This window comes from Chenopodium quinoa, unplaced genomic scaffold, assembly GCF_001683475.1.
Source record: "Chenopodium quinoa cultivar QQ74 unplaced genomic scaffold, ASM168347v1, whole genome shotgun sequence".
Taxonomy (NCBI): Eukaryota; Viridiplantae; Streptophyta; class Magnoliopsida; order Caryophyllales; family Amaranthaceae; genus Chenopodium; species Chenopodium quinoa.
Genome location: NW_018743636.1, coordinates 5,695 through 76,160, shown reverse-complemented (window position 1 = coordinate 76,160; position 70,466 = coordinate 5,695). Strand labels below are relative to the sequence as shown.

The 70,466-nt window shown below is 34.6% G+C and overlaps 7 protein-coding genes across 7 annotated transcripts in view; all 7 read right to left on the bottom strand.

The window, feature by feature from the left end:
• Positions 1 to 10,412: 10,412 nt before the first annotated feature.
• Positions 10,413 to 11,015, bottom strand: LOC110683231 (ankyrin repeat-containing protein At2g01680-like; the record flags this gene model as incomplete). Its single annotated transcript, XM_021859574.1, has 1 exon — positions 10,413 to 11,015. A coding segment is annotated over exon 1 (603 nt), but the record flags the coding sequence as incomplete, so codon positions are not given.
• Positions 11,016 to 16,125: 5,110 nt separating this feature from the next.
• LOC110683227 (ankyrin repeat-containing protein NPR4-like) lies at positions 16,126 to 19,740 on the bottom strand. Its single transcript, XM_021859570.1, has 2 exons — positions 19,078 to 19,740; positions 16,126 to 17,483 (listed from the first exon to the last, which is right to left on the bottom strand). The coding sequence occupies exons 1-2, from the start codon at positions 19,693 to 19,695 to the stop codon at positions 16,641 to 16,643; spliced, it is 1,461 nt and encodes a 486-aa protein (XP_021715262.1). The 5' UTR covers positions 19,696 to 19,740; the 3' UTR covers positions 16,126 to 16,640.
• A 5,111-nt stretch (positions 19,741 to 24,851) lies between these two features.
• LOC110683230 lies at positions 24,852 to 25,685 on the bottom strand. Its single transcript, XM_021859573.1, has one exon. It carries the CDS (start codon positions 25,683 to 25,685, stop codon positions 24,852 to 24,854), a length of 834 nt encoding a protein of 277 aa, XP_021715265.1.
• A 9,884-nt stretch (positions 25,686 to 35,569) lies between these two features.
• On the bottom strand, positions 35,570 to 36,160 carry LOC110683229 (ankyrin repeat-containing protein BDA1-like). Its single transcript, XM_021859572.1, has one exon. The coding sequence runs from the start codon at positions 36,158 to 36,160 to the stop codon at positions 35,570 to 35,572; it is 591 nt and encodes a 196-aa protein (XP_021715264.1).
• A 14,352-nt stretch (positions 36,161 to 50,512) lies between these two features.
• On the bottom strand, positions 50,513 to 53,070 carry LOC110683226 (ankyrin repeat-containing protein ITN1-like). The gene is made up of 2 exons (XM_021859569.1): positions 52,418 to 53,070; positions 50,513 to 51,703 (listed from the first exon to the last, which is right to left on the bottom strand). Exons 1-2 carry the CDS (start codon positions 52,883 to 52,885, stop codon positions 50,876 to 50,878), a joined length of 1,296 nt encoding a protein of 431 aa, XP_021715261.1. The 5' UTR covers positions 52,886 to 53,070; the 3' UTR covers positions 50,513 to 50,875.
• A 3,851-nt stretch (positions 53,071 to 56,921) lies between these two features.
• LOC110683224 (ankyrin repeat-containing protein NPR4-like) lies at positions 56,922 to 59,049 on the bottom strand. The gene is made up of 2 exons (XM_021859568.1): positions 58,334 to 59,049; positions 56,922 to 57,863 (listed from the first exon to the last, which is right to left on the bottom strand). The coding sequence occupies exons 1-2, from the start codon at positions 58,979 to 58,981 to the stop codon at positions 57,321 to 57,323; spliced, it is 1,191 nt and encodes a 396-aa protein (XP_021715260.1). The 5' UTR covers positions 58,982 to 59,049; the 3' UTR covers positions 56,922 to 57,320.
• A 5,524-nt stretch (positions 59,050 to 64,573) lies between these two features.
• Positions 64,574 to 70,466, bottom strand: part of LOC110683228 — a 7,459-nt gene continuing 1,566 nt past the window's right edge. Inside the window, exons 4-5 of the mRNA XM_021859571.1 lie at positions 66,600 to 67,116; positions 64,574 to 65,573 (exon numbers count right to left, since the gene is read on the bottom strand). Of these exons, the coding sequence (XP_021715263.1) occupies positions 64,767 to 65,573; positions 66,600 to 67,116 (1,324 nt within the window). The 3' untranslated portion in view covers positions 64,574 to 64,766. The remainder of the gene's footprint in view (positions 65,574 to 66,599; positions 67,117 to 70,466) is intronic.

Here is a 70,466-nt window from a genome sequence, read left to right as displayed (position 1 = left end):
GCAGACCCTGGAGGAAGCCTTGGAAGCATCGGATAGGTTCATCCGAGCCGAGGAGTGGAACAGATCCAGGTCTCAGTCTCGTCCGAGAATTGAGAAGCCGAAAGGGCAGCAGCCCGAAGTCTCGGCGCAGAGGAAAGGGAAGGCTAAGGCCTCAGAACCGTCCTCTGCTGCCGAGCCGAAGAAGGAAAGACACTTTCCCTACACGGGAAGGTACGATTCATACACTCCACTCTCCCTTCCCCGTGCTAAGATTTTCAGCACGACGAAGGACGAGGGGAGATTCAAAAAACCTCGTCCGTTGCCTCCCTGGCATCAGACGAGGGGAAAGGACCAGTGGTGCGAGTTCCATGACTCACCCGGACATCGCACCGAGGACTGCGTCCAGCTGAAGGACCAGATTGAGGATCTGGTCCGCAAGGGGTACCTGAGCCAATACCTCGCGGACAGGCGCGAGGAGAAAAAAGCTGAAAAAGATTCTCGGCAGGACCTCAACTTCGCTCGGAAGAAGGATAAGGGACCTCAGGGCAAGGAGTCCCTCGACATCCTAGTTATTTCCGGGGGAATCTCGCGAGGCACAGCCAAACGCCAACTGAGGGTCTAACCCATCAGATTCACCAGGCTGAGCTTCGGCAGTCCCAGTCACCGGCGCCGAACATCCTGTTCACAGCCGAAGACTGTGAGGGGGTGGTATACCCCCACGATGACCCACTAGTAATCATTCTGGGCATCGCCAACCGCAACGTCTGGCGGACCCTCGTCGACGGCGGTAGCGGGGCGAACATCCTCTTCCGAGGAGCGTTCGACCAGCTGAGGATGGGAGCCGAGCACCTGGCCCCCGCACCCTACCCGGTGTCTGGATTCAACGGCTCTTCCTCGTATCCTGACGGGAAGATTACACTTCCTGTCACCATCGGCGAAGGCCGAGCAGCTAGGAATATCATGGCCGTATTTTTGGTCGTAGATGCTCCATCTGCATACAACGTGATCATGGGGAGACCCCTCATTCACGGCATTCAAGGAGTCGTCTCCACGTATCATCAAATCATGATATACGTTTCAGACGAGGGACGCTCCGAGAAAATAAAGGGCAGTCAAAAAGAAGCCCGCCGATGCAATCACCTCAAGCCATCCACGTCTCGCCGAGGCGACCGTGGCGATGGGGAGGAAAAGCACCGGGACCGAAACGCCAAAAAGCCGAGAGGCTCAGACGTTTCGGCTAATGAAGCCCCAGACAACGAGAAATCTGATGGGGGCCAAAAGGCTGAACTCCGCCTCAGAGCCGAACGACTCTGGTGGCCAGCCGCGGTCAGGAAAGTCTGCTAATATTGATAGCAGGCCGGAATTCGAGGAATCCAACTCTAAGAGCATGGAGACGGATGACCTGACCGAGTCAATAGAACTGACCGTAGGAGATCCGAACAGATGTGTTAGCATCGGGTCGTCACTGGAGCCAAACACCCGTGCGGCACTCGTCCAACTCCTACGGGCCAGTGGAGACGTGTTCGCCTTCTCAGCCGCAGAAATGCCCGGGATTGATCCGGACTTCGTCTCCCATAGGCTTAATGTCGACCCCTCCAGTCGACCCATTAAGCAGAAAAAGCGGAACTACTCCGCCGAAAAGAACCAGAACATCGCAGCTGAGGTCGATAAGCTCCTAGATGCTGGGTTCATTGAACCCTGTCAGTATCCGGAGTGGCTGGCCAATGTTGTAATGGTTCAGAAGGCAAATGGTAACTGGAGGATGTGCGTTGACTTCACGGACCTGAATAGGGCATGTCCCAAGGACTCCTATCCGCTGCCGAGGATCGACCAACTGGTCGACTCGACAAGCGGGCATGCTCTGCTCAGTTTCATGGACGCATTCTCGGGATACCATCAGATCTTCATGCACCCCGAGGACCGAGCTAAAACAGCGTTCATAACAAGTTCCGGGTTGTACAATTACAGAATGATGCCCTTCGGATTGAAAAATGCGGGGGCAACATATCAGAGGTTGGTTGATCAGGTTTTCGCCGAGCAAAAAGGCCGAAACATGGAGGTTTATGTTGACGACTCAATCGTCAAAAGCATAAAAGAAAAAGATCATGTCACGGACCTAGCCGAAACCTTCGCCACCCTCAGAAAATACAAAATGAAGCTGAATCCGAAGAAATGTGTCTTCGGCGTGAAGTCAGGCAAGTTCCTCGGCTTCATGGTCAGCAAGAGGGGGATTGATGCGAACCCCGCCAAAGTACAAGCTGCTTTAGACCTCCCCGAGCCGAAGACAAAAAGGGATATTCAGCGTCTGGCCGGGAGAATGGCTGCCTTGTCCAGGTTCATCTCACGAGCCTCAGACAAAGGGCTCCCTTTCTTCAAGGCGCTGAAGCTCCAAAATTCAAAAGGCATTGAATGGGGAGACGAACAAAAGTCAGCCTTTCAGCAGCTCCGTGAACACCTGGCTCAACTCCCAACACTGGCAAGGCCAGTCGTAGGAGACATCCTATACTTATACGTGGCGGTCAGTCCAGCCACGGTAAGCGCGGTGCTGCTAAGGGAAGAAGAAAAAGTTCAACAGCCGATCTATTTCGTCAGCCACACCCTGACGGATGCCGAGACGCGCTACCCATTGTTAGAAAAAGTGGCTTATGCAGTGGTGGTGGCTGCTCGGAAGTTGCGACCCTATTTTGATTCTCATCAAATAGCGGTTCTAACTGATCAGCCGTTAGAGAAAGTCCTCGGCAAGGTTGAAAAATCCGGTAGAACTAGCAAAGTGGGCTTTCGAGCTCACCGAGTTCAGTATCGGTTATCAGCCGAGAACAGCCATCAAGGCGCAAGCCTTGGCAGACTTCTTGGCCGAGTGCTCCTATCAGGAGACTCTGGATGCAAGGAGGAAAATCTGGACCGTCTTCACGGATGGGTCCTCCACCGGGAACGGTTCGGGGGCAGGGGTCGTCATCACCTCTCCCGAAGGCAAAACCTTCGAGTATGCACTAAAATTTTCATTCAAAGCCTCTAACAACGAGGCCGAATATGAAGCAGCCATTGCTGGCTTAGACCTGTGCATATCGTTGGACGCCGAGCATGTCTACCTCAAGACAGATTCTCAGCTGGTCGCCAATCAGATCCGGGGGGAGTATGAGGCTAAAGAGCCTTCAATGGCAGCTTACCTCACAAGGATCAAATCGACAATTGCGAAGCTGAGATCTTTCGACGTAGAGCTGATCCCAAGGGGTCAAAATGCTCAAGCGGACGCACTCTCCAAACTTGCAAGCTCAACTCTGACTGAGTTAAGCCGTTCTGTCTATGTGGAGGTGCGCCGAGAAAAGAGTGTAGCCGAAGCGATATCAATCTGCTGCGCTGCACTCGAGCCGAGCTGGATGGATGACATCCTGGCTTATAAACTCAGGGACGAGCTCCCCGAGGATAGGAATTCGGCCTCCAAGATAAAGCGGATCAGTTCACGATTCCTCGTCTTCGGCGGCCAACTCCTCAGAAAATCCTTCTCCGCTCCATTATTGAAATGCGTGGGTCCAACGGATGCCGACTATATTCTCCGAGAGATTCACCTCGGCATCTGCGGAAACCACATAGGAGGGAGAACCTTAGCCCACAAAGCTCTCAGGGCAGGGTATTTTTGGCCTACAATGATCTCGGATGCAAAGAACATGGTCAGAAAATGCGAGAAATGCCAAAAATTTGCACCGGTAATCCACCGGCCATGCCTAGATCTCCAGCCAATTCTTAATCCTCTTCCATTTGCACAATGGGGGTTGGATATTCTGGGACCCTTTCCCGAGGCCCCGTACAAAAGAAAGTGGCTGATAGTCGGAATCGACTATTTCAGCAAATGGATTGAAGCGGAAGCTGCTTCAAGCATATCTGAGCAAACTGTCAGACAGTTCATCTGGCAGAACATAATAACTCGGTTCGGCATCCCAAAAGTTTTTGTGTTCGACCACGGCAGACAGTTTGACAACCTGCCCTTGCGCCGATACACTGATCAATTCGGGATAAAATTGGCTTACTCCGCGGTTTGCCACCCTCAGAGTAATGGCCAAGCCGAAGCCGCAAATAAACAGATCCTTAACGCTCTCAGAAAAAGAGTAGAGGATCAAAAGTCCAAGTGGGTAGAGGAACTTCCGGGAACCCTCTGGTCACTCCGGACAACCGAGAAGGAGGCAACGGGGCATTCACCTTTTCAGCTGGTGTATGGATCCGAAGCAGTGCTTCCAGTGGAAGTGGGCTCAGAAAGCCTACGAGTGAATCTCTTCTCAGCCGAGGAAAATGAGCAGCTCATGAAAGAGTCCCTCGACTTCCTTGACGAGATTAGAGATCTAGCCCGAGAAAGGATGGCTGCACACAAGCTCAGAATGAGCAAGTCCTACAACCGAAGAGTCTATCAACGACCTCTCAGAGTTGGGGATTTAGTTTTGAGGAATGCTGCAGCTGTTCAAAAAAGTCGCATTCATGGCAAACTCTCGGCATCTTGGGAGGGACCTTATGAAATTTATCAAGAGCTTCAGCCCGGTACCTTCAGACTCAAACAAATGGATGGCACCGAGCTGAAAAACCATTGGAATGCCGATGTGCTCAAAAAATACTATGTGTAAATCCTTCGGATAGTACAATCTATGTAAGTACACTGATTTTGTTTATAAAAAGGCCATCGAGCCAGTATTCATTCAGATTGCGTGTATTCTTTAAGTCTTTATGCTTTCTACGGTTTTTCAAAAATTCAAGGTTTCATTCGGCGCTGTCCGGGGTATTGCATAATGATGCCTTGTACCTCGGCAAGCCGTAGAACCTGCCAAAAAAAAAAAAAAAGATACAAGCCCGAAGTATTGCATAGTGATGCCTTGTACTTCGGAGAATCTGTTCCTTTGGGCAAAAAGGCCATAGACTTATCCGAAACATAGCCTAAAAAATAGGAACTGATAAAGCCCCGAAGTATTGCATAGTGATGCCTTGTACTTCGGATGAATCAGTTCCGGGTGGTAGTTGCAACTCTGAAGTATTGCATGATGATGCCTCGTACTTCAGATAAACTGCTGCCCCGGCATGGTGTTTCGGATAGTTGTTCCCTTGGATGAATTGAAGAAAGTGTCACAAGAGTACCATCTCTAGAGTGAAAACTCTCAGGTGGGAAATCAGTACTTTAAAAACAGATGTAGAAAATAAAGCAAAGTGTTCAAAGATCCTCGGCTTAGCCGAGAAAAATTATCAGCCATTCCAGAATTCAGAAGACCTCATCTTCAGATTTCTGGGGGGCAGAGGGAAATAGAGAAATGGCACAACTGATCTAATACCCTTCAGCTCAGCCGAAGTTTGATACTTATGTCGGTTTTTTTCACAAGTTGAAAACATCCGAGTACAAACGGCAAAAAGAAGTCTCAGCAGAAATGATTCTCGCTAGCCGAAGTTCTGCACTTAGCAAATATTTGAAAGATCATTCAAAGAAAGCAGTAAAGTGCGAAGACTGGTAAAGCGAAGAGAGAAAAAATACACAAGAAAGCTGAGAAAGTGAACTTCTTTGAAATAAAAATGTTGAATTACAAAAATAGTCGGCAGCCGCCCACAAGCGGAAAGTAACAGCTGCCGAAATACGTACAGGCAAAATAAAAATATAATAAGCTGTTGTACGATAAGGCAAGCTGAAGCAAAAAAAAACAAAAGGCAAAAATTCAGAAAGCGGCAAGTCTAAAGTTGAGCGCATGATGAACCGCAAGATTCTGAAGACGACTGCCCGAGTTCCTATGCTTCAGCCTGAGGATCAGACTGATCAGCTTCATTGGGCCCAATGGTGGTCTCAGCTCCAGCAGCAGAAGAAGCAGGCTTTGCACTCTGCCGAGCCTCCCTTTCCCTCTGCTCAGCCTCCAACTCCATCCTCTCAGCTTCTTCCTCGGCTTCCTCAGCCTTAAGGATTTCAGCTTCGATTGGAGTGGCATACTTCATGTGAGGGTCTTCGGGATCTTGGACCCATTCAGCACATTTGGACCAGTCCAGCTTCGGCTCAGCATGAAGGCAGACCCTTCGGCACACTCTGAACCCGTTTCTAAAACCCATTTCATACTCTTCTTGGGTATAGATACGGACTTTGAGTAGAGCCTCAGCATCGGCCAACTTCTTCTTCGTCTCCTCCAAGTCTTCCTCGGATCTCTTCAGCTCATCGACGAGCTTGGAGGAGGAGCCTTTCAGCTCGGTAAACTCTTGCTGAACCTGGGAAGCCTCGGCCTGAACTTGGACCATTTCTTCCTTCTTGGCAGTGAGCTGATCCTCAGCCTCTTGTAGCTTAGCTCTTTGAGCTTCAGCAGCAGCAGCAGCCCTTGAGAGTTGGACATCCCTAGCTTGGAGCATCTCTTCAGCAGCCATTCTGCTGGCTTCAAGAGATTCTAGCTGATGCTGCACTTCAGCCTGTGCAGCAGCTCCTTCTTGGATTCGGCTCTCGATAGCAGCCTTGAACTTGGAGATGTCCACCCCCAGGTGCTCTTGGAGGAATTTTTCCCCTTCCATCAGTGGGGGAAAAACTTCCTTCTCCATAGCGTCGCAGAAGGTCTGGAGGGCTTCAGCAGCCTTTTTCTCGTACTCCTCAGCCTTCTGCTGCTTCTCTTCAGCTGCTGCCTGCTTCAGCTTAGCAAGCTTTAGCTCTTCCTCGGCTACCCTTTGATCGTGCTCGGCAGCGTCCACCCTATCTTGTAGGGAATCAATCAGCTCTACAGTGAGAGTCTGATTGTGCACGAACTGAAAACAGGAAGACAAAAAAATAAGTAAAAAAAAAAATAGAGCTGAATTTCGGAGGAAATGAAGGAAAATTACCTGCATCATCAGCAGTTGGTTAGACCTGGCTGGGTCAGGAACTGATCTACTGGATTCGCCCATCCCAGCAGTGGCCTTCAGCGACCAGATCCTTGCCCTGTCTACTTCGGACATGCCAGCAAAACTGCCGAAGTAGGCTTCAGCTCCTTCTCGGTTTTGACCCCATATGAGGTCCCAGATGTGATCTGGGATTGGAATTCGGGGGGCCGAGAAACCCATTTCTCCAGAATGCAGAGTCTGGAAAGAAGGGAAGGACGACGATGGAGCTTGATTAGCTTTGGTTGTCTCAGCATCGTCCTTCTCAGAGGAGTCAAGTACTATGACCTCCTCTTCTTCAGGGGTGAGGACGAAAGCCTCAACCTCTCTTGCGATATCTGCCGTGAAGCCTTCAGCACTTGACATCACGGCATCTTTATTTTCGTGCTCAGCAGCACTCTCCTTGACTTCTTCTTGGACCCCTCCCTTAGGTTCGGGAGTTCTCTGATCCACCTCCATCTCAGGAGGTGGCGGAGGGGTCTTTTGAGGAGATTGGGGTGTTGGCTGGGGAACCCTCGGCGATCCATTGCCTTCCTCAGGTTCCCTTATTGCGACGCCGATGGTCATCGGCCTCTGCTGAAAATCATGAGGACCGATGATGGCCATCCTTCGGCGCCTTTTCAGAAGGGGCTGCTCGTCCATATCTGAATCTGAAGACTCTTGTATTTGATCTTCGGGACGAACAGGAGCTTTGCCTTCTCTGTGTCTGTTACTCTCTTCAGACTGTAACAGAGGGGGGAAGAAGAGTGTGAGTAAAAAAAAAAAAAAAAGAAGAAAGACAAAGTTAAGTCTAAAGGCTCACCGAGGTCTTCAGCAAAGCCTCGTCTTCTTCAGCTGCCCTAGCCGCAGCTTCTTCAGCAACTCTGGAGGACCCTTCTCCACCTTCACAAGCTTCAATAACCCGTGCAACCTCTTCGGCTGTACGGGCAGCTTCAGCTTCTTCTTCCAGCAGCTGAAACAAGGGATCTCTCTTCTTCCACCAAGGCTTCTGCCTCTGATACAGAGCAACAGCCTCAATTTGGAAGTGGGAAGAGTCTAGGTGAACCTCTCGGCGCCTTGGTTCAGTGATAGGGGGAGCCCGATCAGTTACGACTCGTTCTCGGTTGACGCCAAGGCGAGCGTAATCAATGCCGACGTTGGTCTCGTCCCGTTCTGAAAAAGAAAAGGGGAGAAGTCAATTCAGTTAGTTCGGCACATCACAAGAAAGCAAAATGAAAGAAGAAAAGAGATAATTAAAAGGCCTCGGCCCCAGCCGAAGAAGATTACCATCCCTAAACTTTCGGCTGAGGCCGACAGCTGCCAGCATATTCTCTTGGAAAACATAGTGCGTATCGGGGAGCCAAGTCTCCGGGATATGCTGCATTCGGCCGCTGCCTCCCCGGTTCGGCAGCTTGCCGAAGATGTTCTGCTGATTAAGGTTCGGGTCTGGCCCGCTATCTTCGGGAGGACCTAAACTTCCCATATCAGGATCCGGCTCGGCAAGATACCGGGGAGCGCTGAAAACGTAAGGGTGGCTCGGCTCCGTGGGTGCCCTAACCCAAATCCATTGACCTCTCCAGTCCTTGTCTGAAGAGTCGTTCGGCCACATGGTTAGGAACGGGGGCCGAGACTCAATCCGATACCACCCAGAGCCATGGCATCCGTGCCCACTTTGAATGTTTGGCACAAGCCGATGGAGCCTTTTGAAGCAATGCAGGTTCGGCACGTACCTGAAGAATTTGCAGACCCATAAGTACGTCATTACCCTTCGGATGCTGGTGGGGGTCAGCTGGCACAGGGAAATGTTGTAATGGATCAGCAAGTCTCGGACGAATACGTCCAAAGGGAACCTCAGCCCGTACTGGAGTTGCCTTGTGTACACCCCCACATACCCCGGGGGTGGACGGTGGATTCTATCGGAGGCCGTGGGCATTCGGCACCAATACCCATCGGCTTCAAGGATGCCGTAATGCAACTCAATCTGCTCGGCAAACCGGTACTGATCAGCATTCTCCACCCACCATGAGTAGGGGCGGTTCTTTATCATGGCCGAAGCTACTTCGGCATCCTCCCACTCTGAAAACCCTGGGAGGATATCCCAAAGGACAGCGGGAATTTCATCATCCCGTCCAGAAGCACTCGGCTCATCCGTTCTTTGAGGAGGAGCCGAGGAAAGGGGAGTCGCCCTAATCCCGTCAGCAGGGTCAGACTCCGGCCTTCGACCATTCCAGGTCCCAATCCTATCCCTAGGATCGGGAATCGGCCTTGCTCTTCTTGGAGCACGGGCTCTACCTCTAACTCCTCTTGCCATGGACTATTCCGAAGAGAAAAGTCGAAAAAGGGGAAAGAGTGCAAAGTCGAAGAAAAATGAAATAAAATCAAAGGAATTTACCTTGATCTGAAGCAAAAGTCGCCGATTTACGAATTGGTAGTGACAAGTCTCAGCTTCTAAGCTTAATGCTCGGGGAATTTGCGAAGTTTTGATGCGGGCTCTTGAGCGTTCTTGAGAATTCTGGGTTTGTGTTGATGAATGAGTGGGGAGAGAAGACGCGCCTCTATTTATATCTCCAGAAATGGGAATTCAAGGAGTCTGCGTTTCAATTTCTCTCAAGCACCCCACTAAGTAACCGTTAAACACACGACTTTGCAGTTAAATCGCCCACTACCCGTCCAACTTCCGCAATTATCCACATTAACTGTTGTTATCTCATTAATCATGGGTTAATTATGGTTTAAATTCACATTTTTGGATTAACAAATCATTCACTTCCCTCCTTTTCTGATTAAATCAAACCCGACCCGTCATCCTTCCAAATCGGGTCTGGGGGGCAAGTTGTTTGGGTCCAATTTAGTCCAATTGGGCCTGGTCACTGAATGATCCAATTAAAAGCCCAAGGTTAAGGTTCAACTCTCCAAATGTGCTAAAGTCAAAAATCAACATCCTCAAAGCCATGTCAAGGTCAGTCAACGGCCCAATCAGCTTGGCCCAGCCCAACTGACTTCCGGGCCGAATCCGCCTCCTTCATTAACCAAGGTATAAAAGCCAACAATGTGGTCAATCCTTGGTAAGACAATAAAGCCTCAAGCAACTAAACTCTTGCACAGCTTTCTCTCTCTAATATACTGACTTAAGCATCGGAGGGGCCTTCCTCGGCGTCCCCCCCGAGGCTAGTTTACGTGTATTGGTTGTGCAGGAAACCCTCGGCTCCTGCGTCGTTCGGACCGAGACCAAGTTCCCTCAAGATAGAAGGATCTTCCGAGATTCGATTGTTTTCATCCGAAACAAATATTATTCTTCTGTTTTACTGCTTTAGTATTAGCTTCAACAATGGCATTATCCTCTTTGCTCAACAACTTTGAATTTTTTAATTTTTTATGGGCATGCTACCCATTGTTACTTCATGGGTCCGCCCTTGCCCCTATTCTCAAGAAAGTTGCAATGATTCTATCAAAGTCTAGATCATCCCTACTTTAAATTTTCCAATATGGTGCGTGGTACAGTAACAGTAGTTAACACTTAACACTTTGTTTGGATAAGAAAAAAATAAAATTAAAAGACTATTTAATAAGTTACTATTATAGTACGTCGTTCATTTTCATATTACCTCTGGTTGTTTGGCAGCCACAGCTAGGTGCAAGACGGTATTACCAAGGGCATCATCGAGGTTAAGCAACTCACCATCATCCATCGTTTTTACCAAAAACCTCAAAGCCTCTGGTTGTTTATGTTTCACACACAAATGCAACACACTTTCACCACCCATAGTTCGCTCCCGAGCAGCTTGTGGCTCTAAATTAAGAAGAGCTCTAAGTACGTCAATTTGACCATTTATGGCAGCTACGTGAACAGGCGTCTTACCATCTTGGTCATGTGTGTAGCAAATGCTCGAATTCACCACAAGCAAGGTTTCGACGATTTGCAAGTGCCCTTCGGCACAGGCAATGTGTAGGGGTGATGATCTTTTTATGTGATCAACCACCTCTACTAGTTTTGGCTTTTTTTCTATTAACTTGTTAGTAAAGTTTACATGCCCAAAATTTGCTGCTACATGTAATGGCGACTGCATATACTTTCCTGATTTTTCGATAATGCATCGATCAAGGATAAGTGGGTCTTCTCCGAGCAAGTTGAGCAATGAAGGTACGTCTCCCTTGAGTGCTGCATCATATAGCTTTGTTGTAGCATGTAATTGGCTTTGTGCATCCATGTTTTGTGTGGTTTGAATGAAGTGTTTTGAATTCATGCAATGAAAGTTTGCTTGCAATTGTTCATGCCCTATCTCTCTTTTATAGCCTTTATTTATGGATAAGAAACTAAGAATGTTGGACCAATGAATGTAGATATTTTTATTCTCATGTTTTTCTTGGAAACTCACTTCACTCTCTATTATGAACTATTAATCCAAGTAGCGAACCTTTTTCTAGCAAAGACTATTATTATCAAGACTTTTCTTTGGAAAAAAGGCAACCACAAATAATATTAATTATTATCAAGCAAGACTACTTTTTATGCGTTTCGAGCTTTTTATTACTCCATTATTATTACTTTTTGTCGTTCCTATGGGCTACACTACTAATTATTTGGTTAATGGTAACTCCATATTTTCTTTTTTATCATCTACTGTTCATTTTATATTCACGGTAAACCTCTATTCTATCATATTACTAGATAGTTTTTAATAAAATTATACTAAAAGATAAATCAATAGTAACATTTTCTGGTGTGTCTCTTTTTTTTTTTCTTTTTTTTTTTAATTTTTTTTTTTTTAAAAAAATTTATATAAAAAACAAATTTTAGAAGACCTAAATAAAAGATTTGATTGGTCCTTATATATATTGCCAATTATAAACTTAAGTATGTAAAGGGTAACTTTTAATTGTCGTTGATTTGAATCTTATTTTAATATGTAATTTCTTATAAATTCATGATTACATAATACAAAGGCTAATATGATTAATCTAATTACATTAAAAAAAATTTGTAACACAAAATTTATTATTAGAAAAATAATAACACACTTTTGTTGTATAAAGGGTAATTTTACATACTCTTATGATAACTTTAATCCCTCTCACAATAAAATAACGTACACCCGTCTTTTTGGAGAGTTTGTGCTTTTTTCTTACAACTACTTTTCTTTCCCCAAACATTTCTAATTACAAATGCCAATTATCACAAATTCTTCAAAAAGGCGGGTATACGTTAATTTATTATAAAACATGTTAAAGTTATGTTAAAAGTACTAAAAGTTACCCTTTATACTGCAAAAATTATTATTATTTTATTAATAAATTTTATCTTACAAAAAATTTACTTGTATAATATATTAGATTAATCATATTTAGTTTTTATAGTATGTAATCACGTATCCATAAGAAATTACACATTAAAATAAACTTCAAACCAATGACAAATTAAAAGTTACCCTTTAAGTGGTTAAAGTTTCCATAAAAATAGTTAAAGTTACGCTCAAATTGACTATTTTACAATAAAACAAATGTACTCCCGTTGTACACAAAGTAGTACATTAATAAATAAAAATAAAATTAAAAAAAGGGTTGAAGTAAACAAATTTGACAGATGGAGAAGACACAAGGGAGAATTAAAAGCCCAGCCCAAAAGTTAGGTTATTATAAACCGTTACCAATTGACAATAAAAAGGAATAATCCGCTTGGATCATAAACTTGAGATCATTTACTTCAATTAATCAATGTGATTAAACTTTACTCGAACTTGCACATAACACATATACTAAATTAATACTGTTAATCTGTTAGATTTATTTTTTTTTTTTTTTTTTTTTTTTTTTTTTTTTTTTGAAGAAGTGTTAATCTGTTAGATGTTACAGTGAAAATTTAGGATAAAAAATTTTCAAAGTTTGCACATAAATTTCGTGCAGTGAGCTTCGACAATAATGGAAGTAGCTTCTGGTAATTTGGTATATATCAAGCCAGTAATAGTTGATGATTAAGAATATAAAATGCATGTGGAGTAAACGCTAGTCTTCTTGTGGATATTTAAAGTTAGACTGACCCGTTGACGATTCAAGAATATAATGTGTTGTCTTCTTGTGGAAATTTAAAGTTCGACTGACCAATTAATAACCTTTTAGACCTACTACTATAGTAGGTGTGCTTTACAATCTGAGTGAAAGATATAATGTTGTAACTTTAATAATTCAAGGGTATACTAGTATATCATTAAATTTTTGAGCAAGTCTTGGTTTCTCAATTGAGATTTTGAATTTGTTTTTAAAATGACATTTTTATAATTATTTAGATATTATAGTGGATCTGATCTCTTTGCTGATTGAGTGAGAATATAACATTTGATGAGATGACAGAAGTTTTTCCTTCATTATCTCCGTCATTTTCATCCTTCAATGCATCTTCCTTCCTTATTCCTTTCTCATCAACAATGGTGGATATTCATCCCAAGTCCCCACCAACAAACAAACACTATCCTCAACACCTGTACACCACTAACACCTATCCCAACACATCGATTCCGGCGGCAAAGTTAACGAAAAACCTTAAGAAAAAAAATATGTAAAGTAAGGGCATAGTTTACCTAAATGGTAGGTATTTGTCATTATTTGTGAGCGATTTCTTCATTTTTGTAGAAAATTTCGACCTCCATTAGTGAAGGATTCTCAAACTTCATTGTTGAAGAGAGATGGGTATGTTATTTGTGGGTTACCGTTGTTAAGCTTTCGTTAGACTAAAAAGACGAATATACCCAATTGAGAAACATACAAGTTTTGATCTCATGTTGAGAAATTTATATTTTTTCTAAAACTTTTTCTTAAAAAAAAAAATAATAGAGATGAGAGGGAATATGAAATAGTTATATCTAGGGGTGTTAGTTGAGCATAGCAACTCGCGAACAACTCGAAGTCAACTCGGTCAAAACTCGACTTGAATTAGTTCGTGCTCGTTCGAATCAGCTCAAAACTCGATAAGTGTACAATAACACTACTAGAAAACAGCTAATCAACGACGGAAAATAATCTCTCGGAATATCCTGAAAATCCGTCGGAACTGCCGGTTTCCGATAAAATTCCGTCGGAATGCACCGTCGTATTACATTTTGTAGGAATTTCACGTTTTTTTCGACGGAATTTCCGTCGAAACGGTGTTTTTCGACGAGATCCGTCGGAATTTCTTGTCGGAAGTGGTTTTCTCGTTTTATAGAAATGTAAAGAACATTTAGTTTAAGTGAAAAGAACATTTAGTTCAAGTGAAAAGAACATGTTATAGAAGTGTAAAGAACATATATCTAAAGTGAAAAAAACATTTTGTTAAAATGTAATGAGCGTGATAAAAGAACATAAGAGATATATAAAGGGAACATAGAGCTACAAATAACAATGAACATGACACTATTTTATGAAGAACACACTGTTAAATAATCTTCTTTATCTCCGTGTTATTTGATTGTCAGTGTAATGTATTTTTATTTGTAATATAATGTTCATTGTTTACTGTGAAATGTTCTTTAAATTTTGTCTTTAGATTATAGTAGGTGACTATAAATAATGTTATCAAATTCTTTATTTCTATTATGGATGTTTTTTAGATATACAAAAAGAATATTAATATTCCTTATAAAACAGTTATATATTCTTTAAAAAAAATAAAAAAAATTACAAAGGCAATAATTTTGAAATGTATTTCCTTACTAGTTCATGTCAAAGAGAACTCAATCACCTAAAAAAAAAAAAAAAAACAAAAAAAAAAAACTCAATTAGAGACGTGACGTAACATTGATGAGTTTATTGGTGTGACGTAACATTGATGACTTTATTGGCGTGACGTGGTGAGTTTATTGGCGTGACGTAATATTATTAGCATTAGTTTAGAACTTATAGTACTCTACTGTTGACCTGCACTAATAGTCTAAAATGAAAGTGTTGTGTGGAATATTTTATTGGAATACAAAAGGTATTTTACTTGCTATATGGGCTTTGTCAAAGCAAGCTCATGTAGATCTGGCAATTCTGATACGATCTGAACAACCCGATTCAAATCCGTGACTCGAAAACGTAAATTTGAAATTGATCCGAACACGAAACTGACTCGATCTGACTCATACCCAATCGAAGTGGAGGTGACCCGAACTTGACCCGATATCCAAATTGACAGATCCGAATTAACCGAACCTGAAGTTGACCCGATACCCGAATTGACTTGACTTGAAGCCGACTCGATACTCGAAGGGAACCGAAACCCGAAGCGACTCGACCTGATGATCTTGACCCGAATTTATTGACCCAAACGGACCCGAAATCCAAAGCGATCCGAACTATACACTTATAATTTTCTTAAACTACGTATCCACCTCAACGTCCCAAGTATTTTGGGACGGAGGAAGTACATTGATTTTTTTTTTTCCACTATTTACATTATCTGATTTGATTTTATGACCAATTAATCAATGATGGTGATTATACATACGAAATAATATAGTCGTCTTGAGTGTATAGTACTGTTGGAATTGTCTAATGAATATTTTGTTAATATTCAATTGTTATACTTTATACTTATTGATAATAATAATATATTATTGGTCGAATTTCTACATCGATTTAGACGAAGATTGACCCGATCTAAATTGACTCGACCTGAGTTTGACCCAACCCAAATTTGACCCGACCTGAACTTGACCTGATAAATAGACCCGAATATTGACCCGAAGTGTTGACCCGATACCCTATCCGACTTGAACTACCATTGACCCGAAATCCAAATTGACCCGACACAAATAGTGATTGACCCGACTCGTACCCGACCCGAACGTCCCGTTTTCCAGGTCTAAGCTCAAGTAGGGGGAAAGAAAAAAATTATTATAAACTCATACTGTTAAACTACCAAACCATATTTTGAAAAATCTGTTAAATTTCGAGACAATATGAAATGGGCTTAGGCAATCCGAACAAGGTTTCCTCTACAATTTGGTCCATAAACAAGGCTTTAAGAGCATCCATACTAAAATCAATTGGTAATAGTAGAAGTAACTCCTCTTTCTCCAATATGAAACACTCACAAGCTAAGTGGGATACAATAAGCTTCAACACTCACAGAAATTTCTAACATAGATAAAAATGCATAGCGTTAAAACTTTCAAAACTGAAGGTAGTATCGGATCCTACTATCATTAATAGTCAAAATGAAAATATAAATAGTGTACAAATGCGCAAATGGGCTTGGCCACATCGTACCCATCATAACAAGAGTTCACTGAATTGATAAAGTCAAATGGACTTGGAGTATTGGACACAACTTTTTTTTTTTTATTGTTTCTTTAATGTGGGATACGGTCCCTACATTCCCCCTTCCCATACTTTTAATATCAGCTAATTAACCCAAATCAAATGTGTAATGCATTGGTTTTTTGTTGCAGGGAAGAACCTTCAACATGGCCTAGATTATTGTAATTATAATTGTTATCATGCATGCTGCTGCCACTTGACATTGCTGTCATTGTTACCACTATAACCTACTTCTCCGTATATACTATATTGCGATCATATAAGAAATATATGGGGCTACTGAACTCAGGGTAAAATAAGAAAGTGATATATCTTTGTAAAATGCAAAAAAGAGCAATACTTGTACAAAGTGAATAAAAATCTCCAAGGTTGCAATTGCAAGATTATGTAAACCGTCCCAAACACGAATGATTCATTTTATGACCAAGTATGAAAACACACATTAAACATTTTATGACCTATTACATTGTGAATTCTATATGAAAACCCACATAATGGTACATTTTATTTTATAACTAAGCATGCCTTATTGGACTAAGGTGATTAATGAATTAAACATATTAACATGAGTCTTCAGTTCCCAAAGCTTTTTTAACTTTTGACCTCAACTTATAACCAAGACACATCCATATGAAGCGCAGACCATGTCCAAAGAGTATCACTAACATGAGCCATAGCCAGATCTCGACGGAATACTCCATAGCTTCAACTAAGGCAGCTTTGTCCCAAAGCTCATTTGTAAGGTACCCTATCGTGAAAAAGTAAGTTGCTGCACTCGCAGTTACAGCAATCCACAAAGTAACCCTCAAGATGAACACAAAATGTCGCTTGCAAGGAAGGCCGCTAATAAGGAGAAGGATGACACTTAGCGATGACATGAGCCCAATAGTGTTGCTAACTTGTACGACATTGTATAAACCTACATCTTTATCGTATGACATTATGGAAGTGCCTGCCTCATGACCATCACTATTATCCTGCCAAACGCTTCCAGGCGGATTAATTCCGACTTGGAACGACAAGGTTGCAATACAAGATGCCACAACCATTAGAGCTGTGTTCTGCTCCTCCAACCATTTTTCGTCTTTGCTGCGTTTCAGCACCTTTTCAGCTCGTATTGTATTGTTCTTTTTAAGCATGTCCTTAATTTCCTCATTAGCTTCTCGCAATTGTTCATCTTCACTGTTTGGTAATTTTTCCTCTTCATCCTCTTTATTTCTCCCCTTTTTTCCTAAAAGATTATTATACCAACAACATAGTTTTAATTTATTCTCATGAGCTTTTTTAACCTTAGAATCTTTCTTGTTTTTTGTAAGGTCAAAAACATCCCTAATTGTCTTGTCTTTCTTGTTCATAACATTTTTATCTATATTGTCGCCTTGCTCTATTAGAAATCTTACCATCTGCATTGTCACCAAATACGAATTTAAGAGAAGGCAGGCAAAAATGCAAGGGTTAGCTTAATGAATAATGTTGAATAGTTGGTACTTGGTACTCCTACTTGGCTACTTTAGTATCAATATTTGAAAATCTATACTCCATATTAAAGATCTCTAACAATATCCGCCACTAACTAAAAGCGATTACCCAAATTTTATTAGAAGTTAACTTAGAAAAATCAAGATGTGCAATGAAAAATCTTAGTTTGTTGTTTAGAAAAGTCTAGAATGGAGTAGAAAAATCAAGAGAGGTTTGTATCTAGAAATTATATATCTTGGAAAATATCAAAGGTAAGTGATGTAAAAAGATCTAAATACATGTAATATTAGAGAAGTGTAGAAAAATCTAGAGAGTGGGAAACAACCACTATAAATATGTTCGATGTGCATGGGTTAGAAGTACTCAATATTAAAGATCTCTAACAATATCCGACACTAACTAAAAGTGATTGCCCAAATTTTATTAGAAGTTAATCTAGAAAAATCAAGATGTGCAATAAAAAATCTAGTTGGTAGTTTAGAAAAATCTAAAATGAAGTAGAAAAATCAAGAGAGGTTTGTATCTACAAATGACTTGTAAAATATCAAAGATAATAAATGACGTAGAAAGATCTAGATACATGTAATATTAGAGAATTGTAGAAAATTCTAGAGAGTGGGAAACAACCACTATAAATATGTTCAATGTGCATGTGTTAGAACTGGGCTAAACAATAGTGCTCCACCAATGGTTGATAGAAACTAAGGGTTCTATTAAGATAGTGAGAGACATGGGCTCCCTCAAACATGTTTGTACAATTTATGATAAACTTTATGAAATCATAAAATTGTTATATGATATTTGGGTCGGGTCTATCAAACTTCCGCGTGCGTCCAAATTCTATCAAATTTTCAATCCCACTTTTTGTGAGCATGTCATGAGTGTGCTATATTTTCTATTGGTTGGTATTTTACTATTTTTAAAACATAAACCAATAAAAATTATCTAAATGGATTTGTTTTTAATATGTAAATATCTTCGAAATATTAAATAATTTTCATAATGTTGAATGATTATTCCTATTCATAAAATTATTTATCTATTCTCAAGACAAATATTCCTAATTTTAAAATTAACGTAATGTCATACTTGATATATGTAATATCTAATCATTGTTTGCCATTATCGTATTTTTCATATTAACCTGTGTAAAACCATCAAACATAATCTTCTTTCAAGAACGGAGGGAGTAATAAAATAGCTTTATATTCAATTCTATCTTTCCTCTACTATTTCATTTATCCTTTTACTTCATAAAACACACACATAATTGTCATTATTATGAAACTAAAGACGTTCATGATCAGATCAAAGGTATTTATTGTACAAGTTGTAAAATGGGATATGTCAAATGCACATAATAGAAACAAACGTCCTACAAATGTATAAAAAACGATATAGTAGAACCTAATCAGGGATGGACCAATAAATTCGTGATAGTATAATTAACGTGACAATTCAAGTAAAGCTTAACATGTAAAAATTGGAAGAGAATTGAAGAGTTAGATTTCATGTTACCTCTTTTTCTTTGTAAGCCACAGCAAGGTGCAAGACAGTATTGCCATCACTATCCTGGGAGTTTAGTAACTCAAGATCATACGTAATTTCAACCAATGCTTTTAATGTCTTTAGCTGACAATTTTTCACGCACAAATGTAAAATCGTTTCACCTCTCGTAGTTCGTTCCAAAGCAGCCTGACGCTTCTTCTTGAGAAACTCTTCAAGCACATCAGTGTTCCCATTTACTGCCGCGACATGAAGGGGTGTCATTCCATCTTGATCGTGCACGAAACACATGTTCGGTTTCACTTCGAGCAACTTCTTGACAATCTCTAACGACCCTTTTGTTGCAGCTGCAATGTGTAGTGGGGTTGATCTTTTCATTTGATCAACCACCTCTGCTAGTTTCGGCTTTCTCTCTAGAATTTGTTTAACGAAATCTAAGTGATTCATTTCAACGGCTATATGTAATGGAGATTGCATGTAGGTGCATGATTTTTCAATGATGCATCGATCGAGAGCTAATTCATCTTTTTTTAGCAACTCGACCAAGTAATTTTTATCTCCCTTAAGTGCAGCTTCATATATATTTAAATTTGTAGGAAGGGTTTGTGTTATTTCACTTTGATTTCCCATTTTGAATTGCTATTTTTTTTTTAAAAAAAATTATAGAAAGCTGGGAAATTCTTATAATGAGCTTAATGAAAATTTAATTGCAGGCTTTCTATATATAGTATTTCAAAAGTTGGTTATTGGGAAAGAGTGTAATATAATAAGAAGTATAAGTATCAATCTAAAAGGATAAAGGTAACAACCAATATATTAAGCTGATCAAGGAAAGAATAATGAGGAGCTTTGTACGACAAGACTTAAGGAATATTATTATAATTCGACTTGTAACCTATCACACTTATTAATGTCATTGTTAACTTCACCGTATATGTTTCAAAAATCTTGCACTAGGGGATAGCTGTTGCACGTATCGTGCCACTTCATCAAACAATGATTTAGCAATTTATTGTAATCTTAGAAATTGTATATGCCCTCCAGTTATTTTTAAGTGCATCACTTTCTAAATGGGTTGTTTCTTTTAAGTATATCACTTCCTTTTTGGATAACTTCTGTTATTTTTATTTTTCTTCTCTTACAACCCTTACTTTATACTTCCTCTATAAATTTAAATGCACACTTTCTCTAGCTAATTTATACCATATTTCGTTATTTATATCTCTTTGTTTCCTTAGTAGCTTTATTGTTTCTTTCTCTTTAGTGGTATTCATTGTTCTTTTATCAAAATAGATTAATCATGCACTTACCCCCACTTACACAATACAATATTATAGGAAATAAACTCTCTAAAACTTCTCATAAATGCAAAAAAAAAAAAAAATGGAGGGAGTAAATAAACTATTATCTCAATGTTGATGCATGATTGCTTGATCACTTGCCAAGCATCTCCTATGCTTTTTATATGAAGTGTGAGTAAAAGGCTGGAAGGGCGCCAACATGTGAAACAAAAAGATACTCCGTAATGTAATGAAGACAAGCTAAGAGCCTAAGATTGATTTAAGAAAATTCGATTAGTAAAGTGAGCGAAAGTAAAATAAATGTAAAATCTCACTCAATGAATAATATTGAATTGGCTTTGTAACCTTGCCATAAGTAGTTAAGTAACTAGTGAGTATTCTTAGAAAATATACTACCTCCGTTTCATATTAATTATTTGCGACGATTTAATATAAAGTGTTAGTAAAATGTGTCTAATCGTTGCAAATAATATAAAACGAAGGTAGTATATAACTAGTGTGTGTCGTCCCCGGGTTGTCGCTTTTGAATAATTGTTATTGGATAGGTAGATTCATTTTTGTTTTTAGATTTTCCTATTTCTTTAAATAGAATTTTCCTATTTATTTATAGTAGTTTTCCATAAAACTTATGGATACATTAATTTGATTGATTGCTTGTGAATGGTATGGTTTTGAGTTTTTTTTTTTTTTTTTTTTTTTTTTTTTTTTTTTTTTTTTTGGTGTTTAGAGAGCCACAAGGGCGGGGTGAGAATTGATCCCATGATCTCTTGAAACCGGGAGGGAAGCTCTAACCACTTGAGCTATCCCTCATTCTCTTATCTTTATTTTTTGTGGTTTTATATCTATTAATGTTATGATTCTAATATGTTCAACAAATATTGACTAACTACTATTAAACATACTATATTTTATATTGATATACTAAAAGCAAAAAGTATTTCATAATTATCAAAATAATTAAACAACTAAAGTAATATTTTAATAATATTTTAATAGTCTACATTTACTATCTTAATGAGTTATTAGCAAATAATAGAATTGATTTTTAAAAAATATTAGTAATCAAATGCTCTCCAATCCATACATAAGAGTATATATATTTATGAGTCGAATAAAAAAATCATGATTAATCAATAGTTGAGATGATAATATTTTTAATTTATATTATAGTGATCTTGAGTTCAAACCTTGTGATAAGCATTTTTTAACTTGATATGTTGAAAGATATGTGGCAGCTTTAGTGTAAAAGGGTGCCACATGACACATAAACGTTTTTAGAAACATTTTTAATAGATAGTATAGATATAGATATTATTTTCTCTGTTTCGTAATAATCGCAACACTTTTTTTTTTTTTTTTTTTTTTTTTTTAATAAAGCACCAACTATTAATTTATTTTTTCTCTCATCTATTAACCTTACTTCCACAAATATTTTATTATTTCTATCTCCGTCCTACCAATCCCGCTTACACTACTTTCTATTATTTCTCTTTACTATTAACTATATTATTAAATTAGTATTAAAAAAAAAAAAAAAAAAAAAAAAAAAAAAAAAAAAAAAAACCCTCTTTTAGATCCCACCCTATAATTTTTCTAAAACTAATTGCATACTTTACTATTCCAATTATCACGAATTGAAATAGAGGGAGTATAGAGAGGTTGTTATATACACCCATGAGTATTAGTTCTCATTTTGATGATTGTTTTTCATTTAATCATCAAATGAAAAGCAAAACTAACCTTAGGTTAGTTGGGTGTACGGTACACTCAGGTGTATATAACATATTCTAGGGAGTATCTGCTCTACGCACCAACCATTTGAAGTACATAAATCAGACTATTGATAATTCTTGTAGGGCCTATTTAAGGCTTCAGTTGTTTAGGCCCAAGGTCCAAAAGGCCATAACTCACATTTACATTAGTATTGCAGGCATTAGTATGAATGTTTGATGTCAATATGTATTGTGTTTAATTTAATTATATTCTACGCCAATTAGTTTGAAAAGGACTTGAACTAAGAGGCAATAATAAAAAAAAAATAACAATGTACTCATTACCTACTCAACCTCTCATTATGTCACATCACCACTGAATCAATTTTAATTATTATGTCACGTCGCCACATCAATTACTCAACCTCTCATTATGTCATTTTACCACTTAATCAGCCTTGATTATTATGTTACGTCACCCAATCAATCATCATTACTCCATGAAAGACTATATAGATAAGGAGATTCGAACACCCAACCTCTCATTAGAAGGATGATTATTTAACCACATAAGCCAATTATAAACATGAAATTTAATGTATATAATTGCAACTCATAAAGTCTAATTAAAATAATTAAGAAAAAAAGACACCAACCATAAGTATTAAATAAATATAATCACAAGGTTTAATTAAAATAACAACCCGATACAACGCCCGAGCTAAACACTAGTTTTTCTTATTTTAAACTCAAACTGTAAAACTACCGAACGGGCGAGATTAAAAATTCTCAAATAAACAAATTCCTAAAATGGATGATGAAACGCAAAGGGTTAAAAAATTTCATAACTGAAAATAGTATACTGATTGATGGTCAAAATGAAGATATGAACCTACATTTATTTTAGTTATAACTTATCGATTTATGCCTTTGATTTTTTTGTTGCAGTTATAGAAGAACCCTCAACATGGCCTAGATTATAGTAATCATAATCATCATTGTTGAACCTTAATCAGTTTTGATGATGATGGAAGAAGCAAACTTCGACTAATGCGATTTCTCCAAGTGTTGAATTAGAGCAGGTGAAGTTGACTCAGGGAGTGGAAGAGTAACCTATCGATGAAGATTCAGGGAGAAATAAAAGAAAGATAAAGAGAATAGAAGAAGAGTTTCTCACTGGATCTAGAAGTGATCCCTAACAGGAGCACAAAGAGAAGTTCCCTAAACAGAAGATGGACAACAAGCTAAGGAGACTTGCTTGGACTGCGTTGAAGATAGCAAGTTTCATAAAAACTTGGTCTGCGAGTTCCAGCAAGGAGCTGGAGATTTTAAGACAGCGGGAACTTAGTCCTGGTCTGCGAAGAGCCCAAGTATTCATACAATGCAAGACTTGAGGAGGCCATCCAGTAATTAACTTAAAAAGATTGTTGTAAACATGTGTTAGCTAATTATGCATAAAATTAGAAACGTGACAAAAAAAGCTTAGCAAGCTTAGTAATTTAGGAAAGTTTATAACAGATAAAATTTAATTTATGGAAAAGATCCTTGAGAGATTTTATCTTATAAAATCTGGTTTGCAAAATAATAATCTTTTTCTAAATTTTATCTTTGTTCGAATTCCAAAAAAAATTCATAAAAAGATTTATTTCACGTTGGGTTTTATAAAACGGCAGTTTCAATATTCTATCTTTTGAAAACTCTACTTTACATACAAGTGTTTCTTGTATATAAAGGAGTGATCATAATTGATACAACTTGTGAGTTTATGCGTGAAAATCTGAAGAGTACTTAACAGTAAGTTTGCCCAGTTTAAAGCTTTGTCATATTAGTTTTGGGTTTCATGGGTAGCTTTCGAGTCACATATTAGAATCAAGTGTTTGTATTGTTTTGGGTTTCTGGGTGAGTGTTTGATATGTTGCATTTATTTGGTAGGCTTCTAGTGTGAGGCTGAGTTGTGAGTATTCTGGGAATGCGGAATGAACTTAGGTTAGGGACTTAAGTTGGGTAGAATAAGGTTCTACTGTGTAGCAAGTTCAGTCTGGAACTTGTGAGCAAAGGTCTATGCGTAATAGGTTGTAACTAGGTGTGTTGCCCTATTATAGTGGATTGGTTTGGTTTGAAATCCCTTGGAGGGTCGAGATATTACTTCTAGTTGGGCCATGGAAGGTTTCCTCGTAAAATTCCTGTGTGCATTGCAAGTTCCTATGTACTTTAATATGTTTTATTATTTCACGAAAAATGGTCATTAGGAACTCACTACAATTCACCCCCCCTGTTGTAGTAGTTCATCTCAACTAACAATCATCAACATGCTTGACAACCGTTGTTGATTTGTTTAAAGTTTAGCACCTTCTTTGATTGTAATGCATTGAAAAATTTAACTTAAGAGACTGCAAAATTAAGCTCCTTGTAACTCATTGAGTATAAGTAATACAAATTAAATTTGAAATACATTCCCGTCATATTGTAAGAAATATATGGGGCGACTCAGGCCAACATAAGAAAGCGATACATCTTTGTAAAATGCAGAAAAGATCAATGTTTGTCCTTTGTACAAGAAGAACGATAAATATTAAACCTTCACAACTCGAATAGTACACACGCTGATTCGTACATACGCTGATCCATACATACACTGATTCATACATACGCTGTTCCGTAAATACACATTAGACTATAAGTAAATTCTTAATTAAAGCACACATGATGATACATTTTATTGTTAATGCGATGATCAATATTTAAGCAGGGTATTTAATATCATAAGTGATGATCAACAATACTGACTCCACTTATCAGTTTTCAAAGTTTTTTTAATATTTGCCCTTCTATCATGACCCATAATCTTCCATATGAAGCGCAAACCATGTCCAAAGAGTATCACCATCATGAGCCATAGCCATACCTCGACAGAATATTCCATAGCATCGACTAAGACAGCTTTGTCTCCAAGCTCATTTGTAATGTACCCTATCGTGTAAAAGTAAGTAACTGCACTCGCGGTCACAGCAATCCACAAAGTAACCCTCAAAATGAACACAAAATGTCGCTTGCAAGGAAGGCCGCTAATAAGGAGAAGGATGACACTTAGCGATGACATGAGCCCAATAGTGTTGCTAACTTGCACTAGATTGTATGAATCTTTATCATTATCATATGACATTATGGACGTACCTGCCACATGACCTTGTTCATTATCCGTCCAAACACTTCCGGGTGGATTAATTCCGACTTGGAATGACAAGGTCGCAATACAAGATGCAACAACCATTAGAGCTGTGTTCTGCTCCTCCAACCATTTTTCGTCCTCCCTGCGTTTCAGCACCATTTTTGCTCGTAATGCATTTTTATCGTTAAGTAATGTCTCGATCTTTTGATCAGTTTCGCTATATTTATTTTCTTGACCGTCTTTTGATGAACCACACCATCCTACTATAGTACACAAGCATTGTGCTAAATTATTCTCTTTAGCTTTTCTATCCTCATCAGAATCCTGCCTAATTTTTGTTAGGTCGAAAATATCCATAGTTGTCTTGTTTTTCTTGTTCATAGCGTTTTTATCTATCTTGTTATCACCTTGCTCTAGTAAAAACTCTAACATCTGCATCGTCAACAAATACAAATTTAAGAGAAGCCAAGGAAGGCAAATATGCATGCAAGGGTTGACTTAATTTTGATTACTCGATCCTATTCTGTACCAATATATATTTAAAAATTTATATTAACAATGGATAGTTTTGCAATGGCTACAATAAAAGTAGTCATTATAACAATGAAATCTACAACCTTGATTGTCTTAACATAAATTAGTACAGTTGATCAAGTTGACCAAAAAAAACTACCTTAAAAAAAATCTTTTAACTGTTTTATCCCAAAAATAAACTACTCTTACCGAAAGTTTCCATTGCTAATTCTCTGCAATTTGTGATCAATCAATCAACCCACATAACATGAAATTCATATTCGATCATCAATCAAATGAAAAAAATACAAAGCCAATGATAATTTAATATGATCAGCAAGAGTTATGAGAGTAATCATGTACTGCATATATTAAAGTAGGAACATTTTTTTTTGAAAAAAAAAAAAAAAAACAAAAAAAAACAGATAAAGGTTGGAATGGATTTTCCATGGAAGGTATAAGTTTTGATCTTGAAGTTTAAAAAAGAACATTATTTTTCTAAATTTAACGTTTATTTTTTTGGATGTCTCTACTATGGTCATCCTTAAAATGACCATGACTATTCTTAAACCCGATGGTGGTTGATTTTACAAGAGTTAGATTTTCGTGGGTTAATATGGTGGTTGATAAGGGTGCGGTTTCCGTCAGTTTTGTGAGAGATTTCGTGGGTTTGTGAGGGTGGTGTTCATGGCCGGATCTGAATTTCTAGGTTTTTAGGGTGGATGTCGGTGGGTCGGAACAGTTTTCGAAGAGCGTTGGGGTGGTTTCATGGGTTTTGGGGTAGTTTTTGTGGGCTTCTGGGCTTATGGCGATGGTTTGAATTTTCTGGGTTTCTGGGTGTGTATTTCGTCATCTGGGTTCGTGGTGGTGGGATGGTGTTGGAGGCGCGTATGGCGGTGGTGATGGTGGGTGTAGGCGATGGGTTTAGGGGGGTGTAGGTGATGGTGGGTGGGTTTTAGATGGATTGTAAATCATTGAAGAATAAGAACATTATTTTGATTTTAATTTATTTAGTTATTTTATTTTATTTTTTTGGAGGAAATATTATTTTTTCTACTTTATTAAAAAATGATTTCAATAAAATAATTATGAAAACCAAATAAAATAAGATTTTCGAAAATTAGAAACTATTTTTTGGAAAAAAGAAAAAGAATTAAAAATAAAAAAAATAAAAAAGAGGTTTGACCAAACATTTTAAAAAAAGGAAAAATTAACCAATAGGATTTAAGAATAGTTATAGTCATTTTAAGGATGATCATAGTAGAATTTTTATTATTTTTGGGGGAAAAAAGTGTTTCCTACTTGTTTAGATTTTTAAAACTAATTTAGGGTTCGTTTGGCACCGCTGTAGTTTTCTGTTTTCTGTTTTTTACTTTTTCAAAATCATATGATATATGTAATATAATGAATCAAAAATTAGTCAAATTTATTAAGATCATGATAATTTTGAAAACTGACAACAGAAAAGTGGAAACACCTTTTTCTTGATTCCTGTTTTTGGTTTTTTGTTTTCAAAAAAGCTGAAAACTGAAAACAAAAAGCGATGCCAAACAAGCCCATGAAATAGTGTTTTTTTTTTTCTTCTTTTTTTGACGTCATAAATGAATGGATAAGATCATTTCTTAAAAATAAAGGGTTGAGATTTAACTTTATTATAATGGCCATAATTTTATAGTATCCATTGAATAGTCTTCCATTAACGATTTCTAACAATATCTGCTAATGAGTTATAGATTTATAAGAGATGACCAAATCCCCAATCCCACTTCTTGTATCATGCTTATGGGTACTATTAGACACTTAAATTGAGACATGCATGTGTTGCACCTCAATCTATAGCTAGGGTGTGCCAGCGACTAGTCGTTAAAATTCAAGGGTCTAGGTACTCAAAATATAGTTCAGAGTGTACTGTTGAGACCAATTTTATTTGCCTATTTAAAAAAAACGAAATAGTAAAACCAGCTTGATAAGGTCAAGGATGGACGGATGGACATGTGAACCGATTGAATTCATGATAGTATTATTAACTTAACAAAATAAACATAAATACGTAAAAATCCGAAGAGAATTGAATTGTTAAATCTTATGGTACCTTATATTCTTTGTAAGCCACAGCAAGGTGCAAGACTGTGTTTGAAGGAAATGTCCGTCGATCAAGTGTAATCACTAATTATAATTAGGACAAATATGGAGATTAATTATAATCGGTTATTTTAGGTAATCATAATGTTTTGCTAGAAACCAATTATGATTTGTGAACTAATGCGATTAGTTTACTACTAATAATAATCCGGTCCTATGAGGTCACACATATGAGTATATGATTGAATTAAGATACATGAAAAGGCATTAAGCCCAAGAGATGCGATTATGTGAAGAGGTGCAATAGTCTATTATAAATATGACTAAGTGACATAAATGAAGATATACATTTTTCATTAATCACAAAACCTCTCTCTCAAATATCCTCCAGTAAAAGCAATAAGGAATTGTTCATTATTCCGTACTAGCATACGTGGAAATTCAATCATTGCTCGTGGACCAATATTAGAGGAACGACAATTGACGTTCTAACGATCTCTTATTGAAGAAAGAAGTGCCCTCTTACTTTGTGGAAATCACGCATCGAGGGTATGATATATTACTTTATGTGATCGTATTATTTATATGCATGAGATCCTGTTTTAGATGCTAAGAAATAGTTTCTTGAAATTCCGCTAAGTGCATCTATACTCTTACAGTGGTATCAGTTTGCCTCTTGCATATAATAATATGATTATTATTAATTCGATTAATTTGTTGTATAATATTAACTTTAATTTCATTAAGGGGAGGAAGTATCGTTTTATTGAAATTAAAGTTAAAAAACCCCAAATTAATAAGTATGGGGATTTTGCCTTTCTTTGTCTTATAAGCCATTTCGCCATGCCCAGCCACGAATTTCAGAAATTCGTTGGCCATGGAGTAAACCCCAGCCATGAATTTCCGAAATTCGTTGGTCAAGGTGAACTCCGGCGATGAATGTAGGCATATCGGGTTGCGCCGAACTGAAATCCGGTGGTCAAGAAGTCAATTCCGGCCGTTTGCGTGGCTGCAATTAAGTTGCGCAACCGGCTGAACGTGACTGCCGTTGGCTGGAACCGTTCTGGCCGACGGTTTTCTTCATGCCTCTTCATGGCGGTTCTTGGCTGACGGTTGATTATTGTCGTTTCATGGCTGTTGGATGAAATTTCATTCATGTCTGTTCATGGATGGAGTTTCATTCATGGAGTTTCATACTTTCATTCATGTCGTTTCCTGTCTTCTATTTTTTGTTTTAAATAATAACAAGTAATATGCATGTGGGCTGCTTTTGTTCTGACATGTTATTTAGTTTGGGCCTAAATTTTAGTAATGGAATGCTTTTTCATTTTGTTAACGGCATGATTTATCAATTTTAATATCTTATTATGCATATTATTAATAATTTGTGGTCTTATTAATATTTGTATGCATTTTATAATATGTGATATTATGTTTGCATGTGGTGACTAGTATGGCCCAAAATAGGATAGAAAATACGGTCTGCGTACCGTTAGTATTTTTGTAAATACGGTCTGCGCACCGTTTGTATTTTTGTAATTTATTTATTGCTTATTTAAATTAGAATACAATACAAGAGTTATCCAGCAACGATCCACGATGAATCATGGATGGAGATTCGCGACTTATCATGGATGGAGACTATGAAGATAGACTTTTTATTTTCATAGAATTAGGGGCCATACTAGGATCACAATTTTATTGCATTTTATCTTGCTTATTTAAATTTACGTATGTTGCTCTTATTTATGGTATAAGTTCTCTAATAAATAAATCAACATAGTAAATTGGGTCCCTAAAAACAATATTGAGATATGTTTTTCCAAACAGACACCTATAAAGCCTTTGATCATAAGTAATAGGTTCCGCCAAAGCGGGGTGTTGCATATAATCTCGGGAATATAGGGTAATATTTATGAAATTTTACATGTCACTGTTTGGTTTTTTTCTCAACAAGATTATCAAAAGACAAAGTTTTGGGTCTTGAAACATAGAGATGGAAACAAAAGTTGTTATCTATCGACCAAGAATTATATGAGATATAATTAGTAAAGGTTGTTTACTTACCAATAAAACACTAGATTTTATACATAGGGCCAAAGTCGCTAAAATTTATTGTTTTAAAGGATCTTGGTATTCACATTAAATATACGGGACAATTTTAAAATGTGATAAGTAGCTTTGAATTGTTCAAATTTTGTATGCTACTATGATAAACATATAATTAAACTTTGCTATATTTCTATTGTAGATATCATGTCTAGTAACAACAACAACAATAGTCCTAACTTACGTTCATACCTTGAGAAGGATAAATTGAACAACACTAACTTCCTTGATTGGGAAAGAAACCTAAGAATTGTTCTTAGGGCCGAAGGAAGAGAGGATGTCCTTGACACCCCTATACCAGTTTTGACAGCCACAGCATCAGATGCTGAAAAGGCCAGTCATAAGGTTGTTAAAGACAAATCAGTGTTTGTCACATGTCTCATGCTAGCTTCCATGGAACCAAACCTTCAAAAGAAGTTTGATGGTATGGATGCTCATAGCATTATCCAGCAAATGAAAAAGATGTTTCAGAAGCAAGCAAGGATAGAGAGATACGAGACTCATAGAGAGCTGCTCCGATGTGTGCAAAAGGTCGATGAACCAGTGGGAGAACATGTTTTCAAAATGATGGAATTGTTCCAGAAAATGTCTAAACTGGGAATGACCTATACCACTGAAATGGCCACTGACATAATCATGATGTCATTGCATGATGGATTTCAGCAATTCAGGCAAAACTTTAACATGCACAATAAAGTGCAAACCTTAGAAGAACTGCACGGAATGCTTGTCACTGCTGAGATGGACATTCCAAAACCAAAGAAAGAAGTTCTTATGGTACAAAAGGGTAAGGGGTTCAAGAGGAAAGGGAAGGGCAAAAAGATTGTCAAAGGAAAGGGCAAGCAAGTTGCTCAAACTAAGACATCTAATAAGCCCAAGGGCGATCCAAAAGCGGATGCCAAGTGTTTCTATTGTGATGGAATAGGCCATTGGAAGAGAAACTGCCCAAAGTATTTGGAAGATAAGAAGACAGGCTCTTCAGGTATCTTTGTTATAGAAGTTAATTTAACAACTTCTACTTCTTGGGTATTTGATACCGGTTGTGGTACTCACATTGTTTCGGATGTGCAGGGCCTAAAAAGAAGTAGAAAGCTGGCTAAAGGAGAGGTAGAACTGCGCGTTGGAAATGGAGCAAGAGTTGCTGCTTTGGCAATTGGAACATATAGTCTACCTTTGCCTTCTGGATTAGTTTTAGAATTAAATAATTGTTATTTTGTTCCTTCTATTACTAAAAACATCATTTCTGTTTCTGTGTTTTAGACACTGAAGGATTTACTTTTGAAATAAAGAACAATGGTTGTTCTGTTTATTTTAAAGAGATGTTTTATGCTAGTGCTAAATTAATAAATGGTTTGTATGTATTAGATTTTGACAAACATATCTATAACATAGACTGCAAGAAAAATAAATCAAGCGATTCAAACCCTACTTATTTATGGCACTGTCGTTTAGGACACATTAACCCAAAACGTATTCAGAAATTGCAAAAGGATGGCATTCTGACATCGTTTGATTATGAATCATACGATATATGTGAAGGGTGTTTGATGGGTAAAATGACTAAGTCACCTTTTACAGGAAAAGGTGAAAGAGCAAGTGATCTTTTAGGACTCATACATACAGATGTTTGTGGACCAATGAGCACTATGGCCAGGGGAGGGTTTAGTTACTTTATAACTTTTACTGATGATTTAAGTAGATATGGATATATTTACTTAATGAAGCATAAGTCTGAATCATTTGAAAAGTTCAAACAATTTCAGAATGAAGTACAGAATCAACTTGGCAAAACAATAAAAGCACTACGATCAGATCGTGGTGGAGAATATTTAAGCCAAGAATTTGATGATCATCTAAAGGGTTGTGGAATACTTTCCCAACTAACTCCACCAGGAACACCTCAGTTAAATGGTGTTTCCGAAAGGAGGAATCGTACCTTACTTGATATGGTTCGATCTATGATGAGTCTTGCAGACCTTCCAATATCCTTTTGGGGACATGCCCTCGAAACTGCTGTTTTTACACTAAACAGGACTCCGTCAAAGGCAGTAGAAAAGACACCATATGAGTTATGGACAGGAAGAGTTCCAAAATTATCTTTTCTACGAGTTTGGGGTTGTGAAGCTTATGTAAAACGTTTACTTTCAGATAAGCTGTCTCCCAAATCTGACAAATGTTTCTTCATAGGTTATCCTAAAGAAACAAAGGGCTACTACTTTTACAACCGAAATGCTAACAAAGTGTTTGTTGCTCGAGATGGTGTCTTTCTGGAAAAGGATTTCATTTCCAAAAAGACAAGTGGGAGTAGTATCTATCTCGAAGAAATTCGAGAGGAGCAACAAATGGATGTGGATAAAACCACGTCAGAGATGCAATCACAGGGCTATTTCTTACCGATTAGGTCATTAGTAAATGAGGAAGAGCTAGTGCCTGAAACGCACGATCCTCTCCTCACTACTAACAATGTGATGGAGGAATTGCATTCAACGCAAGAACCTCCTATCGTCCCACTCGAATCAAATTCGTGCGAAATTTCTCAAATAGTTGAGAAGAACATTTCTCCTGTTGCTCAGCCCGTACGTAGATCTAGTAGACCAACAAGACCACCTAAGAGGTTTGTTGAACTTCTGTTAACGGAAAACTCTGAAATTATGATTTTGGACCAGGAAGAACCTACTAGTTATAAACAAGCTTTGACGAGTCCAGACTCCGAAAAATGGCTTGGAGCCATGAAATCCGAAATGGAATCCATGTCAGAGAACCAAGTATGGAACTTGGTTGATTTGCCAAATGGGGTAACACCTATTGGATGCAAATGGGTTTTCAAATTGAAAACTGACAAGGATGGAAATGTAACTGTTTTCAAAGCTCGACTGGTTGCTAAAGGTTTCAAGCAAATACATGGTATTGACTATGATGAAACATTTTCACCGGTAGCGATGCTTAAATCCGTTCGGATACTTCTAGCGATTGCTGCATTTTATGACTATGAAATTTGGCAGATGGATGTGAAAACCGCCTTCTTGAATGGTTTCTTGGAGGAGGATGTGTACATGACACAACCAGAAGGTTTTGTAGATCCAGAAAATCCTACGAAGGTATGCAAGCTTAAGAAGTCCATTTATGGGCTTAAGCAAGCATCTAGGAGTTGGAATCTTCGATTTGATGAGGCAATCAAAAAGTTTGATTTTCTCAGAAGCGAAGAAGAATCTTGTGTTTACAAGAAAGAAAGTGGAAACAGCATAGTCTTCTTGGTATTGTATGTGGATGACATACTTCTCATAGGAAATAACATACCAATGCTTGAATCTGTCAAGGAATGGTTGAAAAGTTGTTTCTCTATGAAAGACCTAGGAGAGGCCGAATACATTTTGGGAATCAAAATCCATAGAGATAGGTCTCGAAGGATGATTGGACTAAGTCAAGAAACTTATATAGATAAGGTTCTTGCAAAGTTCAATATGGAAAACTCTAAAAGAGGATTCATTCCCATGCAACATGGCATATCGCTAAACAAGACTCAATGTCCAAAGACATCTGATGAGACTAAGCGAATGAAAAATGTTCCTTATGCATCCACTATAGGATCAATTATGTATGCTATGATTTGTACAAGGCCAGATGTCTCATATGCCTTGAGCGTATGTAGCAGATTCCAATCAAATCCAGGCGATGCGCACTGGACTGCAGCTAAGAACATCCTTAAGTACTTAAGAAGGACTAAGGATAGTTTCCTAGTGTATGGAGGTGAGAGTGACTTAGTTGTTAAAGGTTACACAGATGCAAGTTTCCAAACCGACAAAGATGATTTCCGATCACAATCTGGTTTCATTTTTTGTCTAAATGGAGGTGCAGTCAGCTGGAAAAGTTCAAAGCAGAGCACTGTAGCAGATTCTACAACAGAAGCTGAATATTTAGCAGCAGTTGAAGCGGCCAAAGAAGCCGTTTGGATTAAGAAATTCCTCATTGAGTTGGGAGTTGTGCCTACCATTGTGAATGGTATTGATTTGTACTGTGATAATAATGGTGCAATTGCTCAGGCAAAAGAACCAAGATCACATCACAAATCTAAGCATGTGGAAAGGAAATTCCATTTAATCCGAGAAATTGTTGCTAGGAAAGATGTCAGAGTTTGCAAAGTTCATACGGATGAGAATGTCGCTGATCCATTGACTAAACCCCTACCACAGCCAAAGCATGAAAGTCACGCTAGAGCTATAGGAATCAAGCATGTTGGAGAATGGCTTTAGATTATGTAAATTGATTTTCATAATTGTAAAGACATTGAATCATGTAATATTTATGTTTTTCAATAAATTATTCTTATTTAATTGTGGTTTAGAATTAAATAAAATGTTCAAAGTAATTGTAATTTTTATAGGTTGTCAAATGCGTGATTTGACAAATGAAACCCTATTAGGAGAACATAAATTATAAATTACTAGTGTTCCTAGTCTGAGACATTAATGGACATAAATGCCTCAATCAAAAGACTAGTATGTGGATCGATTGATAGCTCAGTTTCATGAGCTATAGGGATATAGAGATGTTTAGTCGACTACATAGATATGCATTGTGATGTGTATGGAACAGACCAAAATTGAAATAAGATTTCAAACTTATAATTAGTGGATTCCTCAAACATGAGAACAACATTCTTCCATGAGATAATTAGTATATCCTTGATGATGTCAAACGCCGTGCCGTAAAAGGAGGTAATAAAGGCAGCAATCAGGAATGCTAAAAGTTTAGTGGGAGTATTGGTTGGACAAGATTGGATAAATCCTCCTATTTTAAATGGGATTGGTGTCTTGGCCTCTTGAAGAGTTAGAAACTGAAAATGCATGGCCGTGCTCAAGTGGATTAAAGGTTTAATCACTTGTTTCTACAGTTCTTAACTCAGATTTCAAGAAACAATTTGAATCTTAATATGGATGACATAAGATGTTATCATATTATCAAATTCGACATTAAGTGACTTAAGGAATTTATGGTTACACACTTGTTCTAGGACAAGTGGGAGATTGAAGGAAATGTCCGTCGATCAAGTGTAATCACTAATTATAATTAGGACAAATATGGAGATTAATTATAATCGGTTATTTTAGGTAATCATAATGTTTTGCTAGAAACCAATTATGATTTGTGAACTAATGCGATTAGTTTACTACTAATAATAATCCGGTCCTATGAGGTCACACATATGAGTATATGATTGAATTAAGATACATGAAAAGGCATTAAGCCCAAGAGATGCGATTATGTGAAGAGGTGCAATAGTCTATTATAAATATGACTAAGTGACATAAATGAAGATATACATTTTTCATTAATCACAAAACCTCTCTCTCAAATATCCTCCAGTAAAAGCAATAAGGAATTGTTCATTATTCCGTACTAGCATACGTGGAAATTCAATCATTGCTCGTGGACCAATATTAGAGGAACGACAATTGACGTTCTAACGATCTCTTATTGAAGAAAGAAGTGCCCTCTTACTTTGTGGAAATCACGCATCGAGGGTATGATATATTACTTTATGTGATCGTATTATTTATATGCATGAGATCCTGTTTTAGATGCTAAGAAATAGTTTCTTGAAATTCCGCTAAGTGCATCTATACTCTTACAGTGTTGCCATCATTATCCCCGGAGTTAAGTAACTCAAGATCATATGTATCCTTAACCAATGCTTTCAATGTGTCTAGCTGACAATTTTTCACGCACAAATGTAAAATAGTCTCACCTTTCGTAGTTCGTTCCAAAGCAGCCTGATGCTTCTTCTTGAGAAACTCTATAAGGACGTCGGTGTTACCATTTACTGCTGCGACATGAAGGGGCGTCATTCCATCTTGATCGTGCACGAAACACATGTTCGGCTTCACTTCGAGCAACATCTCGACAATTGGTAACCACCCTTTTTTTGCAGCCGCAATGTGTAGTGGTGTTGATCTTTTTATTTGATCAACCACCTCAGCCATCTCCGGCTTCACACTTAGAATTTTTTTTACAAATCCTAAGTGCCCCATTTTGACAGCAACATGTAATGGAGACTGCATGACGATACATGATTTTTCAATGATGCATCGATCGAGAATAAATCGATCTATTCCTAGCAACTCATTCAAGGAATCGACGTTATTCTCAAGTGCGGCTTCATATAGGGTTGTAGCAAGTGTTTGATGGGTTATTTCAATATGATTTTCCATTTTAAAATGCGTGGTATTTTTTTTTTAAAAAAAAAAATTAGGAAGCTGATATTAAAACAAATTATTTTAATTGGTTTAATGAATACATACATACTTGTAGGCATTCTCTATATAGTATCTCAAAAGTTGGTTATTGGGGAAGAGTATGGTATAATATATCAGTTCAAACAAGATAAAGGTAACAACCAATATACGGAGTAATAAGCTAGTTAAGGAAAGAATGAGAATTTTTTTTTTTTTTTTTTTTGGTGTTCCACCTGGTTCACCTTTTTTGGGCTAATCCGAATTCGAGAATCAGTTGTGGGTGGTTAGATTCAAATCCGCTTCTAATTGTTGTTGCGGGGAATCGAACACGGGTCCTCCCTACCATGTGCAGTCCCAATCACCACTACACCAACAACCAATTGGTAGAATGAGAAACTTTGTAAGACTACACTTAAGAAATATAAAAAGTACGTAATTCCAATTGTACCCTACTACACTTTTATTATATTGATAGTAGATATATAAAAAATAAAAAATCAGAAAAATTAGGTTATAATATTTTTTATAAACTATATTCAATTTATTAATAAAAGGTCATATGAAATTTGCAAAATAGTTCAACTTTAACATGATCATAACCAATTGAATCAAATGAAGGTATTTCTTTGCCAAAACTAAGTTCAAATCTTGCACTGTGAAATTTCTCTCACATGTATCGCGCCTTTTCAGGAAAAATTTATTGAAATTTATTGTAGCCATAGAAATTGTATACTCCTTTTAGTTTGGTTTGAAATGCATCATTGCTTTTCTAAATCAATTGTTTTTTTAATGCATCGTTTTTTTCATTTTCTCTTATTTTTTATTTTATCTCTCTCCTCATAGTCACCACACATACTTTTATATTATTTCTCCGCTCTAGCATCCCTAATTATTTGATATCCCCTACATTTTTAAAAAATGCATCACTACTTTCTTTATCTGGCCTTATTAAAAAAAGAAAAACATCACTCCTATTTTGATAATTTAATTATATTATATTTTATCTTTTTTCTTAAAACCCAACTCAAAAGATTTTATCTTTTTTCTCTCTTCCATGGTCTCTACCTAAGTGAATAAAAAAACTACTCTCTCACATGCTATCTCTTTCACGGTCTCCTTATTATTTGATCAAAATATGTTAATTACAAATCTTAATTTAGTTACAACAACAATCACTTTTAAATACAAAACTTAATTTAATGCAAATACTATTAATTATATCTCTCTTTTCATATGGACCACACTCATCCCCGGCCCACTTACACTTTTTCTTTAATATTTAACTTCTCAGGCATCTCTTACTTTTACATTACCTTTTTCACCCACTATCATTTTTTTTTTATTTAATTCTAATAAATTCAAATCAACTACTTCCTCCGTTTTTAATTATCTGCAACAACCGTACCTTTTACGGAGGCCAAGACAAAAGTTTTTAAGCATGATTATTAAAATATAAGGGCATGTCTTTAAACACTAATCCAATTAAAAAAAAAAAAAACCAAAAATTTATGGGAACTACTAAAACCCAGAAGCACCACCACCGAACCCACCGTAAACCCACACAGCCACCCCACGAAACCAAACCCACGAACCAGACGAACCCAGCCACCACCACGAACCAGACCCACGCTACCCCACGACACCAAACCCACACAACCACCACCACGAACCAGACCCACGCCACCCCACGAAACCAAACCCACAAACCAGACGAACCCACCCCAAAACCACCACCTCCAACCGGAAAAATCTAACACCATGAATCCCGCCCCTAAAAAAACCAACCCAAAGATATAAATGAAAAACCACTACCTTCTCTATCATCAATTAAAGATTTATTTGGTCAAATTTAACCATTAAAATTCTAGATCTAGAATTTTCATGGTTAAATTTGACCATAAAACCTTCAAATTTGAGCTTTAGTGACAAGGCTGAAACAAAAGGAGAAGGAAAAGAGAGAAAGCGGAGACGGCGACGACGACAAGCATGACACTTATAGGGCGACTTCCGGCGAAGGTGGTGGTTGAATTTGAGGGGAGATGAACAAAGAGAGGGGGAATTTATGGGTAGATGAAGATAGAGTGGAGATCGGTACGGTGGTAGTAGTGGTGGTGTTTGCCATTGAAGGTGATGGTTGAAGAAGATGGTTTAAGGAGATGGTGAGAAATAAGTGAGAATGAAAATACAAGGGTTGATTGGGGTTGGAAGGATGAATATGGTTAGTTTGGGGTTATTAATCATAGTTAGATTGTAGGTTAGAATATAATCAGTTTTTTTTAAGGGTAATATGGTAATTTTACCATTACTATACTTACTATAAAAGGAAAAAAAAAAACTTGTTGCAAATAATATGAAAACACCCACTTTTAGTAATTGTTGCAAATAATAAAAAACGGAGGAAGTACATAAAATTCAATGCTGTTTAAAGTAGTGTTGCAATTTAGAAAAAGGGAGTATAATTTTAAAGCAAATTAAGTATGTTAAAACTTTGCCTAAATATAAGTGATGCGTAAATAAAAATTAAAAAGAAATTTAAAAAACTAAACTAAACTGGGACATAGTGATAAATTATAATTTCTGATCTCATTTAACTAATGTTTAAATTACTAATAACAAATATCATTTACACAATGCTTTTCTTTATTCAACATTTCAACTCATCTTCCAAAAAAATTAATGTCCAGACCGACATAGTTAGAAATTAACAGAGACTGTACCTCTAATTATAATAAAATCATTTGGTGACTTAATTTTTATTTTTAATTTTTAATTTTTAAATTTTTTTTTTTAAAGTAGCGCCCATTGAGTGCTGATGTATGATTGCTTGATCACTTGCCAAGCATCTCACGTGAAGTTTGAGTAAAAGGCTGCAAGGACGCCAACATGTGAATACACAAAAAGATAATGTAATGAAGACAAGCTAACATTAAGTAAAGAAAATTCGATAAGTAAAGTGAGCGAAAGTAAAAAATGTAAAATCTCACTCAATGAATTGGATTCGTACGTAACCTTGTCCTACACAATATTATAAGCTTTACGCACCAACGTTTTGAAGTAATATAACGTAAATGTTATCATCATCTAGTATATTGTTGGATTAGTCACATTGTCAATTAATTTCTATAATTTGTTTTAAAATTTTAAGTAATATTTGATTAAAGATATTGATTTAAAGTTGTGGTTCAGATAATTGTGCAAACTCAATTATGCATTCCAAAAAAACAAAGTGAAGTATGAAAAATGATATACAAAATATATAAATCGTCCCCTAAATAATAATATTGCATTATTAAAGCGGCCCATGGTTGCATCTGCACTTTAACAATATGACTTTTTTCTAGATTTTAATCACTTTTCATTTTCATTCATTTACTAATTAGCTCATATTTTATTTTTAATTCTATTATTATAACTTTTTATAAATTTTTATCATTTACTAATGCATTTTGTGAGACCCAGCTACATTAATTAAATTGTCTATTGTTATGTCTTTCCTATTAAAAGTAAAACTACCCAAAAACTTGGTTCTCATTGCACTTTACTTTAGATTCCATAATTATATTAATTGAGTAAAACTAAGGAAAATGTTATCGAGTAGAACTCAAGAAAACTGAGTAACTACTTCATATGTTACATGCACGTACGTAGCTAGTGTGATATTTGACCATTTGAACCCCACTTCACTCATGTTTGCGCCCCTTTTTTTTGTTTCTTTCTTGTGCCACATTCAATTCGTCTATCCTACCCATTTCTATTTTTACATGTATGTACAGTGCTTTGGTCTTCAAAAAAAATAAAAAAAAATGTATGTGTTTTTCCACAATGTTATTATCATCATGTTTAGATATATTGTTTCGGGTAAACTTTGGTGTGAGACTACTGATCACATGGCTAAATTGCACTCGAATTTGTAAGGAAGCAAACATAACTGCCCTGGGGGATCGTCGAGGAACTCACTCCGATGATCAAGTAAATGGTTGAAATTTATAGAGAGAATGTACTACGTACATTAGTGAGAGAAAGAGAATGAAAGTACAATTTATCGAACTCTTTAATTAATTCATCTTTTCCAATATATTAAACAAAAAAAATACAGAAAGCTGGCAAATTCTTGTAAGGGGCTTAATAAAAACACACTTCTAGGCTTTCGATACATAGAGTCTTAATAGTTTGTTACTGGGTAGCCTTGAATTGATTCAATTAAAAAGCAATTACATCCGATCTTCAGTCAAATACATTCGAAAGTTCGTATAGAACGCTATCTTTTACAGAAACATTCTAATCTTCACCCTACGCTCATAACCAATTCGCTTCCATATATAGCGCGCAGCACAAAGCACGGCAGGCCGCACACAATGATATCCCAATAGTACAAGTAACATTAACCATAGCCAAATCTCGATGGAATAATCTAGAGCATCTTGGACAATGTCTTTGTTGACAAAATCACTTGTGAGAAACCCTGTCGTGTAGAAGTAAGTTGCTGCACTCGCCATTACAGCAATCCACAATGTAAACCTCAAAACGAACACTAGTAATCGCGTGCAAGGAAGCCCGCTAATAAGGAGAAGGACAACGCCTAGAGATGACATCAGTCCAACTGTGTTGCCAATTTGTACACATTTGTACAAATAATGACCTTTACCATCTGGAATGTGGGTGTTTCTGCCTTATGACCATTTTCATCCTGCCAAATGCCTCCGGGTGGAGTAATAATAACTTGGAAAGATAAGGTTGCAATACACGTAGCCACCACCATTAGAGCTGTGTTTTGCTGCTCCAACCGTTTTTTTGTCAACTGTTTTCTGCATACTACTTCGTAATGGGGAATTTTCTTTTGTTCCTCATGGGATATGTGTCAAGATCTGAGAGTTCCACTTATTATACATAGCTGGTCTCCACAAGTGAAAAACATCACATTAATTGTCAGCTAGCTTGAGTAGAAATCTTACCATCTGCGTTGTCACCAAAAACAAATTTAAGAGAAGGGAGGCATAAATGCAAGGGTTAGCTTAATATTGTTGACTAAGCTAGTTGGTATGTACTCCATCCGTATCATTATTCGAAAATCTATATTAATGATCTCCTAGACTCCCAATATCCGCTACTAACGTATAGATTCATAGGAGATGATCCAAATCCTCAACCCCACGTTTTGTTATCATGGGTTTAACTGGGCTTGAATTTTTAAACCAATATATATATAAGTACGTCAAAATTTACTCAATATAAATTTGTAATCGATGGCTTTATTTTTTTTTTAAATAAATATTCGGATTAGGAAATATTATGCACTTATACAATTTTAAGAAAAACAGTATGGTGTATCCAATTATTGATATCCAATAGATGAAAAAAAAAATAGGAAAATTTATTAAAAAAAAAAAAAAAAAAAAAAAAAAAAAAACCTTTCAGCAATCTTTCGAAAATGAAACGACTATTCGATTATTCTAAAATAAATTGAGCTTTGACATACTTTTGCTTAAAATAGAATAAACAAAAAAAAAAAAAAAAAAAAAAAAGAAATACCATGTTTAATAAGTTAAACCGAATACGTGTTACATTGTAATTGGTTAGGATTTCTTATTATAAAAAAAAACAATACCATGTTTAATAGGTTAAACCTTTTAACCGTCTTTACAAAAAAAATGTATATTTAGTTTATAGGTATATTCATGAGAGTATAGTAAACCTTAATACTTAAAATACGAGGTGCCTAAATTAACCAAGTTTAAGTAAACCTTAATACTTAAAACTTGAAGTGCTTAAATTAACAAAGTAAACTTTAATACTTCTTCCGTATTTTTTAAATCTCACCATTTAGGTTGGACACCACGATTAAGAATGAAGTTAAATAACAAAATTATCCATGTGACTACAATCAAAAGAAAGAGAGTGAAAGTTCGGTAACAAAGGTAGATATCACACATAAGTAAAACTAGGATTGGTTATTTAATGTGTGAACACGAACAAAAAGTTTATAAAAGCATACCCAAAATAAAAATGGTTCAATCAATATGCAATTTCCTTATAAGAAATATGGTGAAAAAAAAATGGAAGACATATAATTTAATATGTATGCATACAATTCATGGTAGTGTAACCTGACAAAGTAAACCTTTATATAAATCAAATCATGTTACCTGGAGTTCTTTGTAAACCACAGCAAGGTGCAAGACAGTATTGCCATCACTATCCCCGGAGTTAAGCAACTCAAGATCATATGTAAGTTCAACCAATGCCTTCAAGGAAACTACGTCATTTTGTAGTGCGGCTTCATATAGTTGTGTTGTAACAAGTGATTGGGTTATTTCAATTTGTTTTTCCATTATTGATTATATTGTGTGGTGTTTTTAATTTAGAAAGCTGAAAAAAAAAAAACATATTATTTTAATGGGCTTGATGATAATATTTTTTATACCTGTAAGCATTCTATATATAGTATTTCAAAAGTTGGTTATTGGGAGAGTGTAATATAATAATAAAAGAATAAAGGTAAAGCTATATACTAAGATAGTTAAGGGAAGAATGAGAAACTTTGTAAAGTACAATTAGCAAATATTATGATTCGACTTGTAACCTACACCTGACCCAAAACGATTTATTTCAAAATGTAACCATTTTGATTTGATCCTAGAAACCTCGAGACCCAAACTCAATCTATTATCCACCTAAATCAACCGAATTCGAATTTGATTTGATCTACATGAATTTATCTTGATATCAATTTGACACGATTTGACTCAACCCGAAATCGATTGGACCTGAATGGAATTCTAATTCAATTTTAACCGAAAATTAACCTATTAAATACCTGATTCAAAATTGATCGTAACTCAACCTGATCCAAAATTGACTTGTTAAATACCTGATTCAATATGATACATATGCTTTTGACCGAATTTTATATTAACCCAACTTAATTTTTAACCCAATCTGATTTTAACTCGACATGATTCAAGATTCAAACCAGACATAATTTTAAACCTGAACTTTTTCTTATTACCTTTCTTTTTCTTTTAATTAAACATAATTATTTCGATTCATGTAATTGCTGGTTAAAAACAAATCATTAAATACATTCTTTTGTGTACAAAGGTGAGTTGTGAGCATAACGCTTTTTAATTTATGATGCAGCAAAATAATTTTTATATATTTCTTCAATTTAATCAATTTGATATTTTTACTCTATTCAAGTTCAATTTAATTTAATCAATAAGTGGCTATCATCTATCTATCAATACATTTTGTCATTAGTTCATTACATATCAACTAACTTATCTAGGTATAATACCTCATCGATACTTCGATTTTTAATTTGGCTTAAAAATAAGGAAATGTTGTATTTTACCACCTAAAATAACCCACTATTTGAAATTACCACAAAAAATTTTATTATATAAAATACCATCCGAAAAAGAAAAAAGAATAGATTTCACCACCAAAACCATTAAACTATCGTTTTACAAAAAATCTTCGATTTTTGTGCCCAAAAACATGCTATTTATAGGATTTGGGGGTCATTTTTTGTAAAATTTTGACTTCAAATCGGACCTAAAGTGCAAATATAATCCCTGAAACATTTAAAGAACATGTTTTTGGCACGAAAATCAAAGGAACTTTTAAAAAAGTTAGATTTAGCGGTTTTTTTAAACAAAAAGTGTTAAATGGTGGTGAAATATAATTTTTTTTTTTTGTTTTTTTTGTGGTATTTTAAATTAATTTTTTGAGGTAATTTCAAAAGGCGGGTTATTTGTGGGTTGTAAAATACAAAATAGCCTAAAAATAAAACTAACACAAGCAATGATTTGACGAGAAAACTAATAATCCGTAAGTGTTAATAACACGATATGAAAAATGGCACATGAATGATCTATATAGTGACCTTATATTAATGAATAACTCAATAACTACTCTAGTTTAACAATGACCTTATTTGAAAATTGAATATGGTCAACTCGACCCAAATTTAGTCTGGCTTGAAAATGATGTAAATTAGAATTGACCCAATAATACTAAATAAACTTTATTCTAATCAAACAAAATGAATCGAAATCATCCAAACTAAAATTAACCTGACCCAGGCAAAAGTCATATATCGACCTAATTAACTCAATCAAACCAATTTTGAACCTGATACAAATTTATCCAAACTGAATATGACTGATATAAAGTTATCCGACCCTAACGCGACAGACTTTAACCCAAAATTGACCTGACTCAAAATTGATCTTTTCTCTAAAACCCTACTCAAAATATACAATGATATCTCTCTCTTTTTTATGGTCCCTATTTAAATGAAAAAAAAAAAGAAAAAAATTACTCCCCCACACAACATATGCTATCTTTCTTGGTGCCCATCATTATTTGATCAACATAGATTCATCTACTTGCACCCACTTGCATAATACTTCGTATAATATTTCGTATTAATAGGGAAATTAAATAAAGTCTCTTAGAACACTACGTACATACATGTGATGCATATACAAAAATGGAAGAAATTACATTTTAATATGCATGTGATATACGGCCATATTTTAATAAGTGTCGTTACACTTTCTTTTTTAGTAAATTTACATTTTAATATTATATCTTTTTCCTCTCACGAGCCCTACCCAAACCCACTACTACTTTATTTTATTAAATATTTCCTCTTATATTTATTACTTTTTAATAAATTATTAGCCTCACTACCTTTCTGTTACAATTTTTTAATAACTTACCTCTTATTTTATTTTAGTCAATCAAATTGCCTAAAACTATGTGGCGGTCAAACTGTAACACTTATTAAAACACGAAGGGAGCATCTAACTATCTCTTTTCAATACTCCCTCCTTTTTATAATAATCGTTACATTTTGACTGACACACATGTCAATGCACAATTTTGACCATCAATAATTGTAATTGTATTCCCTCCATTTTTTTTTTTAAAATACATCACTTGGGATTGCACGAAATTTGACCATAAAAGAGAAAGTGCGTCAGAGAGGGTAGCTTTTTTTATTATTTAAGTAGGGATCATGAGCGAGAGAGAAATGATAAAATAACTAGATTAGTGCCCGTGCGATGCACGGTAATAAAAATCTTTTTTTCATAATGAATTTTGATATCATATAAAAATGAGGCAACTCATGTGGAATAATAAACAAATGCAATGCATATAATAAGGCAAAATTCATTAAAACTACAATTGAGAAAGAAAAAAATTTATTATTGATTAGTTGAGTTGAAAATATTTAACAGTAATATACATTATACTTCCTCCGTTTTTTTTTAGTTCACACATTTCTTTAGTCACGTTTGCCCATGCACAAATTCTAACATATATATCTTTAATTACCGATAACCAAAATTATGAAAAGTTGATATTTTGAAAATAGATATCGTGACGAATCTAACAAGTTCTTACATGAATATATTTTTCATTATGTATAAAGGATAAAATACGATCAAAGGGGAGTGTGTGAATAGTGCTAAAGTCAAAACGTGTCAACTAAAAAAAAACGGAGGTAGTATTACATTAATAATGCATATTATTCCCAATAAAACTATACAATCTAGTGACTATATGACTAAAGACTTATTTATAAATGCCTTTTTAATAAACATCAAAACATTAATCAAACAACAAACTAAAATTTACAGTAAAACTATTGGCACAACTTACATGTAAATATATAAATTACAAATTAAATAATATATATATATATATATATATATATATATATATATATATATATATATATATATCATCTTTATATCCAATAAAATAATTTCAATGGAAATAAATACTACTTAGATCATTAAAGGCAATAACAATCAATAATTAGGCAACACTAACCTATATTATTAGTAGTACATTTTTTGTTTATGGATTGATGCTCTACATGATATCGTCGCTTTTTGTTATTATATAAAAATGTGTTTGAAAGCTATCCAATAATTCTAGTTTGATCCTTGTTTTTTTATTGCCTTAAAATTTTATTTGTACATGATACCCAAAAAAAAAAAAAAAAAAAAAAAAAAACACAAGAATATGTCACTTGTCACTATGTCTGAAGTGTTTTTTAAAATGCAGCTTACTTATGAATGTCGAATGTGATAAAATTATTATCTCAATAAAGTGTTTCAGCAAAAGATAATAACTTTTTTGTATTTACTAAAATATTAACTTTTTTTGAATAATGTAAAAACAAAAAATTGATTGATATTTTACATTTCCAAATTAGACATATAATATAGTTGTCGAACACAACATTTATTTTATGGTCATATCTAATACTCCATTAGTCTAATAAACAATAAAAAGAAATTTGAAAAAAATAAATTAAAGTGATGTTTTAAAGTAATTTATTTAATATAAATTACTTCGATATGAATCAATTTTATGATTACTTTTTCAGTAAAACTCAATAATACTCGTTTAAAAGATAATTAAAATAGAGTTGGAAAATTATTTTAGGTAAATATGCATGGAAAATTTTAGAACACAATAAAAAGGAATACATTTTATATAGAGAGGATATATAAATTTGGAATAATATTATTATAGTTTTATTATAAAAATATTCTAAAAATAAAATATTTTTTTGCTAAAAGGAGAGGGGGAGTTTTGGAGGGAAAAAATAACACCAGGATGTGACACATGTCACTCCCGGTGTCTGTTTTAGTATTAAGTTATTTATTTGATTGGAGTTTTAAGTAGAAGAGAGAAATTAAATGATAGTATATAAAGTTACCAAATATAGAAGCAATGCATGCATTTAAAAATAACACCTATAAAAGAAAAGTGATGTATTTATACAAAAATAGAGGAAGTATATCATTAAAAATATGTATAAGAGCTTGATCTAATGAAAATATACATAGACTAATCGAAAAATATTTTATATGGCAATATTTATTTTTTCGATAAAAAGTAGTTAAAGTAAGAATATAAATAATACAAAAGTCAAAGTGTTGCAATTATTATAAAGGTAGTAATATTTAAGGGTGTTGATATTGCTAAGGCAAAAAAAACCACTTTCAAGGCAAATTATCTACCCGATACCTGTAATATTTAATAATCTAAATATGTCAAACTTATTTATTTAATAAAATAATTTGTAATATTTTGTTGCCTATAATATTAGTATCCCAATATCTTTTATTTTATTTTTGGGTAGTCTCATTTATTGGGTTCGTTTATATATGTATATATTTTGGTACAGATATGCAAACTTCTTATTTGTTCCCGTTCATTGTTTGCACTACATACCACTACTACATGCATGCACATATGCTTTATGTTTATTATTGCATTCTAATAAACAATATAAGGAGAATCAAAATATAATCAAAAGTTGAATTAATGATTGTAATGGATATGAACCAAAACTTCCAGTAGCTACGAATGTGGTCCAGCATTTATATAAATAAAAAAAAATTAAAAAACAAAAATTGCATTGAATCATTCGATCAACTGAAAAAAAAAAAAAAAGAAAAATAATAATAATAATAATAATAAACCTCAAATATTACATAGCAAAGGTTTAAAAATAGCAGACGATAAACATAGCTAGTCAAGCAGTCATAATTCTCTGGAGAAATATAGTAGTTAGTCAAATTGCTTGTAAGTAAAAAAAAAGCTTCATATATATCATTAAAAACTAATAAATACAAGAGTATAAAAACCACCTACATGATAAGAAATGGAGAACAATCAATCTAGCCAAATAGTAGGTACTGCATGCATGTAGTAGTGGTATGTAGTGCAGACAATGAACGGGAACAAATAAGAATTTTGCATATCTTTACCAAAATATATACCTATATTAACGAACCCAATAAATAAGACTACCCAAAAATAAAATAAAAAGTATTGGGATACTAATATTATAGACAACAAAATATTAGAAATTATATTATTAAATTTATAAGTTTGACGTATTTAGATTCTCAAATATTACGGATATTGGGTAGATAATTTGCCTTGAAAGTGGCTTTTTTGCCTTGACAATATGAGCGCCCATATTTAATCACCAGCAAACTCACTTATACAATACTCCGTAGTTTATTCCTCTATTCAATTTATCATTCTAAAATTAAGTGTCGGACAAATTGAAGCATTTAGATTGAAAAAAAAAAAAAAAAGGGAGTATCATTTTAACGATTTAGCTGATAGGGCCCATTCAATGCTGAAGCATGATCACTTGCCAAGCATCAAATATGCTTTTTTATGCGATGTGTGAGTGAAAGGCTGGAAGGGCGCCAACATGTGATACACAAAAAGATAAATGCAAATATGCAATGGTTAAAACTTTGAAGACAAGCTAAGATTGATTAAAGAAATTCGACTGGTAAAGTGAGTGAAAGTAAAAATTAATGTAAAATCTCACTCAATGAATTGGATTCGTAACCTCTCATGTATAATATCATAAGCTTTACGCACCTACCTTTTGAAAATTTGAAGTACTCACTCAATTCCTCTATAGAATTTTTTTTTTTTTTTTTTTTTTTGGGTCCCATTTAGTTTTTTATGGTCTTCAAGACATGTCTTAAAATGTGTATGGCCTTGCTTGGTAATGAGTTTTTTTGAAAAGCTAAAGCTTATTTAATACTATTAGAGGTTTGACCATTTTAAAAAGCTAATTTTGGTATTTGGTAAATAGCTTATTAAAAGGGCTTTTTGGGGCCAAAAAACTCTTTTAGGAAAAGCTCATTACCAATCAAGGCCATACACATTACTGCAATTTTTCTTGTTCATTCTTGTTTCTTTCGATAGGAAGAAACAGCAAAAAAGGTGCTTCACAAGGTTTTGATAACCCAAATTTTTGTACTTATTTGATTTTTTTCTTTTAATTTTAATATTTAAGGCTGAACCTCATTCTGCTCCTTTGTCTTTTTGAAGGGAAAAATTGTTTCTAGGCAAACCAAGACTATAGAAGGTAGGGAAACTAGTAAGAATTGTAATGTATTTGTATCATTTGTTCAATTTTGTGTTTTAAGATATAATATAGTTTATCAATTTGTGCATCATGCAGGTTGTTGTGAATTCTGAGATGATTTGGCGAATTCAAATGAAGGTTGGAACAAAATTTAAAATAAGAGAAGATTAATTATAAGTAGAATGAGGAGATGAATTTTGAAGTATAGTTCTATGTAATCTATGGATATTATTAGCGTGAATGTTAATCAAATTATATGGATGAATTGTGTATTTGATTGGATTGAATAATTTAATTTCTTTTTAAATCAAAATGATTGTTTTTTTATAATTAGACCAAAAAGACTGTCTATCTTAAATAGGCGGTCTCAGTTTTATCAATCTAGATATCCCTTCTAAAAAAGAGGCTTCTTTGCCTAAGAGACTGCTTAACTAGAGACTGTTGGAATAATTTGCTTCAAATTGTTAGTGGTTAGTTAACTCCTAATGTATAGGAATATGTTTTACTAAGTATTAGTTCATGTTAGTGGAGTAATAACAGTAGTGGGTTAGTTTAGTGGGTTAATGTTAGCTTGATCAATGATCATGGGATCATGTTCTTTACTTATAGCTTAGTTATTTTACACTATATATATGTTGTTATGTAGTATGTTTTTCAATGGATTGAAGATAAGTTTTAATGTTCTTTCCCCTCTCTCGTCACTAATTTATAATTTCAACAGAGACTGCCTTACTCTTTGGCCTATTTAGACGGGTGACTTTGGTCATTTTTATTGTAGTCAAATTGGCCTAGTGGAAGTTAGGATGTCGGATAATGGATGGCTATGTACGTACCACAGGGAGATTCCTCAGTTCAACGTCATTTAAAATTGTGTTTGCCATTTGTATAAGTGTAACCAAAGAGATGGAGATAGAGAAGTTAATCCAGAGCACATAGAGGCAAATACGCTCAAATTGCCAAAAGTTATAAAATAGAAAACGTTAATAAAGCAATTATGATTGATGATCTTGTATTACAGATTAAGGAGGCGTTTGGTTCGGAAATGGAAATGGAGTGGAAAGGAATCAAATAAGAGGGGGAAAAGGAATCATTTAGATATTACCTTTTCATTTGTTTGGATTAACCATGAAAAGGGTATTTGTTAAGAAGAGGATAAGAGTATTTGTTATTCCAAGTTTTTGAGAGGTAACAAATGAGGGCTAACCATTACCCTTAGGTAATGGTAATTGTTACCATGCTTTTGAACCAAACACACGATACCGGTGTCGATTTAATCGAATCTGTTTCCAATCCAAAAGATACACAAACCAAACACCCCCTAAATAGATGGTAAAGGCAACAAATTAAATTACACAGCTGTGTCATAGTGGATATGGAGTACGTATATATCAATTTCAATAATAATGTGAAAGAGGTTTCAACAATAAGATGAATACATATCTTTTTAGGAAATACACACGTACATAGTAGATGCCGCGTGATAACTACTATAACTACTATAAGTGATATATTAAGAGAAATTAAAGCTTCATTTTATTTCTCATGGGAAAGAAATAAGCATGCTTATTTGACAAGATTGTATGCATAAAAAACGTTAAATAAGAAACTAATTTTGACACACCTTTAATTGATGCAGCACACCTTCATGTAAGAGCATAGAAAACTAGTTGTACCATACCCTCACAATGTATGGGTGTGCCAAAATCATTCATATCCTATAAACATAGTATTGTAGTTATTAAATTAAGCAATCGAATATTCTAAACATTAGGACAATATGTATCCTTTCCCAAAACATGTTTAATATGCGACCTCCTGTTATGACCAATTACCTTCCATATGAAGCGCAAACCATGTCCTACGAGTATAATCAACATCAACCATAGCCAAATCTCAACAGAATATTCCAAAGCTTCTTCTACTAACACCGCCTTTTCAAGAATCTCATTTGTGAGATACCCTATCGTGTAGAAGTAAGTTGCTGCACTCGCAGTTACAGCAATCCACAAAGTAACCCTCAAAATGAACACAAAATATTTCTTGCAAGGAAGGCCGCTAATAAGGAGAAGAATGACACTTAGAGAAGATATGAGTCCAATCGTGTTGCTAACTTGTATAATGCTATAGAAATCTCCATGTTTATCATACGACATTATGGAAGTGCCTGCCTCATGACCATCATTATCTTGCCATACGCCTCCAGGAGGATTCATTCCAACTTGAAACGATAAGGTTGCAATACAAGATGCAACCACCATTAGAGCTGTGTTTTGCTCCTCCAACCATTTTTCGTCTTTGCTACGTTTCAGCACTTGTTTAGCTCGTGATACATGTTTTTCTATGAATAAATTCTTGAGCATTATATCAGCTTGTCTTAATCTTTCCTCTTCAACTTCTCTTTGTTTTTCCTCTTCAGCTTCTTCTAAGTTATCTTCATCAACTTCTTTTTTTATTTTCCCGTCTTTATCCTTAATAGGTTTCTTGCTACAACTTATAGTTTGCTCTAAAATATCCTTAATTGTCTGCCCTTTTTTGTTTACAGCATTTTTATGTATCTTGTCACCTTTTTCTAGTAGAAATTTTACCATCTGCATTGTCACCAAATACGAAATTATTTAAGAGAAGGCATACAAATGTGCAAGGGTTAGCTTAATGTTTAGTTAGTATAATATGGAACTAACTAAAGATGTTAGTGATGGAAGGACTTAATAAAACACACGTATTCCTAGTTCTATGGTAGTCATCCTTAAAATGACTATCATTATACTAATTTTTTGTTGGTTAATTTTGATCTATTTTTTAATGTCAAAATTAATTATAACTCATTTGTATAATTGTAAAAATTCATTTATTAATTTTGAAATATTTATATATTTTTTTGTTATAATTTTCCTAAATAATTTACCAAATTCAGTTTTTATTATTACTAAAATTAAAAAATAAAAAATAAATTAATTATAAAAATTTTAAAAATAAATAAAAAATAAATTTTAAAATTTAGAATAAACATTTATAATTAATTTTGACATAAAAAATAAATAAAAATCAACCAATAAAAATTTAGTATAATAGTAGTCATTTTAAGGATGACTACCATAGAATTTTCAGAAAAATAAAGTAACCCGGTGATATTCATGACAGTATAACTTAACAAAGAAAAAATTATGCTAGTATAACTCAACAAAGTAAATCGTTGTTAGGATAACTTAACAAAATAAATTCATGCTAGTATAACTTAACAAATTAAACCAAAATATGTAAAAATTTGAAGAGAATTATTAAAGTGTTACATTTGATGTTACCTCGGTTTCTTTGTAAGCCACGGCAAGGTGCAAGACAGTATTACCATCACTATCCTCGGAGTTAAGTAACTCGAGATCGTACGTAATTTCAACCAATTCTTTTAGAGTCTCTAGTTGACAATTTTTCACACACAAATGTAAGATAGTTTCACCTCTCGTAGTTCGTTCCAAAGCAGCCTGACGCTTCATCCGGAGAAACACCTTAAGCACTTTGATGTTCCCATTAACAGCCGCGACATGAAGGGGCGTCATTCCATCTTGATCGTGCACGAAACACATGTTTGGTGCCGCGCTAAGCAAGCTGCGGACAATTCCTAACGGCCGTTTCGTTAGAGTGGCCGCAATGTGTAGTGGTGTTGATCTTTTTAATTGATCAACCACCTCCGCTAGTTCCGGATTTAGCCTTAGAATTTCTTTAACGAAATCTAAGTGCCCCTTTTTAACAGCTACATGTAACGGAGATTGCATAACGACACATGATTTTTCGATGATGCATCGATCAAGAATAAATTCATCGGTTTTTAGTAATTCACCCAAGGAAGTTTTATCTCCCTTAAGTGCGGCTTCATATAGTGTTGTAGGAAAAGATTGGCTAATTTCATCACTTTGTTTTTTCCATTTTGAACTGTGGTTTATGAATTTAGAGCTGAAAACAAATTATTTTAAAGGGCTTAATGAAAATGTAATTCAACGCTTTCTATATATAGTGTATGAAAAGTTGGTTATTGGGAAGGAGTATGATACAATATATGAATACAAAATGGATAAAGGTAATAGCCAATCAACTAAGCTAGTGAAGGAAAGAATGAGAAACTTTGTAAGGTAGTGTACGGATTTTCTGCTGGCACTATTAAACCAAACTTTGTAAGAAAGTGTACAAATTATTTGCCGTAAAACTTAGTCGATGACCGGAATACGGTTAAAGTGCCCTCTTCACAAACTAAGTGGGATAAAAGGACCTTTATTGTCACGTTTGTAAACAAACCACTTAAAATGACCTTTCTGACAAATTTTCCTAATTAATAATCACGGTAGTATAATAAATGTAGTTCTACGACTAACAATATGAGTCAACTAGGTTAGTGCCATGCAATGTAATTTTCAATAATTATTCTAAAATGAACATTACATTTAATTATAAAAATTAAAAATTATTTGTATAAAATATTAATACTGCATACGAATAAATTTACCAAAATATATTTAATTCTTATTAAAAATAGATTATTGTGAAAGAGTCTATATATTAGCCAAATAGGCATTTTAAAATAATATGCATTAGACCATTAATTTTCTTACATAAAAGTATACTTCACCAACAAATTGGTATTGTACATAATAACATAATATAACAATGAGTCTAGTATAAGTCAAGTTTACTTTAACTTTATTGTAACACGGTCAATTTGAAGATAACTTTAACATTTTTTGTGGTAACTTTTAATTTGTAACAATTTTAATTATATTTTAATGTGTAATTTCAAATGGATTTTTGCTATAAAGACTAGTATGATTTATCTAATTTATTATAAGTGATTTTTAGTTGTAAAATTTATGTTAGAAAATATTTACTTTTATAATGTATAAGGATAATAATAACCTTAAATAATTTTACATTAACTTTAACTCGTCTTACAATAACTTATTAAAATTCCGTCTTAGTTGAGATTTTGTGATAATATGATATGGGTATATCATTTTGACAACTCAGCTGATGTATAGGGCCCATAGAATAATGATTACTTGATTACTTGCCATTTTGACAAGCATCTCCTATGCTTGTACGAGAATTGAGTAAATTTGTATGATAGGGTACCAACATGTGATCCCCGGCGAAAAGATAATGTAACGAAGTCAAGCTAAGAGTCATTAAAGAAAATTCGATTACTAAAGTGAGTGAAAGTAGGCAAAATCTCACTCAATGGATTGGATTCTGTTAGAGATATGATATTATCAATATCAGAAAATATATGTGATATATTTTTCGTATTGATCTTATTAGGAGAATAATATATTTAGGTTTATTTATGTTAAAGATATTATTTAGTGAATATATCTTAGGATATATGGTTATGATAGATATATTTTAGAAGATTATTTCTTATCTTATAATCTTAGATTTGGTATAAATACACCACCTGACCTATTGATGAATAATAAATAAAAAAGGTCATTCATTCTCTTTTTTACCCCAATTTGTCATATCATATCTCTAACAGATTCGTAACTTGTCATGCATATGATGTAAGCATTACTTCGTCACCTTTTGAAATACTTTGTAAAAAATAAAAAAAATAAAAAATAAAAAAATAAAAAAATCTAAATTGTCGTATACTCGATTTGGGGCAAGACAACTAGAGCGGCAGCCCAAGGCCCAAAGACCATAAAAGCCCAAACCTCACGACTTTCATTTTTGTGAGATTAAAAATAACAACTAACTTTTTGGTGTAGTAGGCCATACCGTGTGAAAGGGGTTATCCGAGTTTTTCAATTAGGGGTTACTCGAGTTTCTCGTGGTTACTTGAGGGGATCGGACAGGGATTACTCGAGGGGTTCACTCAGTCAAGGGTTACTTGAGGGGTTACTCGGTCAGGGGTTACTGGAGTTAGTCGGTCAAGGGTTACTCGAGTTACTCGGTCAAGAGTTACTCGAGTTACTCGGTTAGGAGTTATTTAAGAAGTTCGGTCAGGGGTTACTCGAGTAATTCGATCAGGGGTTACTTAAAGAGTTCGGTCAGGGGTTACTTTAGGGTTCAGTCAGGGATTACTCAGTCATGGGTTACTCGGTCAGGTTTTACTCAAGGGGGTCGGTCATGGATTACTCGAGGCGTTACTCGGTCAGGGGTTACTTGAGGGATTACTCGGTCAGGAGTAACTCAAGTATCCCCTGACCGAGTAACTTGAATAACCCCGACGATTCGAGTAACCCCTGACCGAGTAACTCGAGTAACCCCAAACCGATAAACTCAAGTAATCCCGACAACTCGAGTAACCCCTGACCTAATAACTCAAGTAACCCTGCCGCACGGTACAGCAAGCCACATACAAAAAATTTATTAAAAATAATAATAGTAACCCTTAGAATATTTGCATCATAACAAATTAAAATTATTGCACTATTCATACATTAACGATTGCAATATTCATACATTGATATAAGTAATCTTGTATGATGCACAAATTTAAATTTTTTTTTCTCAAATCATATAAGTATACACTTTACGTTCATTCAATAAAAATAATAATAATAAAAAAAAAAGTATGCACTTTATGTTTCTTTAATTTTACATTTCTATAAGATTACCAAGTTTTAAGACAATTTTTCTATGAAACTGTGAATCAAATTGTGAATCAATTTTTTTTTTTTTTAAAAAAAATAAATAAATAAAAGTGTATATGAAGCAAATCCAACAGCAAAATAGTAATGATCATTTGAAAGGTTAAAGGAGTGGTAAAACAAGGAGTTAGTGTAAGTGGGATATTGTTAATTTGAAAGGTTAAAGGAGTGGTAAAACAAATACAAGTAATTAATTTTACAGATTGTTTGGGTGTTCTTATTATTCATCAATAATATAAGTGGGATATTGTTAGATTTTTTTTTTTTTTTTTTTTTTATTTATTTTTTTTTTTTTTTTTTACATGAACTTAATATAAACCGAATAAGGATTACAAGCGACAATTTACTCAGAGGAGCACTACTAGCTCCAATGTTACATAGAGTAGATATAAATTAAACTTTCTTACAAGATAATGCCGGCTTGAAAACCAAAGTATTTGCCTTCGAACATGATGTAAGAGAAACCAAAATTTACCTTTAATTTGTTATTAGTTTCATGCTGTTGTTTGAATTGGTTTCAAAATCTCATTATGTAATGCAGGTCTTATGAAATTTGTCACGACATGCATTTGAAATATATGAAAAAAATAATAATAATAATAATAATAATAATTTTACTCTTGTATAATTAGACATGCATATAATTTTGAATGTGTATTGAGAATTCGTCACAATATGCATTCGTAATATCAATTTTTTTTTATTATTTTTACTCTTATATAATTTTAAATGTGTATTGGGAATTCGTCACGTATGCATTCGTAATATCAATTTTTTTTATTATATTTACTCTTGTATAATTAAAGACATATATATAAGTTAGATTGTGTATTGGGATGCGTAAATCCCTCATATAATAAGAGTATTACATTATTACTTCATACTTCGTAACAAAGTTACATTTAAAATAATGCAGTAGCTAGTTCCGATAAAAAAAATAAGAAGATGATCTATCATTGTAAAATGTTGGAAAAAGATTAGAGATGGCAAGTGATTATAGATCCTGTGGATCAGAAACCGTTATACTAGATTTGGATCTATTTTGAGACATAATACATGGTTAATTGGGCTTCAATGAAATTTGGGCTACACGAAACCCCGCAAATCTACTAGTTTGCTTTATTTTATACAATCACAATACAGATTTTACATAAATAGAAGACGGTAAGTTAAACTTTTATGAAAACAGGATGGTACTTACATAGTACTTGTAAATACTAAGGTGATAACATGAAAAGTACATTTTATTTTTTTATTTTTTTTATTTTTTTTGAATAATGAAATTTTTTTAATAATGAAAAGTACATTTTATTGTCAATGGGAAATACATAAGCTAGGTATTGTAGTAATCAAGTGATCGATAATCTACAAAATATTAATATTTGGATAGTACCGCGACCTTTGCACTTTTTGCAGAACTCCTCTAATCTTCCTCCTTTTTTTATAACCAATTACCTTCCAAATTAAGCGCAACCCATGTCCTAATAGTATTATTAGCATTAACCATAGCCAAATTTCAACAGAATAGTCTAAAGCATCTTCGAGTAAGCCTGTTTTGTCGAAAATATCACTTGTGAGAAACCCTATCGTGTACAAGTAAGTTGTTGCACTCGCGGTTACAGCAATCCACAATGTAACCCTCAAAACGAATACAAAGTATCGCTTGCAAGGAAGGCCTAATAAGGAGAAGGATGACACTTAGAGAAGACATTAGTCCAATTGTGTTGCTAACTTGTACAATATTGTATGAATCTTTATCTTTATCATAAGACATGATGGATGTGCCTGCCTCGTGACCCTTATTATCATCTTGCCACACGCCTCCGGGTGGATTAATTCCGACTTGGAAAGACAAGGTTGCAATACAAGATGCCACAACCATTAGAGCTGTGTTCTGCTCCTCCAACCATTTTTCGTCCTCGCTGCGTTTCAGCACCTTTTTAGCTCGTATTGCATGTTTCTTTTTAAGTAATTCCTCGATCTTTTTATCAGCTTCGCTAACCTCATCCGTTTTTTTAGTTAGCTCGAAAATATCATTTATTGTTTGGTGTTTTTTGTTCATAGCATTTTTATCTATCTTGTCACCTTTCCCTAGTAAAAATTCTACCATCTGCATCGTCACCAAATACAAAATTGAGAAAATACGTATTGCATGCTAGAACTCGTAAAATAAATAAATAAATAAATAAAAAAAAAAAACAAATATATGTATACGTTTCACTTAACAATAATTGGTATGAAAATAATGCAAAAGTCAAAATTATGCAATTATTTAGATACGGAGGGAGTAGGTCCATAATTCCACCTTTTGTGTTAATGCATGAGTGTACAATTTTTGTTAGTTGATATCTAATAACATGGTCATCATTCATGATCTTGTTTAATTTTGTTTACTATGTACATAATTTCAAAATATCAATTTTTTTTTTTTAAATAATTATTACAGATATGGAGTTAAAGATCGATGTTAATGATCAAAAGGTATGTATTGGACGGAATTTAAAATGTAACATAACACAGGAAAACCTTAATATGTAAAAATTTAAAGAGAAATGAAGTGTTAGATTTGATGTCACGTACCTCGACTTCTTTGTAAGCCACAGCAAGGTGCAAGACAGTATTGCCATCACTATCCTGGGAGTTAAGTAACTCAAGATCGTATGTACTTTCAACCAATGCTTTCAGGGTGTCTAGGTGACAATTTTTCACGCACAAATGTAAAATCGTTTCACCTCTCGCAGTTCGTTCCAAAGCAGCCTGACGCTTCTTCTTGAGAAACACTTCAAGCACTTGGGTGTTCCCATTTACAGCCGCAACATGAAGGGGCGTCATTCCATCTTGATCGTGCACGAAACACATGTTAGGTGCCTCTTCGAGCAAGATTTTGATGATGTGTTCATGACCGTGCTCGGCTGGCTCCGCTAGTCCCGCCCCCTCTTTCCTTGCTGCTGCAATGTGTAGTGGTGATGATCTTTTTAATTGATCAACCACCTCGGCCAGTTCCGGCTTTAGCCTTAGAATTTCTTTAACGAAATTAAAGTGCTCTTTCTTAACAGCTACATGTAACGGAGATTGCATGAAGATACATGATTTTTCCATGATGCATCGATCGAGAATAAATTCATCGTTTTTTAGCAACTCACCCAAGGAAGTTATATTTCCCTTGAGTGCGGCTTCATATAGTGTTGTAGCATAAGATTGGCTTATTTCATCACTTTGTTTTTCCATTTTGAATTGCGTGGTTTATGAATTTAGAAACAAATTGGCTTAGAATGGATACTTGTACATTTTTTAGGCTTTCTATACATAGAATTATAAAAGTTGGTTATTAGGAAAGAGTAAGATATATATCAATACAAAAAGGAAAAAGTTAACAATCAATTTATTAAGCTATGCTAGTTAAGAAAAGAATGAGAAACTTTGTAAGGTAACACTAAAAGAATATTATTAGACTTGGGACCTACAACTGTACCACACTTGATAGTGCCGTTTTTTTTTTTTTTATTTTAAAAAAAAAAAAAAAAAAAAAAAAAAAAAAAAAAAAAAAAAAAAAAAAAAATTATAAAATCGGATACTACCTATGTTAGGATATAGAGCACGATTTTGATTTAACAGTTAGGTAATACTACATTCGTTTCTTTTTATTTGTAGCAAAGGGGTATTTTATATGAGACATAAAATATTTAATCTGTTGCAAATAAAAAGAAACAGAGGTAATATAACAAATGCAACTCTAAAACTAATAATTAAAAACTAAAATAAATACTCTATATAATTACAAAAATTAGATTAGTTTAGTGAAATCTTGATATAATAATTCTAGTAAATCATTAATTAAAATGTAATTGATATATAATATTTTTAGTATTAACTCTCACTTAGGCCATGTTCACTTTACCTTTAAAAAATAATATTCAGTAAAAATAATAATTTCAGTTCAGTAAAAATAATTTCATTTCAGCAAAAAAACATTATCTTTAAAGAAGAAGTTTAATAGAAAATCAGTAAAAATAATTTCAGTTCAGTAAAAATAATTTCAGCAAATTAATTTTAGTTCAGTCAATATAATTTATGTTCTGCAAAATTATTTCAGTCCAGTAAAAATAATTTCAATTTAGCATAAATAAGGTGAAGTGAAAGGTTCTAAATAAATCCATTAATTTCAATGGTACATACACTAGCTAATGCACAGTTTTGATATCTATTATAGTATATACTTGTATATATATTCTATTAGTAAAAGTTATATTAAGTTGATATTATTAAATCATAATATATGACTAAGCCAATAACATGATATAATCTTCTTTTAAATTACTTTTTCAATATAAACAACATAATATAGTCTTATTGGGTCCTCTTTAATATGTTTGTTTCAATGCAAGAGTATTTTAGGAATATTAAATTGTTACATTTTTTACTAATAATGTTTATCAACGATATTTATAGTGAAAATAATGCATTAACAAATGTGTACCATCAAAGTAGAAAGAACTTATATGGATGGAGAGGGTAACATTTATTTTAATTGTATACATCCAGTATAATAAAAAAATTATCAAAGTTATTATATGAAAAATGAAAAAACTACATTGATAATTAAATATTTATTTTGGAACGAAATACAAAAGGAGTGATATAACTTTGTACAGAGTTTAATATAGTTCCTCTGCACCAATAATTTAATTGACACATTTTATTTTTGACAATACTCTTAAACTCTATTTTGAATAACATTTGTGATTTATAGATTTAATAAAATAAAATAAAATAAAATAAAATAAAAAAAAGAAGTCATGTGGGATCTTGTATGTTAGATCCGGTTTAATGTGTATTGAATTAAAATTAAATTTTTAGTATTTTTTATAATAGTATAAATAAATATATTTCTATTGAATCTTAGCAGTGACAAACGTGATAAATTGTTAAACTAGCTCAAGAAAAAAAATTTGGAGAAAACAGCTTAAGCTTTGTATTGATAATTACCACAATATATGTACATGCACAATACAAAAGAGACCTAACTTGCCTAAAACTCTTAACAAGATAAACTTGACAAATATACAATATTAACATATATAGCAACCAACTTCTAATGTAAATAATTATGTCAACTAATTTAGAATGGATAATGTAGGAAGTATCATTTTGACAACTAGTAAGTTGTTAGGGCCTATTAAATGGTACAGTGATGCTAATGAGTGATTGCTTGATTACTTAATTGTAAATAGACGTGGTTATTGGATAGGATAGCTTAATGACAATGCGGTCAGAATCAAGGTTAAAGGTTCCTTAACAGACAAGATCCTTATTGAGTAGGGTCAATATAAGGCCAAAATATTTGCCAGATTTAATAGACTAAGAAAATAGATAATGTAAACATATTACACAAATATTTTCATTTTCTTCTTATATACTTAATAATGTGTTTGTTCTATATTCATTATTGTAATTATTAATTAGTTTATTGGTCCATCCATTATTGACTTGATATTGGCCAACCTGTACCTAGGGATGTCAAGGGGATGGAGCAGGGTGGATGTTGGCTTTCCCATCCCCATCCCCGCCTAACATTTTCATCCCCATTCAAACCCCCATCCCCGCGGCGGGTCCAAAATTCATCCCTATCCTCGCCCCGGCGGGTACTATCCCAAAACCATCCCCGTCCACCATCCACTTGAATATCCATCCCCACCTAAGACCCGCCTAATTCCCACCTTCCAAATACAACTATACTACATAATAATGATTAAAAAAATAATCATTATTAAGTTATACATTTTTTTTTATATATATATAATATAAGTCTATTACAAAGTATTATACTTTAACTATATTATTTTACTTAATTTTTATATAAAATGGTATAAAAATATACATTTTTATGTAATAATATATATGGATGTGGGTATTGGGCGGGTGGGCGGCGTGGGTATAAAGTGAGGAACTGAGGATAGGGCGGATACAACCTAAAATTCACTCCCGCCCCATCACCCATGACGGGTATAGTTTTTATCCCCATCCCCGCTCCACCACACGCAAACTGGGATCTATCCCCGACCCACTAGGGCGAGGATGGGGGTGGGTAACCTACTTAATCCGCCCCAGTGACATTCCTACCGACTTGCCCAATACCAGGTCTACTTGCCAAGCATCTTCTATGCTTCTATGTGAAGTGTGAGTAAAAGGGTACTTGCCAAGCATCTTCTATGCTTCTATGTGAAGTGTGAGTAAAAGGGTGGAAGAGCGCTAACACGTGCTCACAAAAAGATAATGTTATGATGACAACCTAGGATTGATTAAAGAAAATTCGATCAGCAAAAGGAGAGAAAGTAGGCAAATCAATATACTGTTAATTCTCACTCAATGAATTGGATTCGTCCAGCATAATGCTTAGCGCACTTTCGAATTAAACTACCATTTGTATAAATTACACTTTCTAAATGGGTGTCAAAGTTCTTTTGCTTTGTTCCACTATAATATCCCCATATTTCCATTTTATAAAAATTAATAAACAAATTAAAACACATTAAGGAGGCGTTTGGTATTGTAATTTTAGATGTAGGAAACGGATTCAATTAAGTGTTTTCATTTCTAGTTGTTTGATATGGGTTAAAAGTAACAAATAACGTTTCCAGAGGATAACATAATTCCCCTCTAGTAGAAACAAAATACGTTTCCTTACTCAATCATAATTTTCTCAAATTGTTTCCATTCCACTAGGATACTAAACATATAGTAAAGGTAACATTTATCATTACCCTTTCCCTTACTTGTTTGAATTCTTTCCGTTTCATTTACAATGTTTATACCAAACATCCCCTAAGTCACTAAAATTAATAGACACATTAATGATAAACCTCTTTCCTTCTCCTCTAAACCCTAATATAGCTTCCCTTGTTGAAATTTAAAGGGACTTGCATCAAATTTTAAACCTATAAAAAGTCTCATTTTTTCGTTTCTTTAAAGTTATTTTTTTAGATAGGAATGTCGCTTCCTCCTCTTGAAAAGAATTTGCCTCCTTCAAAAATAAAGGATATCCGATCTCTTTCAAATTACAAGGTTTATCTTGATTTCCTTTAAAAGATTGGTTTTTTTTATCTCCTTTGAAAGACAAGGTGATCTCGATTTACATTTGATATGTAATCTCAAGTTATGCCGGGTTGTGATTGATGTCCATTGCTCAAATTAATGTTACAATGTTATCACAAGATTTTTTTTCCACACAAAAATACGAAACAACGATGGACACATTCATAATGTTGTATGAGACAATGAATCAAGAAATTTTTGTCGATTATTATATCTATGTATTTGTCAATTACAGATAACGTATGAGTTTAGTTAAGGAAAATTAGTGTCTTTTAAAATTTATTGCAAAATAATAATAATAATAATAATAATAATAATAATAATAATAATAATAATAATAATAATAATAATAATAATGTTTTCAAAAATAAAAATAATAATAATAGTGTAAGCAAGCGTAGGGGTAAGTATCCAAACCTATTGGCTAGGGGTGTCATTTCGGTAAACAGTTCGAGTTTGGGTTGGGTTTATTAGTTTCGGGTTATAACGGGTTGGTTTATAACGAGTTGAAATGATTAGCGGGTCGGTTTGGGTCGGTTTTGAAAATCATCTGGTCAGTTCGGTTTGGTATTTTTTTTATTGCGGTTTCTATTCGGGTCGGGTTGCAGTTGGTTCGGGTCATAATCAGTTTGGGTAGAACTGGGTCGGTTTGAAAATGGGTTTAGCCAGTTTAAAGTGGGTTTCGATTCAAAACAGTTTGGGTTCTAATCGGGTCGGGTTGTAATCAGTTAGGGTGTTAAATCGGGTCGGTTTGAAAATGGGTTTCGGGTCAAAACAGATTGGGTGAAATCGGGGATCCGGTCATTTTCGGTTCAGGTCATAATCGGTTTGGATTGAACTTGGTCGGTTTGAAATGGGTTTACCCAATTTGAAGCGGGTTTCAGTCCAAATCATATTGGGTTAAAATCGAGTTAGATCATTATCGAGTCGAGTTAGTCAGATAATGGATAGGAATGGGTCATGTTATAATCAAGTAAAGTCATAATTAAGTTGGGTTTATCGAGTAGTGGGTTGAAACGGATCAGATCATAAGCATATTGGGTTACGGGTTGTAAACGACTCAATCATAACGGGTTAGCGGTCGTAAACGATTCGGTCTGAACGGGTTACGGGTCGTAAACAGTTCGGTTTCAACGGGTTACGGGTTGGAAACGGTTCGGCCATAACGGGTTACTACTTATAAATGATTCGGTCACCACGGGTTACGGGTTGGACCGGTTCAGGTTTATCGGATTTTTGCCGGGTTTGAACGGTTTTCGGTTTTAAAATGGGTCGGGTTACTATCGGGTTCAGACGTAATCGGTTCGGGTTGTTTTTAGTTTCGGGTTGTAACAGTTTAGCTTGATAACGGGTCGGGTTAGTAACGGTTCGTACAAATTCGGTTCAGTTCAGTTTCGGGTTAGAAAAAATTGGGTCGGGTTGGTTTTTGGTTGTTAAAAAACGGGTTTTTAACGATTCGGTTCCTTTTCGGATCAGTTCGAAACAATCGGGTTTAACGGTTTGGGTCAGAAACTGACAGCTCTACTATTGGCTTATAATTTTGACACATAACCTTTTAGGCTTATGAAGTGACACGCTCAATTGATGATGGGTTGATCCAGACTCAATGGCCCATATTCAACCATTACAATTTTTTCCTATCACTATATTATTAGAAAACACTAGAGTTTATCATTAATATCCTTAAAGATAATTGTCGCAATATTTAAATAACATACAACACTGAAGGAAACATTAAGCAAGCAATTGGACAGCCCATTTGCATTTTAGTTTGGGTAAGAAAAGCACAAATTACAAGTAAAAGTTAAAATACAGGCATGATACTAAGAAATTGCAATGCAAGCAAAACATGATACATATAAAGCATACATAAACTAGAAGTATTTGAGAAGAAGGTGAGTCATAAATTAAATGACCACTATTATACATTGTTGCTAGAACTTGAGTTATCAGCAGCGCTTGTTAACTTTGGAAAACACATCTTGCAAAACCTTTTAAGTGACTGCCTCCTTTCCCAACCAATCAACTTGAGTATGAATCGCACAACATGTCCAAAGAGCATGATTCCTATCAACCCTACACAAGCTACGAGAGAAAACCAAGTTGAAATATACATGCCACCATTATCTGCTCCAGCATAAGTAAGAATGGTAATAGCTGAGTAGTAAGTATATGTCGTTGCAATCACAGCCATCCATAAAGCTATTCTCAAAATCAACAAGAAATGTCGCCTACATGGAAAGCCGCTTATAAGGAGAAGAATGACACTTAGTGATGATATTAGTCCTATTGTGTTGCTAATTAGTAACTGATTATACCATATCCAATAAGCTGTATTTGTATATGACAATATAGCGGTACCAGCATAGTGGGTAGAGTCGTTAGAGCCATCTTCTTGTACTATATTGGCATATTTATCATTTACTACCTTTGTCTCCTGCCAAACGCCTCCTGGAGGATTAATTCCAACTTGGAAAGCCATGGTTGCTATCAAGGATGCCACCACCATTAACGAGGTTCGTTGCTCCTCCAACCAAGTACCATCCGCTTGGTGCTTTAGTACCTCCTTTGCTGGTCTTGCCTTGGCACGCTTCAGATATTGCTCAACATTCCTATTTTCAGAATTCTTCCAATTTTGCTTTTTGCCGATAATATCTAAGGCTGTCATTTTATTTTTGTTCATAGCACTTTTGTTTAGCCCTGGGTATCCAGAAAAAAATTCTACCATCTGCATTCAACATTCATATCAATTTAATCAAATTATCTATAGTAATATATAAAGTGAAAGGGGGTTTTGGGTGATAAATTTTACTTTTTCAAAATGCCTCTCTCATCTTTATTTTTATTTTTATTATTTAATATAACTACCATCTTTTATTAAAAAAATTAAAAGCTACTTATTCTTTAAAATAAAAATATTTTTGAGGGAAGTCATATCATACTATTAGCCTCCATGAATAAGGTAGATAATAATAAAAAAAAAAAAAAAAAGGATAATCGAACCACTTAGATTTCTTATATTGCACACGCAATGTGCGTGTGTCTCCTAACTTGTTATATTTAAACCTCGAGATGAAGCATGTTTTTCTCTCTCTCATACAAGTGTTGGTACTCACTAACTCTACCTCAAAATAAACCCAGTTGAAAAGAAATGTTACACAAAACATATATTTAATCATTAATATTTTTAATTAATACTTTCCAGTGAAATTGTTTTGCTCATTAACAATCAGACAAGTGAAAATGCAGAATACTAGTGTAGTCATTTGAAAAATGATGACTACTTAAAATTGGATGGCTGTAATTAAATAATTTTTTAATTATTTTAAATGCTAAATTAATTAAAATTATTTTTAAATTTTTGAAAATTAAATATTCTTTTTTTTTTTTTTTGAGGGAATTCAATTTTTTTTTTTTTTCAAATAACTCAAGTGGTTAGAGCTTCCCTCCCGATTCCAGGTTATCCTGGGATTGATTCTCACCCCGCCCTTATGGCTCTCTAAACACCAAAAAAAAAAAAAAAATTAAAAAATTATTTAAGAAATAATTGAATTAATTTTTGTAATTAGTATTAACATTTAATTCAAAAATCATTAAATCTTAACCTTTCATATTCAAAGATTATGGTTATCAATTTTCAAACGCCAACCATAGAATCATTGAACAAATTTATTTTTTTTTCAAGAATTTTGAGTAGATAGGATTGATCATTTTGTGTAATCTGTTTAGATGCAGAAATTAAAATTCATCTTACCTCGGAATGTTTGCCAATCACTGCAAGGTGCAGGACAGTATTGCCATCATTGTCCCTAGAGTTGATCAACTGATTTCCATCATCATCTACCAGCTCTAACAAACGCTCCAAAGCCTTCAGCTGGTTATGTATGACACACAAATGTAATATAGTTTCACCGTCATTGGTCCGCCCCTGCGCTGCATAAGGGTTTGCCCGATGAAGGAGTTCAAGTGCATCAATTTGACCGCACACAGCAGCAACAAAAATAGGAGTTCTTCCCTCTTGATCGCGTGCAAAGCACATATGAGGTTTCGCACCAATTAGGGTTTCAATAATTTGCGAGTGCCCTTTTGCTGAGGCAATGTGTAGTGGTGAAGATCCCTTTAAGTTATCAATCATCTCATCTAGCTTTGGTTCTCGGCGTAAAAGTTCAACTACGAACTCAAGATGTCCCATTGCAACAGCAACATGTAATGGAGATGCTTGATGTTGCTTGATTTTCCAATGATACATCTTTCGAGGATAAGTGGATCTTCTTTAAGCAAGTCGAGTAAAAATGGTACGTCTCCTAGAAGTGCTGCATCATATAGCCAAGTTGTAACTACAGATTGACCTTTCTCTATTTGTATATCCATGCTTAAATTCTGCGGTTTATCAAAAAGAAACAACTCAAATCAAAACTAGTTCTATACGCTATATATATATATATATAACCTTGATGAAAAATTATTTCTCTTTTAGCTTTTAATTATAATATTCCACGAAGTATATGTCAGATTAAAAGTTGTTTGAAAAATAGTACTTCCTTCATTTCTTTCTAACACATTCTCAATAAATACAATGGTATAACAAAAGTTAGTTTGATTCTTTTTTGTTATTATTATTATTATTAATTGATATTGTTATTATTAGTTTTTTTTGAAAGAAAAGATAGGGCATTGTATTAATTAAGGGAAAATGTCCATTTCCGCCAAGGTTACAATCTTTGAGGAAAGGAACTAAAACGAACAATTTCATCATTCCACCCCCCTCCCCCCCACCCCTAGCATTATATTATTAGTAATCTTAAGTAGTTGGGTTTTTTTTTTTTTTTTTTGGAGGAAACAATTAAAAAATTTATTATTATTGTGGTGGTCGACGTGGTGGAGTGGGTCGTACCGGTGTCGTGATTGGTGGTGGTTGACTTGGTTGTGGTGGATGGACTAATGTTAATTAGAAAAGAAAATAGGAAAAAAAATTAGTAAGAGCAAGGATGGCTCTTTGCTTGAAATGATGGCGAATTGATCATTTTTTATGGCGGTATTTAGCATTTCACTTTTAATTTTTCAGATCAGATCACTTGATTTCACGTACAATTTCAGAGAAAATTTAATTAGCTTTTTAAATTAAATAACCTTTATTCAAACATTGTTATGCACCAATATATTCCACACAAATAATAAGTTCATAAAATAAAATGGAGTATTAGATATTTTTTTTTGAAGACAGGAGTATCAAATAATTAAGTTTATGTAATATAAAATCAAATATAATAAATAATAATTAAATAAAATAGAGGTTAATTACTTAACAGGGCAAAAAATTTCAAAGCAGATTGTATTACAAAACCATCAAAATAATACTCCGTACTTTGTAGTAAATAACTCACCGATGACGAGCAGCAAAACAACCCTAATATGTCTACTGTGTGTTTTCTTTGAAAAATGTATGTGTTTGTTTAAACGAGAAATAATGAAGTCTCATCCAATGGAGTCGCAATATATAATTGCCAATCATCAATTGAACAAATACTGTTTTTGATGCATGCTTAGCTTATACCATGATGATTAGCACAAGTGGCTAACAACTCAGCATACATTATGATTAAACAAAAGTTTGACATGATTTGACAAAAAGCCTAAGAAAATATCTACTACCTCTGTTTCATATTATTTCCAACTTTTAGGTAATATTTATGAGATATAAAATATTCAAAGGTTGCAAATAATATGAAACAGAGGTTGTAAGAAAATTCTCCAACTTTGGTTGTTGCTGGAAGCTATGCCCCTCTTAAATTAGTCGCTCTCGTTCCAACAACTTTAATCACGTGTCGATGGGTGTATTTAATGTTTTAATTCACCTATTATTTAAGCTCCTTGTATGCAACCCTATTACAAAATAATAGCTGGATCTACTTCAAATAAAAAGTGTTTATGTTAGTCTCAGATGGTTAAAAAAGCAAAACATTACTGATCAAAGTAGAATTATTTTGCAGTTATGATGTATAAAATGAAGTAAATCTTTTTTCGGTAAAATAATACATGCTAATGTATGTAAATTTAAAATAATAAGTAGTACAAATTTAAGAAATACATTGCTACTATGTACTAAGTATTATTATTACCTACATAACTATGTATTATTCAATAGATCAACTTTCTCTCTCCTATGTTCTTCCCCCTCCTTCCTCCCCACCACCGCCAAAATCACCCCACCTACCCGCCACCTGAATATACCTCATTTAGCCTAGACACTCATGCACCTAGCCTCTAACGCCCTCTCTAACCCGATGTCACTCATAGAAGCCCAAATTCATGCGGTGGCCCACCATCGCGGTGGTTGTGCGGTGCCAAGTAGCCACTACAACCTTTGATTTTCCCTCCCTTTTCACTTTCTCCCTCCTTTTTCACTTAAAGTTCACAATTCAACCTTTGTAATTTGTGGTGAAATCATCAATTATTTTGGGGGAGATTTAATGAGTGCAATTATTATTATAATTTAGGTCTTTTTTTTTTTTTTTTGTATGTGCTTGTTCTATTGGGCTTCAATGGAGGAAGGAGGTGAAGAGGTGGGGTAGGGTTTCGCTGGATGGGAGTGAATAATCTGATCAAAATTTTCATGGAAGTGGATTTATTGGGTGAGATGGTGTTGGTGAGGGTGGCAATAAGTTGGTGGTGGCGGTGAGGCGGTGTTGGTGAGGGTGGCAGTGAGCTGAGGTGGTGGTGGCGATGAAGTGGTGGTGGTGAGGGAAAAGGGGAAAAATTAAAGGATAGTGGTTTTATGAGATTACGTGACCCACACATTCAAAGTCAATGCCTGAAAATTGGGTCAATGTCCTGAAACAAGTCTAAACTGTGATCTTGCAAAACTAATTTGATTTAAGCTAAGGTGTATTCTTGCTAAAAAAAAAATTAATTATTATAAGGTGGTTTTTCACCACAAACAAACAAATAAACAAAAAAAAGGGGTTTTACAAAGGTGATTTCTGATAAATTTTCTTATATTAATGTCTATGTTTTACTTGCATAGTTTTGTAGGAAACTAGTTTAGGCCTAATCGCCAGCTAAACATGATTTTAATCTTTGTTACTGAAAAAACATATAAATGCATTACGTTAATTTTAGTCGGTTGATTCACAATCATGAGATTAAACACAATATACCCAACCCAGCCTAAACCTCAATTAGAGATCTATGCAATACTTGAGCAATTCAAATTGTTGAGTTCTATTCGAGGTGTAGGACTTGATGATATGGTATGCTGTCTTAACCTTAAAGAAACTTTGTCATCACTTGAAGCCTACACTAGTTTGGTGTAGCAAAATTCGCTAATAATGCAGTGGCTTTCATTCCACAGCACAACGATGTCCTTATGATGATCGAGATCTACAATTAAGTGTAATTGAGAAGATGAGAGTTCAAACCACAAAACCAAGCCAATATTTCCAATAAACTTTATATTACATATTACGCACTACAGTATTTACTTGGAAAACGAAAAACCAAGTATATTTGGGTGTACTTTGAGAAGAATACCAATCAAGTTGAAATCGGAGTAAATGGGATCATAAAAAATAGTTATACTACCTCCGTCACTTTTTAGTTGCAACAAAGATATTATTTGTGA

Bases quoted from the DNA above. Each gene is read 5' to 3' on its own strand.
- LOC110683227 (XM_021859570.1), bottom strand. From the start codon at position 19,695: ATGGGAAATCAAAGTGAAATAACACAAACCCTTCCTACAAATTTAAAT. The intron at 17,484-19,077 runs GTAACATGAAAT...GTGACAATGCAG, and splicing joins TGGCTTACAAAGAAAAAGAG to ATGGTAAGATTTCTAATAGA.
- LOC110683229 (XM_021859572.1), bottom strand. From the start codon at position 36,160: ATGGAAAATCATATTGAAATAACCCATCAAACACTTGCTACAACCCTA.
- LOC110683224 (XM_021859568.1), bottom strand. From the start codon at position 58,981: ATGGAAAAACAAAGTGATGAAATAAGCCAATCTTATGCTACAACACTA. The intron at 57,864-58,333 runs GTACGTGACATC...GTGACGATGCAG, and splicing joins TGGCTTACAAAGAAGTCGAG to ATGGTAGAATTTTTACTAGG.
- LOC110683226 (XM_021859569.1), bottom strand. From the start codon at position 52,885: ATGCAATCTCCGTTACATGTAGCTGTTAAAAAGGGGCACTTAGATTTC. The intron at 51,704-52,417 runs GTAACATCAAAT...GTGACAATGCAG, and splicing joins TGGCTTACAAAGAAACCGAG to ATGGTAAAATTTCTACTAGA.
- LOC110683230 (XM_021859573.1), bottom strand. From the start codon at position 25,685: ATGCAGATGTTAGAGTTTTTACTAGAGCAAGGTGATAACAAGATAGAT.